The sequence below is a fragment of the Capricornis sumatraensis genome, chromosome 2 (assembly GCF_032405125.1).
Source record: "Capricornis sumatraensis isolate serow.1 chromosome 2, serow.2, whole genome shotgun sequence".
Classification (NCBI taxonomy): Eukaryota; Metazoa; Chordata; class Mammalia; order Artiodactyla; family Bovidae; genus Capricornis; species Capricornis sumatraensis.
This window is the reverse complement of record NC_091070.1, coordinates 75,448,437-75,520,525: the sequence shown is the minus strand read 5'-3', so window position 1 is coordinate 75,520,525 and position 72,089 is coordinate 75,448,437. Positions and strand designations below refer to the sequence as shown.

The window sequence follows — 72,089 nt, the reverse complement described above, 5'->3', positions numbered from 1 at the left end:
TGTCACCAGTTGCTTCAAGTCTCCTGAAGTGCCCTTTGCCTCATATATGCTTCTTCAAGTGACAGCTAAAATTCACCTTAATAAATCTCAAATACCTTCCTAATCACCCACTAGGAGTAAACTACTGGTCCACTTTTCTCTCCCAGTACTGAGGTATTAAAATTTCATCTTCTCTTCCATCTATGGGTCATTCAGCAGAAGAATTGATGCTCACTGGAATGGTCCATAGCCTTCACACTTGAATGTGTATAAGAATCACCTGGAGTTTAACATAACCTTCAAGTTCTTAGGCCCTCCTCACAAGTCTATCCCAGGCCAGGCACTGTGCCAGCAGATTTTACATGCAAAATGTGAGGGAGACATTATTCTTTTCAAGTGATAAAACAGAAACTTACAGACGTGAAGAGAATAGATTTTGCCATAATTCAGCTAGGTGTTTTATCTTTCAAGAGATTAGGGTAGCCCTAGTGAAAATTATAGCTAATCTGAGTACGGCTTCTAGCTGATGTTTAGCTAATATTTTCCCTCTTTGCTCTGGTCAACATTATAACATCGTTTTCGTTTGTTTGTTTTTCTTAGCTGATTTTTTAAATAATGTCACCTAAAGCACTATACTTGATCAACAGCTTGATTTAATAAAGAAACACTTAATGTTAGCTCCAGAGGGACAAGATTAATTAATCTTTGCCCTCAAGGATCTCACAGTCTAGCCAGCCACCCTGATCAGACCATAGTCCTAGGGGCAAAAATCCACTCAAGAGCAGAATTTCAAACTGATTAATTTTCAGCTAATGCAGTAATTATGTTGTCATCTGACACTGATATTGATGTACAGTCTTGGCCAAAGTGATTTCTATAGGGAGGAGAGAGGAGGATGTGTTCTGAGCTTACTTCTTCCCTTAGACACTGTAATCCCTTCAGCACTGCCCTCTCTTCTCCAAGCTGTCTGCACATTGGCCCAGAGCCACAAGGTGGTGGGATAAGCCTCATCATTTCTCATCCAAACCAACTGAAGCCATAGGCTTTTAAGTGCATGCTCGCTCTGCCCATACCTCTCAAACTCACGCTGGGAGATATTTAGAGCAAATATTATCCAGATTAGTTTCACCTCGAGTAACTTGTTTCTTTCTACCACCCACCCATAAGTTCTACTCTCCATTCAGTGCTAACTCAAGGACATTCCAAAGTTATACTTTGGAGTACCCCTGGAGTATCTGGGATTTCATCCTGCATTTCAAAACCTTTTCATGTCCTACTCAACGATCTGTTTACATAAAACATCTGTTAATTTTGCCATTTTAATGGCTATCTAGCTTCTTTAATATGAATGTCTTGGTATTACAATAGCTTGTATATTTCCAACTCAGTCCGAGATTCTTTTTCTTTTAGTCTAAAATGAGCTGTTGCTCAGAATCTGTTCTTCCATGAAGCCATATCTCTCCAGGACTTCCCTGTAGCTCAAACGGTAAAGAATCTGTCTGCAATGCAGGAAACCAGGGTTCAATACCTGGGTTGGGAAGAACCTCTGGTGAAGGGAATGGCAATCCACTCCAGTATTCTTGCCTGGAGAATCCCATGGACACTCAAGGAGCTAGGCGGGCTGCAGTCCGTGGGGTTGCAAAGAGTTGGACACGACGAAGCGACTAACGTGTGTGTGTGTGCATACACACACACACGCGCGCGTGCGTGCGTGCGTGTGTACACCTCTCCAAGTCGTGGGAAAGTCAGCCTCTCTGAAACAGTTTTTGTTTTCCTCAGAAGTTTCAACACATTTCTCGACTCCAAGGTTAGAAACTATGTTTTTCTATTATTCTTCAAGTGTTCTTGCATTTTTCTCTTTCCTTTCACTTCTACCCTTCTCTGTGTTAACTTCTAAAAACTGCTGGCATGGAACGAGGCTCTGTGACGTCTCTGGTGAGCTCATTGTCTTCTATTATGCTTAATTTTATAGGTATCTGGCCCCAGACAGTAAAACTCTGAGAGTACTATAAACATGTAAACTTAGTGTACCAGAATAATTCTGAGCTCATCCATTGCCAAGTAAGACAAATTATTTTAGTGCAATGGCAAAACAAAACAAAAATAAGCAAAAAAACCTCCTTGAACATTCTTTCAGGACTCAGGAGCCATTAATTATAATAACTAAGAACTCCTGAAGAAAATTAGATCCTGACTTGGTTTCTAAATGTGGCTGCTGTGTAGAAACTAGGACCTAAAACCAATTAGAATGAAATGGTATACCTGAAGTGAAGCCAACTTTCCCAGATACTCTATTTAGGTAAGAATAGGTTTGGAAGCATCACAGGCTTGATTATGGGTCAGGTCTCTTTAAGCGGTACTGGTCAAGACCCTTGGAGCCTCCCCTTTCACCCTGCCTTTTCTGGGGTAATATATGTAGCTCTGAAATCTTTTATGTTCCCTTCTGTAATCTAGAAGGAGGGAGAGAAGACACTCACCGCATATCCTGTGTCATTTAGTAACTGGTCTTACAGCAATAATTTATCATCTTTTGAAATTAGATTTGGTTTTACCACTCTGCTATTATCCTTCCCTCATCCTCCAAATACGTTGTAACAAATGTAAATGTGTACCTTTCTTTTCAGAGTATCAATTGTACCTACCTTTGAGGTAACTCTTTGTATTTTAGGTTTTCTTACATTGGAGTGATGAATCCCTAAGTCAGAATAAGTTGGACACACAAAATTTTGATTGAGGTAATTGCTCAGGCTTAGTGAATGAAGGCAGACATCTTTTTTTTTTAAATCTTTTTTAAGACTTATTTTTTTAAGAGCAGTTTTAGGTTAAAATTAAGATGATATACAGAGATTTCCCATATAGCTCCTGCTTCCACATGTGTACAGATTTCTGTATTATCAACTTTTCCCACTAGAATGGTACATTTGTTACAACTGATGAACCCATATTAACATGTAACTACCCAAAGTCCATAGTTATCGAGGGCTCATTCTTGGTGTTGTACTTCTATGTGTTTAGATATGTACAATGGCATATATAGGCTTTCCAGGTGGTGCTAGAGGTAAATAACCCACCTGCCAATGCAGGAGACTTGACGCAGGTTCCATCTCTGGGTTGGGAAGATCCCCTAGAGGAGGGCATGGAAACCCACTCCAGTATTCTTGCTGGGAGAATTCCAGTGGACAGAGGAACCTGGAGGGCTATAGTCCATAGGGTTACACACAATTGGACATGACTGAAGCAACTTAGCATGCACACACAATGACATATATCCATCATTATGGTATTGTACTATTTTCACTGGCCAAAATGCCCTCTGTGTTCCACAAACTCATCCCTTCAACTACCATCCCCACTCCTTACCCCCAAGCTCCTGGCAACCACTGATGTTTTACTGTATACATTGTAGACTTTTCAGTTTGGCTTATTTCATTCAGTAATACACATTTAACTTTCCTTCCTATCTTTTCATGGCTTGATGGCTCATTTCTTTTTAATGCCATAAAATATTCCATTATCTGGATGTATCATGGTTTATTTTGTGATTTCAAGGACATTTTGGTTGCTTTCAAGCTTTGTCAATTTTGAATAATAATGCTAAAAACATCTGTGTGCAGGTTTTTGTGGGCGTAAGTTTCAGCGCTTTTGTGTAATTACTGAGGAGCACACTTGCTGGGTTGTATGGTAAGAGTGTGTTTAGTTTTGTAACAAGCTGCCAATTCTTTCTAAAGTGGCTGGACCAGGTTACATTCATACTCGCAATGAATTAGAGTTCTTGTTGTTCCACATTCTTGTCAGCATTTGGTGTTGTCAATGTTCCAAATTTTGGACATTCTAATAGGTGTGTAGTGGTATCTCATAGTTCTTTTAATTTGCAGTTCCCTGATGACATACCATGTGGAGCATCTCTTTTTATACAATTTTTACTTTTTTAATTAAAGTATAATTGATTTTTAATATTAGTTTCATGTGTTAGCCTAGTGATTCAGTTTATTGAATCACTATGATTCAAAAATATTAATATTATAAATAAAACTGATCAATTTAATTTATAATATTATATTAGTTTCATGTGTTAACATAGTGATACAATTTTTACAAATTGTACTTTATTAAAAGTTATTACCAGCTAATGGCTATAATTCCCTGTGCTATACAGTATATCATTGTTGCTTATCCATTTTATACATACTAGTTTGTAGCTCTTAATCCCATATCCCAAACTTGACCTTCCCCATTCCCTTTCCTCATTGTTAACCACTGAATCTGTGAATCTGTTTCTGTTTTGCTATATACATTTGTGTTATTTTTCAGTTTCACGTATAATTGATGTCATATAGTATTTTTTCTCTCTAACTTATTCCATTAAGCATGATATTCTTTTGGTCCATCCATTTTTCTATAAATGACAGAATTTCATTCTTTTTTTATGGCTGAGTAAATTCCATTGTATATATATATATATAACATATCTTCTTTTTCCATTCATCTGTTGATAGTCTCAACAGGCTCATTAAAAACATTTGACAGAATTCAATATCCATTTATGGTAAAAAATTCTCAACCAAGTGGTATAGAGGAAGCATGCTGCTGTTGCTGCTGCTGCTAAGTCGCGTCAGTCATGTTCGATTCTGTGTGACCCCATAGACGGCAGCCTACCAGGCTCTGCCATCCCTGGAAAGCACACTTCAACATAATAACCCATATATGCCAAACCCACAGCTAACATCATACTCAACAGTGAAAAGCTGAAAGATTTTCCTCTCTGATGAGAAATAAAAAAAGGATACCTACTCTCACCACTAATTCAATATAGCACAGGAAATCCTAGCCAGAGTGACTGAGCAAGGAAAAAAATAGTCACCCAAATCAGAAAGAAAGAAGGAAACTGTCGCTATTTGCAGATGACATGATGCTATAAGAAAACAACCCTAAAGACTTCACCAAAAAACTGTTAGAACTAACAAAGGGATTCAGTAAGTCACGGGATAAAAGATCAATATACAGAAATCTGTGGCATTTCTCTATACTAATTGTGAAGTATCTGAAAGAGAAATTAAGAAAATAATCCCATTTACCATTGCATCAAAAATCACTAATGTCTAACTAAAGTTATTTGTCTGTTGCCTTGAAGTGAAGACAAATGCTACACTCTGGCAAGGTGAACTCCTTCGAACTCAGATCTTTTCTATCAGTCAATATATCTCAGTGGAAAATCACCGGCTTACAGAATTAATCCCCTAGTCAATCTATGATCTCTATTACATGTGTATTATTAGTTGCTGCAACATAGTAATGCAAAGTAGACTTCTATCTTCTTTTTAGAAACCAAGTTATGTATAGAGGGACTGATAGGTTTAGATATAACAAATTGCACTTACTTGGTGGTAACTTTGGGGGTTCCCAGCTGGTGCAGTAGTAAAGAATCCACCTGCCAAATGCAGGAGACACCAGAGACATGGGTTCAATCCCTGGGTCCAGGAGGAAGTGACAACCCACTCTAATATTCTTGCCTGAAAAATTCCATGAACAGAGGAGGCTGGTGGGCTACAGTTTATTAAGTCACAAAGAGTTGGACCGAACTGAGTGAGCACACAACTTCAAAGTTGAATTCACTTGTTAAAAAGATATTTTTTTCTTAAATAAGACTACTGCATTTTGTGGTGAGTGGTAGTAAGGTGATAATTGGCCCTCATTACAGTAGCTTCTTAATAAAACAATGAATTTGGAGACAAATATATCACTTGTCATTTTTTGGGGCTTACTGTTTGTTTTTATTTTTTAATTGGAGTACAGTTGCTTACAATGTTGTATTAGTTTCTGCTGTGTAATGAAGTGAATCAGACACATATATACATATATGCCCTCCCTCTTGGACCTCTCTCCCACCTCACCTCCCATCCTTCCCATCTAGACCAACACAGAACACTGAGCTGAGCTTCCCACACTATACAGTGGGTTCTCACTAGCCATCTATTTTACACATGACTTATTTAGGTGAGTTGCATTTGAGAGATAAAATTTAGCTCTCATTTGTATTTTATTAACATGTTGTCCAGTCCTAAGACTTTCATTAGGGCAGCCTTTATCTTCTTGTTCCTGAGGCTATATATTAGAGGATTGCATAAAGGTGTTATCACAGAATAAAATAAGGTAATGAATTTTTGCATTTTCACTGGGTGTCCTGATCCAGGACTAATATACATCACCATAACAGAGCCAAAAAACAGAATTACCACAGCCAGATGAGACGCACAAGTAGAGAATGCCTTGCGTTTGCTGGCTGCTGAGGGCATCCTTAACACAGCCAGAATCACCAGCGCACAGGAGCAAAGGATGAAGAGAAACGTACCGATCATGAAAATAACATTAAAAATAGAGTAAATGAGTTGTGTGGTGTTGTCTTCAGAACAAGACAGCATCATCAATGGGACAGGATCACATATAAAGTGGTCAATGATATTTGGGCTGCAAAAGGGCAATCGTGAAACGAGAACAACTGGGGTTACGAAGAGGATGAACCCACCGGACCACCCAAAGATGACGAGGCCAGTGTAGAGCTCTTTAGTCATGATGCGTGGGTAATGCAGAGGACGGCAGATGGCAAGATACCTGTCAAAGGCCATGATGCAAAGGTAGAAGCCCTCGTCACACCCGAAAGAGAAGAAGAAGTAGAACTGTGCAAAACAACTCACGAAGGAGATGGACTTGCTTGAGGACAGGAAGTTGGCCAACATATTAGGGATGGTTGTGGTGACATAACATGTTTCCAGGAAAGAGAAGTTCCCCAAGAAGATGTACATGGGGGTGTGAAGGCGCTGATCCCACCGCACAGCACAGACAATGGCTGTGTTCCCCATCAGGGTCAGGATATAGGCTGCTGAGAAGAGCCCGAAGTAGAGGAGCTGCATTTCTGGGCTTGAGGAAAAGCCCAGGAGGATAAAGTGGGTAACAGAGTGGGTGGTTTCCCTGCTGGACATATTCATTAATCTGGAAGACATGGGATGACAGTGGTTTGTGCTTTAATGGAGTGCGCTGATTCTTCCTGAAAAAAAAAAAAAAAACAAATTCTTTACCTTTCATTTCCTAAAATTGTAAACAAATTTTTAGCAAAAGAACTGTGGCTTTCATGGCTCAGCACTGAGCATATATTACTCTAAATATTCACAATAAGAGAAGAGGGAAAACATGAAATGGAGAACAATTTTTACTTTTCTAAGAAAGCTTAACTAGATACTAAGAATGTATGTAATTCTGATAAATTACCTATGTTAGTGTGTTCTTTCATCTGTTTACCTATACTAATGATATTACATTTCTGTGCATATGAAGTTTTTCTAATGTGTCTGTGTTTGGTATCCATGGTCAACTTAGATACTATATATATAAATGATATCACATAGTGTTTGTATTTCTCTGACTGATTTCTCTAAGCAGAATGTTCTCTAGGTCCATTCACATTGTTGTAAATGGCAGACATGGAAGCAAGTCAAGTGTTCATCAACAAATGAATGGATAAAGAAGATGTAGCGTACACACATATGTATGTGTGTATATATATATATATATACATATCACATATATTATTGTATCAGTAATATTCCATTGTAATAGAATATTACTCAGCCACAAAAATATCTGTTAACATGTTCATTGTGTCAGGTAGGCTGTTAAGTGCTGGAGAAACAACAGCTGTGGGCATGACAGATCTTAAGCTCATGGAGCTTATAATCAGATTACCATAAACTTTTAATATATTTTTTGCAAAATTTTGATGTGTTTCCTACTATTGGAAATATTTTTGCATTTTACAAAAAATATTTAATAAATCAAGAAATCTTTTTCAAGGTGGGAATCCAAGACTGAGTCAGGGATGTCCTTGAAATATTTCTGTGAAGAAAGGTAATATCTGGATTCCTAAGAAGTCAGACCACATAGATGACTGATTCTTATGTGATGATTGAGATGGCACCTAAATTGGAAGGACTATTTATAGATCCTCATTGCCCTTTGGATTGTATAAATATGGCTGTGGTAAATTAAGCCAGCTAAGTATGTGATGGTACTATCTAAAATAGTCTGTTAATACTTTTAAAGAAAGAACTCACTATTTACACAAGGCTTTTAGGAAACACATCTTCTAATAACTTGTTTGAAAGATATGTATGTATTTGAATGGATTATCTCTCTATCCTTTAGAAATTTCTGCAAGCTTTTTACTCAGGATCTTAGTATCAGCCACCTCTATTAATGTATTTTAAGTACAGAAAAGTCATTGACAAAGGATTAATTTCAAATCATTACTGACACTTACCCTTTTGTTTTGGAATATTTCCTGAGGATAGTAATTGTCCAGTGACAGATTTAGAATAAATCTTGTATGTACAGCAAAAACTCATACATGTGAAAACTTGTTACTTCAAAAAGAATTAATCCATGTTAAACCAGGGCTCATTAATCTAATGGAAGTGAAAAACAATATATGAGCTTGGGAAAGAATGTATCTCTGAGATGAAATATTTGCCATATTTCCTCTACTACCAAGCAACAGAAATCATCTAAATAAATTCTTCTCCAGCAATTTATGAGTTAATATGAACAACAACTGCATCTTCATTTGAAATCTTAAGCTTCTTTGCGTATATCTCTTATTCACCCTTTAGAGAGAGAAAGACGTGAGACTTAGACCTTAAGCTTCTAGGATTTAAGGAAACAAGAAGGAACATATATTGTTTAGGTTTTTTTGGGGGGGGAGGGGGTTAGCGTTTTGTCCTAATGAAATATTTAGTTTTCTCAAAGAAGAAAATGCTTCCTATTAAATTATTTTTGCAAACAATAGAACACATGTGGCTCACATGATATGGTTTCCACTTGCTGCTTGGCTGAATGCTGAGAAGAGTTTCAGCGATGGAAGATTAAATATTACTCCATGGAGCAAAACGTATGTGAGGGAGTTCCAAAAAACTGGATGATCCAGTTCGTAATCTTTTAAGGGTTGCAAAGGGTGAACCCTATAAAATATTTTTTCTTGAGTTTCAAGGCACATGTTTGTGGTTAAGACAAAAGCATGGATAAACGAAATATATATATGCATACTTCCTTGCATCATAATCTTTGGGGATTTGGGGTTTTCTCTCTTAATGATCTATTAGATTTGTTTAAAAGAGGAGATAATTTTGAATTTTCACTTATATATAATCAAACCCCAAGTCCTAGTATTCTCCAAAGAATAGTGAAGATGTGGAAATCAATTTTATTTATTTATTTTTATTCTTTAGTATCCATGTATAGTTGAAGGTTCCTGGGGAATAATTAAGTAATAATTGGAATTGTCATAATAGCTACAATAGGAAGCTTTATCACTGGGTTCTTGATACCAACTTTGAAGAATAAGAAACCACTCTTCTTGTCCATCAAATATCTGTTCTCACATAGCTTGTTAGAGATATTTAAGCTGCATTTTTTTAGAGTAAAAAGAGTTGACAACTCAAACTCATAGAAGTATTGGATTGGCCAAAATTTTTTTTCAGGTTTTTCTGTAAGGTGTTATGGAAAAATTCGATGAACTTCTTGGCCAAAGCAAGAGAATGGTGATTGCTGGGAACTCTGGGGGATGAAGGAAATGGGAGGTTGGTCAAAGGGTGCAAACTTCCAGCTATAACATGAATAAATTCAAGTGAACAGCATGGTGGCTATAGTTAAACTATATTACATACTTGAAAGCTGCTAAGGAAGTAGATCTTACATCTACTAATGTAGTATATTAATTAATTTTCATAAGTTGAACTCTCCTTGCATTCATGGGATAAATTCTGCTTAGTCATCTGTATAAGCCTTTTAATATGCTACTGATTTCAGTTTTCTAGTATTTGTTGAGAATTTTGTGTCTATATTCATGAGGATATTGGTCTGTAGTTTTCTTATCTTGTCATATCTTTTACTGGCTTTGGTATTTGGATATGAATAGCCTTTTGAATGAATTAGGAAATGTTTATTCCAATGTCAGCATTAAAAGTTTGTCAATTCTGTTGATATTTTCTATATTTTTTCTTTATAAATCACTTATGATTCTTAACACTTTTTTCTCCTTTTTCTTTAAAGCCAAATGAAATGTTGTTCTAAACAATTTATAATTATTAACTCACATTAATCCTATAAACTATTGTTAGTAGTTTCAGAATCAATAATATTTATTTGTTTTGAATCGGTTAAAGACAATCTCAGGCACATTGTTGTATGGCTTGAAATTCAAGAGGAAAATTAGGAAAAATTCCTGGATATAAACAGAGAGGCCTGGAAGAATATGGGAAAAGCTAGACACAACTATTAAGGAAGCTAACCTTGTTGAAATACACAAGTCGTGCCACTTCCCCATACATAGGGCTGATACAACTCTGAGAAAATTGTCTTAGGAAGACAGTTTAAAAAGCCTAGGACTCACGGGACTAAATCTCTCTGAAAATACCCCTTCTAGTGCACTCTCATCCCAGAAATAATATCATTGACACCTTTCGCACATAAAAATTTTAATCATTTTACGTTTCATACCACCGTAGGTATTTGCTCTTTGACTTGTTACTAGACATTTACACTATGTCAGAAAATTATGTGACTAATTTAGAAAATAAAACTAAGAAAAAAGTCTAATATGAAAATATAAAGCAGAGCGACTGAACTGAACTGAATACTGGTAAAATATTTTACCACGTATACATACTAGGAACTTCCCAAGTGATGCTAGTGGTAAAGAACCTGACTGCCAAAGCAGGAGACATAGGAGATTTGTGTTTGATCCCTTGGTGGGGAAGGTCCCCTGGAGGAAGACATGACCATTCACTCCAGTATTCCGGCCTGGAGAATCCCCATGGACAGAGGAATTTGGCAGGCTATAGTCCATAGGGTCAAAAAGAGTCGGACATGACTGAAGCAACTTAGCATGCATGCATACATACTATAATTGTCTTAATTTATTTATTGGTGCATATGTAATTTATTGACAGTTTCAGATATTCTCCAGGGATGACTTTGTATGAAAAAGCTTGAGGAACTGAGATACAGAAGAGAAAATGTAGATGACAGAAGAGAGAACTGGTTTGAGGAAAGAGCACAAAACCAAGAAGAGGAAATTTTGGTCATAGATGGGGTACTTATGTGATTAGTCTATAACATTGATGCTATTAAGGGGACACTGATGACTTCCCCAAGACTACACATGCAGCAATTGTGTCAAAGAGCTCTAGGTACCAGGTAAACTTTCTAAGAACAATTATAGGAAATACAAGACATAACAAGTTGTGTATTTGTGTGTTTTACGTAGGTTTTATTTTGTTCTTGAAGTATCAGGTATGCATTTAGTACACTGGTTTTGAACCAGTTTTAGTTTAGGAGATAGAGTCTATTATCAAAATTCTGTCCAGATTTTGCTGCAAAAGGTTTATCAGTGGCTGCTTCAGCCAGCAATGTATAAATTCTGGATCAAAGTCCTAGTTTGTTGGCTCAGCTTCAGTTCCAGAAGCAATATTTCCCCCATTTCATTCTGAGGGAAGAATTCAGTTCAGTTCAGTTCAGTCTCTGTCATGCCTGACTGTTTGTGACCTCTTAGACTACAGAATGCCAGGCTTTCCTGTTCATCACAAACTCCTGGAGCTTGCTTAAACTCATACCCCCTGAGTCAGTGATGCCATCCAACCATCTCATCCTCTGTTGTCCCTTCTCCTCCTGCCTTCAATCTTTCCCAGAATCAGGGTCTTTTCCAATGAGTTGACTCTTCACACCAGGTGGCCTAAGTACTGGAGATTCAACTTCAACATCAATCCTTCCAATGAATATTCAGGACTGATTTCCTTTAGAATGGACTGGTTTGATCTCCTTGCAGTCCAAGAGACTCTCAATAATCTTCTCCAACACCACAGTTCAAAAGCATCAATTCTTCTGCACTCAGCTTTCTTTATAGTCCAACTCTCACATCCATACATGACTGCTGGAAAAACCGTAGCTTTGACTAGACAGGCTTTGTTGGCAAAGTAACGTCTATGCTTTTTAATATGTTGTCTAGGTTTGTCATAGCTTTTCTTCCAAGGAGCAAGCGTCTTTTGATTTCATGGCTACAGTTACCTTCTGCAGTGATTTTGGAGCCCAAGAAAATAAAGTCTGTCACTGTTTCCATTGTTTCCCTATCTATTTGCCATGAAGTGATGGGACTGAATGCCATGATCTTAGTTTTTTGAATGTTGAGTTTCAACCAGCCTTTTTCACTCTCCTCTTTCACTTTCATCAAGAGGCTCTTTAGTTCCTCTTTGCTTTCTGCCAGAAAAGTGGTGTCAATCTGCATATCTGAGGTTATTGATATTTCTTCAGGCAATCTTGATTTCAACTTATGCTTCATCCAGCCCAATATTTTTTATGATGTACTCTCAGTTCGGTTCAGTCGCTCAGTCACGTCCGACTCTTTGCGACCCTATGAATCACAGCATGCCAGGCCTCCCTGTCCATCACCAACTCCCAGAGTTCACTCAGACTCATGTCCATTGAGTCAGTGATGCCATCCAGCCATCTCATCCTCTGTCATCCCCTTCTCCTCCTGCCCCCTGAATATGAATTAAATAAGCAGGGTGACAATATACACCCTTGACATACTCCTTTCCCAATTTTAAATCAGTCCTTTGTTCCATGTTCAGTTCTAACTGTTTCTTCTTGACCTGCATACAGGTTTCTCAGGAGGCAGGTAAGGTGGTCTGGTATTCCTGTCTCTTGAAGAATTTTCCATAGTTTGCTGTGATCCACACAGTCAAAGAGTTTTGAGTAGTCAATGAAGCAGAAGTAGACATTGTTCTGGAATTCTCTTGCTTTTTCTATGATCCAATGGATGTTGTCAATTTAGACATAAAGAATAAGCATTTTTTAACATTGTCAAGTTGAGATTTTTGTATTAACTTTAAAAAGACTTTAGTAAGAAAAATTAACAGCAAGCTTATAATAATAAATTTGTAAAACACTTCAGGAAGCAGAACAAAATCTATAATTTTGTTAAAAGTTGGCAGCTATAAAATTTTCTATAAAATTCCTTCATTTAATTTCTTAATTACAAAATATGTTTGGAAACAATTATGTAAGTCCACTCTATTTTGGAATAAAAGTTTAGATTTAGCATTATATTGTTAACATATCTAAATGATATCCTATAATTTAACTGTGTTATAATTCACTTTTTCTCCAGTTACTAAACATTTGGATATGTATGATTTTGATGTTATCATTATTTTATTTTCATTAAACTAATAAAATTATTTGGAATGAAATGACAGATTTACAACATTTACTTGTTACATCCAGAAAAATGGTAGATATCTCTACCTATTCATTTTTCTTTCCTGTTTATGGTGAAGTATTTGAAGTTTTCTTTTTATACACTTTACTGATTTTTGATGTATTTATTTAGAGTTGTACTGCATTTTTGTTGATATTATGAATGACATTTACTTTTATTGTATTTTCCTCCTGATTATTATCCATTCTATATTTATTTTGCAGGAGGCCACCATTTAAAAGTTTCTTTTCTGATTTTAATCATTTTTGAAATTATTTTTATGAAAATTCACATCTAATATCTGCTAGTGTGTGATAAAGAAAAATGGGGAGAAAAATAAGTTTTGGGATGAGAGTAAATTTCTGAGTTTTAATTCAGGAGCTAATTGATGATCATGATGTGTTATGTTTTAATCCCTATCTTCTCCCTCTTTCTTTTGGGAGAATTGGAGGGTTAAACGCTTGCCTTCCCTTTTTCCAGTACTTTTAATGAGAGAAGGTGGGGAAGGCTCCATGTGGCTTACTTCTTCCCTCCACCACCAAGGGGTATTGTAAGGTTCTGCAGGTTGTTCCTGACATAAGGGAGCCTGTTCAAGAGAGGGAGTGGGGGCTGTCACTCAGCCTGTGCCCAGGGAGTAGAAGTGTGCACCCTGATGTGAATGGGAGTCCCCCCTGAGGAAGGGGTGCATAAAACCACCTCTGGTCAAGACTTGTAGCTAAGGGGCTGCTGCTTTGTGATTTTATAATTTATGCAAAGGGCTTCAGAGACTAACCTGAGGCCCTGCACCCAAACTTTAAATTAAATCATACTATCACCTTACTTAGATCCTGATTTTAACTCCCTTGCATAGCTAAAATGAAGATATATTAGTAAATCTGGTCTTTTTGTGCTTCTATGGAACTGGCTATAATTTCATTAGTAGATAAGATTGTGTCACTCAGAATGAAATTTATTTACTAAGATGCAATATGATGATTCCAGGCCACTTTGAAAATTAACTGCAGAGTAATGTACTTCATTTCAGACATTGGCTAAACTATCTTATTTCTGTCCTCAGACTTTCACACACTGTCCTTGCTGCATGATTAATCTTCATTCTCATATACACAGGGGGAAAAGCACTTTTAAAAAATCTTAAAGTACTTAAAATATGAATTATTGTGGCCTTATTAATTTTTGCTAGGGAGTCTTGTTTCCAGGTCTTGCTTGTATTCTGTTTAAGTACATTAATTCTTTTGTATTGAGTGCTCCCAGGTGGTACTAAAATAAAGATGTAATATATCAAGTTATATGATTTTAAAACAATCCCAAAACTAAGGAGTTGGAGGAAACTATTTTCACCAGATGGTGTTCAAAAACTGACTTTGCTAAGAAGAAGTTTTTTGACAAACTTATCTGGCGAAGAAGCTCAAACTCTAAAGAGCCTGCTGCTGCTGCTCTTAAGTCACTTCAGTCGTGTCTGACTCTGTGCGGCCCCATAGACGGCAGCCCACCAGGCTCCCCCGTCCCTGGGATTCTCCAGGCAAGAACACCAGAGTGGGTTGCCATTTCCTTCTCCAATGCATGAAAGTGAAAAGTGAAAGTGAAGTTGCTCAGTCATATCCAGCTCTTAGCGACCCCATGGACTGCAGCCTAACAGGCTCCTCCGTCCATGGGATTTTCCAGGCCAGAGTACTATATACAGACAAAATTATTCTGAATATGAAAGGGAAAGATGTTCTGGTCACTCTGGTGGGTGATGGGGAGAGGGTGAGAAAGGAAGAGATAGAGATAGCACCAGGTATAATATGAGAACTTGACTGTGTGTTCAGCACGAAGATCCTTCCTCTTACTTCCTAACTCCATCCTGTAGTCAGGTATATTAACCCCAAAAAAGCTGGAATCAGTTTGATTTTGGATAAAATGTTGCTGGGGATGAGTCTCACACTCAGATTGATGTAGTCAAAACAAGATAGCAGGCAGACTAGGAGTGAGAGGAGAGAAACACACATGAACCTCTTGTGTAGTGTGAATCTAGGAAAATAGTGGTTATATGGCACATGTGTAGGGAGACAGTGGTTGTATGGTGCGTGTGTAGGGAGATAGTGGTTGTATGGTGTGTGTGTAGGGAAACAGTGGTGGTATGGTATGGGAAATAGTGAGGGGACTCTAGATATCTAATCACTATACAGTTAGGGGTCAGAGACAAATCTACTTAAATTTGCAAAAGCTAGAAACTGAGCAGTTGACATCTGGGTTCAGTTCAGTTCAGTCACTCAGTCATGTCTAACTCTTGGCAACCCCATGGACTGCAGCATGCCAGGCTTCCCTGTTCATCACCAACTCCCGGAGCTTACTCAAACTCATGTCCATTGAATTGGTAATGCCAACCAATTATCCCATCCTCTGCTGTCCCCTTCTCCTCCTTCCTTCAATCTTTGACAGCATCAGGGTCTTTTCCAATGAGTCAGTTCTTCACATCAGGTGGCCAAAATATTGGAGTTTTAGCTTCAGCGTCAGTCCTTCCAATGAATATTCAGGACTGATTTCCTTTAAGATCGACTGGTTGCATCTCCTTGCAGTCCAAGGACAGTTCTCCAACACCACAATTCAAAACCATCAGTTCTTTGGTCCTCAGCTTTCTTTATGGTCCAACACTCACATCCATATATGACTACTGGAAAAACCATAGGTTTGACTAGATGGAACTTTGTTGGCAAAGTAATGTCCCTGCTTTTTAATGTGCTGTCTAGGTTTGTCATAGCTTTTCTTCCAAGGAGCAAGCATCTTTTGATTTCCTGGTTGCAGTCACCATCTACAGTGATTTTGGAGCCCAAGAAAATAAAGTCTGTCACTGTTTCCATTGTCTCCCCATCTATTTGCCATGAAGTGATAGGACTGGGTGCCATGATCTTAGTTTTTTGAAAGTTGAGTTTTAAGCCAGCTTTTTCACTCTCCTCTTTCACTTTCATCAAGAGGCTGTTTAGTTCCTCTTCACTTTCTGCTTAAGGGTGGTGTCATCTGTATATCTGAGGTTATTGTTATTTCTCCTGGTAATCTTGATTTTGGCTTGTGATTCATCCAGCCTGGCATTTTGCATGATGTACTCTGCATAAAAGTTTAATAAACAGGGTGACAATATCCGCCTTGATATACTCCTTTTCCAATTTGGAACCAATCTGTTGTTGCATGCTTGGTTCCAACTGTTGCTTAAATTTGCAAACTGAGAATTTGACTTAGAAACCCAGAAACTGAACAGTTGAATTCTGGGTTAAATGTGTTTTTTCCCTGGAAAAATATAAGAGAATGTCTGACATTTTCCAGTTTCCATACAGTACGCACAGGAACACTAATACAATAAAGCCTAGAACAAATGATTTATGTAAATTCTGGTGCCATCTTATTTGTTATTTGCTTCATTGAAATGCAACCTAAAATATTTTAGGGAATATAGGAAACACTTTTCCCTCAAATTTATTAAAGCCATTAATGTCTGAAATTTTTGTATTCCTATATGTCCTACATATATATAGATTCTAGTTCTTGAGAGGCTTTCTTTGACCAAATATCACGCTCCTAAATAGTTTTCTCAGGGCCTCCTTCATTTCCTTATTCCGGAGGCTGTAGATCAAGGGATTGAAAAGTGGGGTCATCACAGAATAAAATAAGGTCACAATTTTCTGAATTCCTGCTGGATTGCCTGCTGTTGGGCTCACATACATCACCATGATGGAGCCATAGAACAGAGACACAACAGCCAGATGGGAACCACATGTAGAGAAAGCCTTATGCTGGCCTTCTGCTGAGGGGACCCTAAGCACAGCTCTGATCACCAGGGTGTAGGAGCTGGTAATGAACAGGAAAGTGGAAAAAATTAGTACTGAATTAAAGGTGGCACAGATAATCTCAGTGGCAGGAGCTGGCACGCAAGACAACTTCATAAGGGGTCCTGGGTCACATAGGAAGTGATCAATAGTATTGGGGCCACAAAAAGGAAGCTGGGAGATGAGATAAACTGGGAGGAGAAAACAGGAAAAGCCACACACCCAGCAGCAGGCTCCCATTCTGATGCAGCGTTGCACTGTCATGACAGTGGGGTAGTGAAGGGGCCTGCAGATGGCAAGGTACCTGTCAAAGGCCATGGCAGACAATATGAAGGTCTCAGTGGTGCCCATGGAGAAGAAGAAGTAGAACTGGAGGAAGCAGCCAGAGAAGGAGATGGTCTTGGTCTCAGAGAGAAAGTTGGCTAGCATACTGGGGACAGTAGAAGTGACATACCACATCTCCAGGAAGGAAAAATTGGCCAGCAGGATGTACATGGGGGTGTGGAGATGGTGGTCCCACCACACTGAACAGATAATGCACAAATTTCCAGTTAGTGTCAACACATAGATCACAGAGAAGAGTGAGAAGAGGAAGATCTGAGCCTCCCAGGTACAAGGGAATCCAAGGAGAATGAATTCACTCACAGGGTCAGAGTGATTATTTCCTTCTGGGTTTTTCATTTTTTCTTTCTTCTCCAGAAAACTGCAACAACAAGACATTACCATGTTACAAATGATTTTACAGAAGTTTTCTCATTAAGATGTTCTCTGAACTTCTTTACAATTCAATAAGCAGCATAATTTTAGATTGCTTAAAGATTTCTAGCATTCTTTGCCCCAGTGTGATACTGGGAAGAAACAGGGAATTTGGAGGTCGTTTGCTTATTATAGCTTTATCTTCATGATCACCATGCCCATCATGGTCCATTGAACACCTGCCTCTGTGTAATGTCCTCAGCACTATATAAACCAAAATAGATAGTCCTTGCCATTCGGAAGCTTTCAACCTGGTTCAGAAACAACCATCTGGGCCAAACCTATATAAGGACACATGAAGTTTTCATTGTTCCTCAGTTGGTAAGTCATGTACAACTCTTTGTGACCCCATGAACTGCAGCACACCAGGCTTCCCTGTCCTTCACTATCTCTGTGTTTGCTCAAACTCATGTCCATTGAGCCAGGTGGTTCTAATGGTAAAGAACCTGGCTGCCAATGGAGGAGATGTAAGATGTCAGGAAGATCCCCTGGAAGAGGGCATGGCAACCCACTCCAGTATTCTTGCCTGGAGAATTCCCGTGGACAGAGGAGCCTGTTGGGTTACAGTCCATAAGGTCACAAAGAGTTGGACGTGACTGAAGTCTTAGCACGCACAAACATGGAGTTTTAAAGAATAATAATAATAGTTCATGATGTGTGTAAATGGAAGAAAACATTGCAAGAATTCATGATTGTAAATTAAGAGTTTATTACTGTAAATTTAATAATAATATGTATATCATTTTAGATGGGGTTTCTGTACTATTGGAAATTTTGGATACAGAAGTAAGGAAGATGATGTTTTATCAATGATTGCTTATAGCAAGCCCAGTTGTGGCATTTGCATTCTCTCTTATTTTTAAAAATCTCCATGAAAAAAATTCTGCAATTTGCATTGTTAATTTCTCTCAGGGCTTAGTGACATGTGCACAATTCTCAAAACACTCTTTTCTTTTAACTTGGTCCTCTTTGTAATAAAGAAGCTTGCAGAAGAAGAGTAAGCTTCGTATATTTTCAGCTAGAATAAGCATTTAAAAATGAAATTGGTATGCACGAAGGAGGGTCACACTGCAAACTAATATAATTCTCTTTTACTTGAAATTTACCTTAAGTAGAGGACACAAGCTTCAGTGCCCAGTTGAAATTTATCATATGCTGGGAAAGTACCTTATGATGGTACTCTCAATACACACTTTGCCATATAGAACAGAAATAACTACAGTGGTATATGTCATTAAAGCACTTTTGAGTTTTGAATTACATTAATTGGAGATCTGTTCATGGACTATTCTCATTATTCTCTCTTTTATTCGTGACTTCTGTGTTAGAGTTCCTTCTGGTTGCCTTGACCTATAAACACTGTTTTAGGACCTAGTCCTTGATATTTTTCCTTTTCTAATTATGCTTTCTCAGTAAGTGATGTGACAGCTTGCCCTTTGACATAAAAACTACTCATGTAAAATGAAGCCACATTTTCTCTATCTAACTGTGAAGTCTCTTCTGCAACCTGGATTTATCTACCCAGTTTCTTACTCAACATCTCCATTTGCTATTGAAGGTAACTAAAACAAGAAGCCCACGACAAAACTCTTGATTTTCCTCACCACAAACTGGTTGATCCTTACTTCTTTGCCAGCATATCACCCAGCAGCACCTCCATTTACTCAGTTGCTCAGGTCACAAACTTTGGCCACATCCTTACCACCCTTCTTAATACTCCACATCCAAACCATCAACAAATGCTCTAGGCTTCTTGTTCAAAATATAGTTAAAAAAAATCTGATCATGTCAACTACTTGCTTTCAATCTTTCAAACATACTTACAAGAGAGTCTAAAGCTCTTCCCACAGTCTGTAACGCCGAGACCTAACTCCAAGCCCTCATTTCCTAGCACCTTTCCCTCTACTGACCCCACTCCAGACACACTGATACTTGCCCATGCCAAGTGTAGCCAGTATCAAGGTCTGGAATGTCCTTTATTCCTCTTTGCAATATTCATATGCTTTAATTTGTTCCTTTGTTCAGGTATCTGGAAAAATCAGAGACTCAGAGAGGCTTTTCTTAAACTTACACGTGTGAAGGCTCGATCGCATCTGACTCTTTTTGACCTCAAGGACTGTAGCCCACCAGGCTCCTCTGTCTGTGGAATTTTCCAGGCAAGAATACTGGAGTGGGTTGCCATGTCCTACTTCAGGGGATATTCCTGACACAGGGATCAAACCATGTCTCTTGCGTCTTCTGCCTTGGCAGATTCTTTACCATCTGGAAAACCTTCCTTGATTTAGCCCATCTTTACTATTCTGTTTCCCAATTCTGCTTTGGTTTTCTACAAAGCACATATCACTACCTGGCATTGTATTATATACTTAGCATGTATTTTCTATCTCAATTGCTTGAATATAAGAGGATATCATTTTGCTCACTGATGTATTCCCAGAATCTAAGATAGTGTTCAAGACATACTTTTTGTTGTTTTGTCTCTCAGTCGTGTCCGACTCTTTGTAACCCCATGGACTATAGCCCACCGGGCCAGGCATATTAGGGATGCTCATTAAATAATTGTCATCTCAATCAGTGCCTTGCCCTAATAGAACCAAACAGGAAAACCATTCCTTTAGACAGGGAAAAACGTTTAAGAAAATGTAGAGACTGGTTTCTCCAGTTTGCTGAAAACACAAAAGGAAGGCAACACCTTTTGTATGGGGAAACATCTTCAGTCTTCATAAACAGGAGATCCATGAGAGGAGCCCACTCAAGACAGTCCTATCGGAGCCACCTCTCTCTGTGAATCACACTGTCTCTATGTTCCTTTCATCCACTCTGCTTTGTGCTCTGTGCTTTCTTCTTGTTGCTAAGTGAAAATCATGGTCCAAGGGTGTGTGTGTGTGTATGTGTATGTGTGTGCACATACGCAGTTTTCTTTATCTATTCTCTCAATCTGTTTCTGTATCTGATTGTCTATATTTTAAATGAATATTTTATAATTCTTTTTTCTTATTTTTAAATAGGTAAGTGAACTGTTTTTGATTTCTCCTGCCTAAAATCAAAAGAGCAGCCTAAAGAAAATGTGGCTGTTCAAGTTACTTTAATAGAAAAATGCTCTTACTCCCTGATTTTTCTTCTGTATCATATTCAGAAGGAAATCTGGTATATCTGACTTGAATGTGTATTAAGATATAAAATAAAGTTGTCATCCACAGTTTATTCTTGGCCCATGTGGTTTTGTGATATAGATAACATATTCATAAGAAAAATATTATTTTGTTTAAATATGTTAACCTATATTTTATAAATGAAACACACAAAATCTAACATTTAGTGAGACCAGTTCTAATACCAGAAGCAATGTTATAAAATTGAGAATTTAACCAGTTTCCATTATGAGGAAGCTATTCTAATTTACATTTTTATATGGAGAAACTACAACATGGGGTTAGAGGAAAGTGAAAAAGGCATTACAAAGAAATTTGAGCTGTATATTACCTGAAGATCTTGTGTGAGAATTACAGAATCTGGCAGAGAGCAGAGTTCAAATTCAGGTTTCTCTCTCCTGGAATATGGAGTCAGCCTCAGTCTCCTTGTTCTGTCATTTCAGCAGAAGAAAATGTGCAGCAAAGCCAAACAGTGGGGCTGGCATCCGAGTATCTGATGGCTTCTAAAAGGGGGTGAGTATTGGAAGGTAATATCATCAAACATAGCACTTACCTGAAGCCCATACAATGACCATATTGCTTAAGCAACTTGAAAAGGCGGTTATATGCAGTTGTAAAGGACACTGTCTTTTCTGGTTTGGGAAGAACCAATTCCATTCCTGCCTCTAAAGGAGAGTATGTTAACAAACACATTCTAAGTTATGGCTGATCTGTTCTGGGCAGCCCATCTTGGAGGGAAGGTGGTCCAGGGCACTCTATGTAGTCAGCTCTTAACCATGAGCTGTTAAGAGCTCCTGTTCCCCACACAGTTTTTAATAATATGCCACGATTGTCTCTGACCATCCTGGATTACTGAAGTTCTCCCTGTGGCCTCATCTGGGGATAATAATGAGAAAGTGTTGGCCAGACCTCAGAAAGTATTTTAAGTGAGGTCTAAATTGGTCCAACCTCTCGAGGAAAAGGGAAGGATGATGAAGCCTGGGTCTAAGGTGAAAAATAATTTGGCCTTATGCCTTGGATGAGAATATTAAATATAACCAGAAACATCTGTATGCATTTTATAGTAATGCAGCTTTGTTTTCCCATGTTAGAGATGATACTGGGTTTAGGAAAAAAAAAGTAAGAATAAAGACTCCTATGAAGCCAAAAGAGATGCAGACAGGTTAGTTGTTGCAAAGAATTAAAAAAAAAAACCTTCAAAGCCTTTATCTGTTTGTTCCTTTCTTTCCACAATTCTGTATATGTACTAACCCCATGTATACTATGGTAATGTTGAGATTTTTGGATCTGTAACAACTGTTCCATTCATTCTCGATTATAAACTGTAGCTCCGCTTATTTTGTGAATTTGTCCTTTGAATCTCACTTCAGCCAGAGAAAGCTAAACATTTAAATCAAAGTAAAAACTCCAATGTCTGAAATTATGGCAAAATAATTTATAAAAATCTTTTCCTTCTTAGCAAACACTGACTTTACAACTGTTCTTTGAATGATGAAATTCAAATGAACTAGGGAACTTGGGAGTGTGTCACGACAATTGTGATGCAAATGTGCAAAGTCACTAATTTATTTTCTTACACATTATATTTTCCTAGTCATATAAGTCAATAGAAAAGAGGTTTTCAAGAAGGAAAAAAGAATTAATAATGTAAAGTGATATGAAATGCAAAATACAAGTAATATAAACTTGGAGAAGAACTGGAAAATATCTCTGTGTTAATCAAGTAAGAGGTTATAACTAACCTTTGAGACTTCAGAGTCAGAATAACACCAGTGAAAACCAGTGTATGAACTGTCCAAATGAATAAATGCATGATGACAGAGGGAGGCAACTGGTGTTTCACAATTTTTTTTTTTTTAAAGAAAAATGTGACAAATATTTTGCAAGATTATTAGAGTTAAAGAATGTCTTCAAGTTTGGATGTGATCTAAACAGCTTTCCTCTCTGAGATTAAATAGCATATGAAAACGAAAATATTGAAATTTCAAAAGGAAGTGCTTGGTCAAAAGAACACATGGCATCAGGGAACAGAAAAAGAGGTTGGCAGATGGGCAGGATCATTCTGACTTTAAAGATTTTTTTGGTGTGGACCATTTTTAAAGTCTAATTGAATTTGTTACAATATTGCTTCTGGTGGTTTTTTTTTTTTTGTTGTTGTTGTTAATATTTTTTGGCTGCAAGGAATGTGGGATCTTAGCTCCCAGATCAGGGATGGAGCCCACAACCCTTGCATTGGAAGGCAAAGTCTCAACCATTGGACCACCGGGGAAGTCCCAGGGCAGGATCACTTTGGATAAAAGTCTACAGCTTTTGACAGAAGATAAGGAAAGCAAAAAAAGTAAAGAAAGATTTTTCAGTTTGTTAATCTCTTTATATTCATCCAGTTTTCACTACTACACAATCAATTAAATAAATATGTAAGAATTAAAGATTTTAAAATTTAATAAAAAAAAAAAGAAAAAATAAATAAATAAATAAATATTAAGGATGTATGACTTTCAAAAATACTTAAAAAGAACTATGATTAGCATAGGCCTTTTAAAGCTGCAGTCCATGTTATAGCTATTTCTAGCCCTCAGTCTTTAAAAACTAATACAAATATAACTTAAAAATAAACCAACATTGTGATTGCCATAATTACTAATGTGACTAGATATTTAAATGAAGGTAAAGATCTAATCCTGTTTGATTCTATCTGTAGATATCAGAGATAGAGCTCTTCATAAGTCCTGGATCTCACAGTTTAAGAACATGGGCAAAGATCAGTGAATTTGGAAAGGGGCTTACAAGTATCTAAAAGAAGTAACTGGATGGAATTAGACTTTTAAATTGGAGTAAAAAGAACAAAAGAACTTCAGAAGAAAGGAAAGATGATCGTTTAACAGAGCAATTGCATTTGTCTCATTTAATCCCAATACAGAATTTAAAATAATCGTTTTTAATAGAAGTTGTAGGGAGATACAGGCTTTCCTGGTAGCCCAGCTAGTAAAGAATCCGCCTGCAATGCAGGAGACCCTGGTTTGCTTCCTGGATTGGGAAGATCCCCTGGAGAAGGGATAGGCTACCCACTCCAGGATTCTCAGGTTTCCCTGGTGGGTCAGCTGGTAAAAAATCTGCCTTCAATGCCGAAGATCTGGGTTAGATCCCTGGGTTGGGAAGATCCCCTGGAGGAGGCCATTCTCCGGTATTCTTGCTTGGAGAATCCCACAGACAGAGGAGCCTGGTGGGCTACAGTCCATGGGGTCAGAAAGAGTCGGACATGATTGAGGGACTAAGCACAGCACATAGGGAGACACATTGTAATTAAATGTGGAGAATAACTTCGAAAAGGATTCCTAGACAGTGATGAATAAGCTGTTTCAGAAGACTACTTTCTATTATGGATTTCACCAGATAAAGGCTGAGAAAGTGGTAGAGCAGGTTTAAACATCAGATGCAAATTTCTCATACTACTGAAATTTGGTTATATGCATTTAAGAGGTATGAAAAAAAGACAAAAGGAATAATGTGAAATATTAAGTTTAATGAGAACTTAAGCTTTTTACATTAACATTGGTAAAAAGGAATGGTGTATTCTAATGGTCATTAGTTGACAGGAGACAACAGGGGCAAAAAGGGAATTCTGGACTGCAGCTTGGTCAGCAAAGTCCCAGAGTTATATACTGGGACTACAAATTGTCTAATCCTATTAACTGAAGAAATTGGCATTTTTTTTTTTATAATGCCAATTTTTCACACACACACTGAAAAAATGTGTGTGGAACTCTTTCACTCTTTGAGCCTAAAATTGAGTGGCTCCTTGGTTTGGCCAAAGATAGTTCTGCATGGTGGGTGTAGGGTGCTCAAGGGACTTCAGGGCTAGAGAAGGAAAAAGACATGGCCTCAAGATGGCAGTAGTACTCATAATTTTGTCTGGTGACACTGCTTTTACAGATCAGCTTGCAGGAAATCCCTCAGAGCAGGAGACCTTCCAGAGGCTTATGGACTTGGGGGCCACTAAGAAGGGAAGGAGAGCTAAGGAACTCCTAGGAGAAAGAGGGGGAACAGAGAGAAGGCTTACTTGTCTAAGTGATGTCAGCCCTGTGAGGGTGAGGACTCTGTGCCAAAGATTTCTGAAGGGCAGTCATTTGGAACATTTATCTGTGGCCAGCAGGTGTTGGGCACAGTTTTCTGGAATGTGCAAAGTAGGGAGGCTCTAAATGGCTAAAAACCTGCACATCTGGACCATGAATGAACCTGCTGGATGAGTAACCATTTTGTCCTGTGTGAGTCTGAGCTAGTAAACTATAGTTTGCTGTGAAGAAGTAAATAACCTACAGGCCAACATGTAGAAGCCATCTTTGGCTCCTTTATATGATGAATGGTCTTTGAAATCAGTGGTTTGTGACGGCTTTGCACTCTGTTTCCTCCATTTACCCAGATTTCAGCATTCATGCTTTCTCTAAAGCTCCCATTGTGTCTCCATAAAGTAGAGATTACTTAATTTAGTCTGTATTAATTGGTTTCACTTTTGAAAGATATTTTATTTTATTTTTATTATTAGGAAGTAATACATGCTTATTTTAAGAAAAAATGAATAAAACAGAAATATATGTTTAAATTATCCACAATTCCATTTCTGGGGCCATTTATAACTTACATTTCTAATCTTCTCTCTTCTGGTGGTGATTTAATCACTAAATCGTGTCTGACTCTTGTGACCCCATGGATTGTAGCCCAGCAGGCTCCTCTGTCCATGGGATTTTCCAGGCAAGAATACTGGAGTGAGTTGCTATTTCCTTCTCCAGGGGATCTTACCGACTCAGGGATTAAACCTGGGTCTCCTGCATTGCAGGGGGATTCTTTACCAACTGAGCCACCTGGGAAGTCCAATCTTCTCTCTTCTACATATTTCCTATGTTAGGTACATATGCAAATTTTTCAAAATTGGATTATAGTACATGCAATTAGTAAATTTTTGAACATTTTAAAATTAGAGTAGAATGTTGGTTTCAGGTGTACAGCAACATGAATCAGTTGTATATACACATATATCCACTATTGTTCAGGTTCTTTTCTTATGTAGGTTAATGCAGAATACTGAGTAGAGTTCCCTGTGCTATATGCTGCGCTGTGCTCAGCTGTTTCAGTCGTGTCCAATTCTGAGGCCCTATGGACTGTAACCCACCAGGCTCCTTTGTCCATGTTTTTCCAGGAAAGGATACTGGAGTGGGTTGCCATGCTCTCCTCCAGAGGATCTTCCTGATCCAAGGATCAAACCCGAATCTCCTGTGTTTCCTGAATTTCAGGCAGATTCTTTACTGATGAACCATCAGAGAAGCCCCCCTGTGCTATAAAGTAGATCTTTATCAATTATCTATTTTGTATAGAGTAGACAATGGCATCCCACTCCAGTACTCTTGCCTGGAAAATTCCATGGACGGAGGAGCCTGGTGGGCTACAGTCCATGGGGTCGCTAAGAGTCAGACACGACTGAGCAGCTTCCCTTTCACTTTTCACTTTCATGCATTGGAGAAGGAAATGGCAACCCACTCCAGTGTTCTTGCCTGGAGAATCCCAGGGACGGGGGAGCCTGGTGGGCTGCCATCTATGGGGTCGCACAGAGTCGGACACGACTGAAGCGACTTAGCAGCAGCAGCAGCAGCAGCAGTGCATATATGTTAATATTATGTTACAAGTCTTTCCCCATAAAAGTACATGTCCTTCAAGCATGATTTTTAATGAGTGCATGATATTCCATTTTAATCAATGTACTTAAACTATCTTCCTCTTTGGGAACACATAACATTATGCAATTTTCTGGTAATCTTTTAAATTTTTCTTTCTTTAAGAAATTTTATAGGGACTTGATCCTATATTTGCATATTTTTAAGATTTTTAACTTGGTAGGAGGCCAAGTGGTTGTATGTTAGAGATTACTGGAAGGCAGTAGATTAGAGTAAGCAGCAGCCTCTAAAAGAGGCCCAAGCCTCTGAAGCGGGAGAAGGAGTGTCCCTGAGGTTCAAGTTTCTCAGTGCCAGCCTCTGTAACTTTAGAGGCAGCTCCTCCAGTAGCATCTCCAGCTTCACTGAACTTGGTGCATAGCACATCCAGGTCCCCCAGCTCCAATACTTGTGGCCTGGGCATCACAAATAGACATAGACCTTCTGTACCCACGTGATCAGACCAGAAGTGCAAGCACTCCAGGAGCGGAAGCTATGGGAGGAATCTCTAGATTAATGGCTAGAGAAGATGGAGGGCATGCAGCCTCTCAAAGTGAGGTGACGCAGGGTGGATGGTGTCATCTGGATGCAGCAACATATGTGAAGGTTGCAATGTGAGATTCTCCAAGAACAGGAAGGGGTCTCTATAAACTCACTGCAAACTTCTGTCCAGATTCCAAGCTGAACAGTGCTACTGTGCCAGGGAGAATAGGTCTCCAACATCTCAGGAGAACCCAGCTGCAGATGGCTCAGCTTCTGGGGACCCTAGAGCTGCCTAAGATCTACTTAGAAGGTTCAGTGAGGTGAGGGCAGGAAGGGAGGAGAGTCAGCCTGGCTTCAGTACCTCATTTTAGTTCCACCTCAGGTTTAGGGTCTTTTCAGCAACCTCAGTCCCTCCAGGTTCTTGTTGGGTAAGGTGGAATTATTGTTACCACTCAGCCAGAGCTCCTGGAGTTGAGGTAGAAAGGAGAGGACCCCAGAGCTTGTTATGGGACAGATCTAGCACCCTCAGGCTGAGCTGAACTGGCCCACTGGGAGCCTTCTGGGCCCAGTTTATTCTTTGACAGAGTAAGCCTCTGAAGCTGGGGCAGGTCACTCAGGAGCCTGGAAGGAAGTGATTGCAAGCCATTGGCATGAAGGCTGAGGTGTTTCAGGGAGCAATAGTTCAGGAAATCCCTGTCCTTTACAATTTGAATTTGGTTCCTCCCAAGGTCAAGTATACAAAGCTGGAAGCAGTAGAAATAAGTGGTAATCCCATGCCGTTCATCCCACTCTAAGAAAGATAGACAGGTGACCAGACTGGTGCCTGAGAGTCCAGATGTCAGTTGCCACAGTGAAGACACCCTCCTGAGAGGGATTTAGCTTTTTCAGTAACTCATGACTTTGGGCGAAGGAAGATTTGGTATTGAAAGAGACTTTTCCTCCTTCCCTTCCTCCTTGCCCATGAAGACAACATGCCTGGGTGATCACAAAAGGCTGACTCTGGAAGCACTAAACTACCTTTCCTCGAGCAGCACAGTTGTATGTGTCTCAGACTTCAATGAAAAATTCAGAGAAGGCATGAGTAGAAGGGCCTGGGGATATTCATCCAGGTAACTTGACCTTGCAAAACCACCAGCCCCATGTGTCACTCAACATACTTCATGATGAGTGCTTCTGTCTCCATGGCTATTCCTTGCATTTTAGAAAGACTGTTTCTTGAGCTCACCCCCATAGTCCTCTATGTCAAGTTGCATGCCCTTGTTTTCTTGAACTTCCCTCTCTTTTCTAGTACCTAGGAGATTTCAGAGCCTGGGATAGATCTCAGACTAGGAACACACAGTGACCTTGGAATACAAGAAGAGTTCTGGGCTGTGGAATGTCCTTTGTCCTTAGGAAATTAGCTTTGTTGGCATCACTTAGATTATCCACAAATGATGGTTCTTCATTTGGCCAGTTAAATGTTGCTAGTTTTAACCCAAATGTTCCCCTTAAGCTCTGCCCAGCCCCTGCCTAACTTGAGGCTTCTGGCCTCCCCTGGAGAAGTCCAGGATCTCTACGTAGCAGAGATTCTCCATTTTTGCTGTCATCTTTGTTTGTTTTCACTACTTACTCTTCCACACTGTCCACAAAGCTTACCTGGCACTGGAGCAATTTTTTACCTTTGAACAGAGGAAATGAAGATCAGTGGAGACAGAGTTGACATTTCTCAGGGAGGACTTTTTCTCATTTTCTTTTCTATTTTGGGGCCTCATTGGATCTTTGTTATGGTGCATGCACCAGCTGTAGTGTGTGAGTTTCTCTCTTGTTGTGGCACCCAGGTTCTAGGGCATGCTGACTCAGTAGTTGCAGAGCATGAGCTTAGTTGCCCCGTGGCATATGGGATCTTGGTTCCCTGACCAGGGATCGAACCCGCATCCCCTGCCTTGGAAGGTGGATTCTTAACTATTGGACCACCAGGGAAGTCCCTCTTCCTCATCTTCATTTCCTCTGTGATCTTCCTCTCATCCATAAGTGTGACACTGTTTTCAACTGAAGGTGGGAAGTGTCAGGGCAAAGAATACAGTGCTTTGTTAACCTCTTAACTTCTCCAACTTACAAGGTTTTGTTTCTCTTTTCCCTCTTAATAACTTTTTCTATTTCATGATTTCTCTTTTCCAATAGGGTTTGGGGGTTTCAGTTCTCACTATTTTTGTGTCATACCTCCTGATGTCTGAAATAATGAGATGCTTCTCTGTTTTCCAGGAGAGTTTATGTTCTTCCTTATTGTAAGTACAATCCACTATCTTCACCATTTCTATCTCTTTCCACTTAGTCCTTCTACTAGTCTTAATATTAAGTCCCTTTGTATTAGGAGGATTAAAGATGGGCCCATGATTTTTCTGGAGAGAACTTGACCTTCAAGCTATAGATTGGGAGTGTAGAGGAGGAAGGAAGAAGAAATAGAATGGTAGATTTCTACCTGAATGGTATTATCTCCTTATCCAGAGTATATGGGCTATTGAAATACTTCTGTGAGGAAGTCATGAACTCAGAGCCAGGGTTGGGTTTTGGTAACTTAGTGTCCCAAAGAGACGTTTCCCTTGATTCATATCATGCTTGACTTAACTGAAATTCTTTTCAGATTTTTTTTTTCCTGTTTTTGGAGCAACAGTTTCATAAATTTGAATATGGATATCTTGAAATATTTCTTTTACCACTTGGATCAATAATTCATTTTTTTTTTCAAGTACTGTATGAGGTGATTTTGTTTGTTGAGGGTCAGGGAAACAAAAGTTTATTTTTTCCACATACATTCATGAGCTTGTTACTGCTTTACAACCCTTGCACAGTATAACATTATAATTTGTATATGACATTTTTTCAAGGCCAAACTATATCCCAAAGACAGAGAAAAAGAGAGAGAGAGATGGAGGGAGAAAGAGCACTAGGAATAACAGTAAGAAGATAGTGTTCTTTTTGTTTGTTTGTTTTTAGTACTTAAGCTTTCAAAAGAACACAGAAAGGTGATGTTTAAAAATAACGGTGATGGTTAGTTGTTTCCTCAGGGGAAATAAAAAGAAAAAATCAGTATTTTTTTTACCTTTAATTCGAGTCATCATATTTATTAGCTGCCTTTAAACCCTTGTTAAGCTGACCAAACACTGAATCTCCCTCAATGCTGCTAACTCCTTTGCAAAATTAAATTTATTTATAAAATCATACTTTATTAATGTTCCAGATTCCAGGAAAAATAAGGGCATGTAGGATGTGGGAAAATAATATTACAAGAAAAAAGAAAGTGAATTTATGAGTTTAACAAGTTTTACATGTGCAAATTCACCACTACAGGGCTTGTTGTTGACTATTTTGAAGAGAATCATAATTAACATTTTGAGCCACTTGTTTTATGTCAGGCACAATCTTAAGTTCTTTACATATATTAATGAATAAATGAAGCCAATCAAAATAGCATATTATACATGATATTGTAGAATTGATGTCACTTTGTTGCTCAGTCACTCTGTTGTGTCCAGCTTTTTGTGACCCCATGGACTGCAGCATGCCAGGCTTCACTGTCCTTCACTATTTCCTGGGGTTTGCTCAAACTCATGTCCATTGAGTCAGTGATGTGAAGCCATCCAACCATCTTGTCCTCTGTCATCCCCTTCTCCTCTTGCCTTCAATCTTTCCCAGCATCAGGGTCTTCTCCAATGAGCTGGCTCTCTGCATCAGGTGGCCAAAATGTTGGAGCTTCAGCTTCAGCATCAGTGTTTCCAAAGAATATTCAGGATTGATTTCCTTTAGGATTGACTGGTTTGATCTCCTTGCTGTCACTTAATTTTATGAAACTCTTCCATTAGTAAAGCTCTTTAACATTTACAAAACACTTTGACACAGTGACTGCAAGCTTTTGCAAATTATTTGACCTTTCTTTTTTACTTTTTAATCTATAAAATTGAGCTAATGAGAATACTTTCATTATGTTTGGGGTTATAAGAGGAGGTCATTGAAAACCAGTGGCTTCAGAAACATATTAACTTATTAATATGATTTTATTTTATTTTATTTTTTTTTTTTTCACTTTCTAGAGAGGTTTTATTTTTATTTTTATTTATTTTTTTTTTATTTTTATTTTTTTATTTATTTATTTTTTTTTTAATCTTATTTTTTTTTTTAAATCTTTAATTCTTACATGTGTTCCCAAACATGAAACCCCCTCCCACCTCCCTCCCCATAACATCTCTGTGGGTGATCCCCATGCACCAGCCCCAAGCATGCTGTATCCTGCGTCAGACATAACTTGGTTAACATATTAACCAGGGCAGGGTGGAAATATTTTCTGCCTCATTACTTCTTCTTGAGCCCATTTCTTACTTGGTTTCAGGAAATTTAAAAGTCATGTAGCCTGGAAAAAGGCATAGAGTTAGAAAGTGTCTCAATGGACTAGAGAAGCAAGAGATTATATGGCAGAGTTGTGATAAGAAGAATGATTTAGGAGCTTGAGCACTCCTTACATCAAAAACAAATAATTTTCTTACCTGGAATGTCTGCTTCAAAACTCACAAACGCATTCCTATGGTTTGAACTATCATCTCTTTCCCAAGAATAAAACAGGGAAAATTGTTACATAAACAAAATATTCTTACATCCTGGATTTTCTAGGACAGCTTCCTTGAGGTTAAGTAATGACTCCTAAACTTCCTGATGTTCAAGCTGGTTTTAGAAAATGCAGAGGAACCAGAGATCGAATTGCCAACATCCGCTGGATCATGGAAAAAGCAAGAGAGTTCCAGAAAAACATCTACTTCTGCTTTATTAACTATGCCAAAGCCTTTGACTGTGTGGATCACAATAAACTGAGGAAAATTCTGAAAGAGATGGGAATATCAGACCACCTGACCTGCCTCTTGAGAAATCTGTATGCAGGTCAGGAAGCAACAGTTAGAACTGGACTTGGAACAACAGACTGGTTTCAAATAGGAAAAGGAGGATGTCACGGCTGTATATTGTCACCCAGCTTATTTAACTTATATGCAGAGTACATCATGAGAAACGCTGGACTGGAAGAAACACAAGTTGGAATCAAGATTGCCGGGAGAAATATCACTAATCTCAGATATGCAGATGACACCACCCTTATGGCAGAGGAACTAAAAAGCCTCTTGATGAAAGTGAAAGAGGAGAGTGAAAAAGTTGGCTTAAAGTTCAACATTCAGAAAACAAAGATCATGGCATCTGGTCCCATCACTTCATGGCAAATAGATGGGGAAACAGTGGAAACAGTGTCAGACTATTTTTCTGGGCTCCAGAATCATTGCAGATGGTGACTGCAGCCATGAAATTAAAAGACGCTTTCTCCTTGGAAGAAGTTATGAGCAACCTAGATAGCATATTCAAAAGCAGAGACATTACTTTGCCGACTAAGGTCCGTCTAGTCAGGCTATGGTTTTTCCAGTAGTTATGTATGGATGTGAGAGTTGGACTGTGAAGAAGGCTGAGTGCCGAAGAATTGATGCTTTTGAACTGTGGTGTTGGAGAAGACTCTTGAGAGTCCCTTGGACTGCAAGGAGATCCAACCAGTCCATTCTGAAGGAGATCAGCCCTGGGATTTCTTTGGAAGGAATGATGCTAAAACTGAAACTCCAGTACTTTGGCCACTTCATGCGAAGAGTTGACTTATTGGAAAAGACTCTGATGCTGGGAGCGATTGGGGGCTGGAGGAGCAGGGGACGACAGAGGAAGAGATGGCTGGATGGCATCACGGACTCAATGGACGTGAGTCTGAGTGAACTCTGGGAGTTGGTGATGCACAGAGAGGCCTGGTGTGCTGCGATTCATGGGGTCGCAAAGAGTTGGACACGACTGAGCAACTGAACTGACTGACTGACTGACTGAATGGCTCCTAAATTAGATTTGCATTGTATCTCCATGGCAAATCTTTATAAAGGTTTTATTAAAGTACTACTTTTTACAATAAAATAATGAAAATAATATTTAAAAAAAGGATTGGTAGTGGATGGAACAGGAGTCTGATTCCCTGAGTACTAATTCTGTAAGCAGTCATTTAGTGGTAACATATATTTTTCTCTTAATCTACATTCTGAAAATTCCTTTATATCCTTCAAAAGTCAGCTACAAGGGAGTTTTCCTTCTGGAGAATAGTCACTTCATTACGTAAAAACTTAACAATCCATGACACATATTTGAATGGATTATTATAGTTTCTAAAAATAATTATAAAGACTTGTCATAATATGGAACAAATTTGACATTATATTAAATGAAGCATATATACAAATGAAAATAGCTTTATTGCAGGGATTGAATTTTGGATGTTTTTCTTTAAAATTGTCCCTCAATGTTATTTTAACACTGTTTTGGTAACAGATAACCTTGAACTGTCCCTCATTTATTTGATCTTAAGTAGTATATTCCCAAAACCATTTCTCTGTCCAGTTTCTAGGTGGAGATGTTCTGTTACCTAAAATCCCATTACAGGAACAATCAAATTTTTGGTGACACTTTGATGAAAATATTAGTATTCAGAATACTGCATTTCTGAATACTTTGATTGATGCTGCTATGTAGGCATTAGAACCTGCCCTTTAAGCCTTCATAAAGGGGTAATATGTAAAGGAAACAACCAATGTCTGGATGTCATTAGGGTAGCATTGACCATTACTGTTTAACAGAATGAAATTTTTTCTTTTTAAAATTTGTACTGGCGTATATTGCTAGTGGAAAGGAAACCGTCTGCCAGTGCAAGAGATGTAAGAGATGTGGGTTTAGTCCCTGGCTTGGGAAGAACCGCTAGAGGAGGGCATTGGCAACACACTCCAGTATTCTTGCCTGGAGAATCCCAAGGACAGAGGAATCTGGTGGGCTACAGTCCATAGGGTTGCAGAGTCTGACACGACTGAAGCGACTTAGCACATGTACACATAGCTGATTAACAATGTTGTGATAGTTTTAGGTGGACAGAGAAAGGACACAGCCATATGTATACATGTATCCATTCTCCCCTAAACGCCCCTCCCATTCAGGCTGCCGCATAACATTGAGCAGAGTTCCACGTGCTATACAGTGGGTCCTTGCTGGTTATTCATTTTAGATAAAGTAGCATATATAGGTGACTGTACGTTCTCTACAGAAATTTTGGATAATTGCTTTTAAGGGTTTATTTACTAAGAATGATCACATCACAAAGATAATAAAGTCAAATATGATAAGAACTACAATTGGAAAATAGTATATTAATGATTCCTTTTTTACTTTACAACTCAGTTCAGTTCAGTTCAGTTCTGTCGCTCAGTCATGTCCGACTCTTCTAGCCAATTAAATAAGCAAAATGACATAATTACAATTTTATAGATCCCAGAATTATTAACCTAAATTATCAAATAGAAAATAGGAATTTTGACCACATGTGAGTCATATTAACTATTCAAAAAACACCTAAGTGTGGTGTACATTTCTTATTTATCATACAGGCTAAATGCCAAGGAGGAACCCAACACTACCATTTATCTCTAAAATCTCAGCATTTTATGATTATAAGTGGCCTCATAAATGTTTTATTTCACAAGCTGATATAAGTTAATATCACTAGACCCATATTTGAAGCTTAGATAGCAATATAATTCTGATTGTTTTCTGTTAGACTATACTGACCTGACAATGGATGGATCATCTAGTATGTCTTACATTACGTTGAAACTCCCAAGAAGTTTCCTCAAGGCTGCTTTTATCTCCTTATTCCGGAAGCTATAGATAAAGGGATTGAAGAGTGGGGTCACCATAGCATAGAACAAAGTTGCAACTTTCTGCGTGCCAGCAGAATGTCCAAGCCCTGGGCTCACATACATGACCATCAGAGAGCCATAGAACAGGGATACCACAGCCAGATGAGACCCACAGGTGGAGAAGGCTTTCTGTCTCCCAGTAGCTGAAGGCATACGCAACACAGCTGTTAGCACAAGAGTATAGGACCCGAGGATGAAGAGGAAGTTACCAAAGATAACTATTGAGCTTAGACTATAGCAAAGCAATTGGGTTTTGGGGGCGGAGACACATGCCAATGTGAACAGTGGCCCTGGGTCACACACAACATGGTCAATGATGTTTGGTCCACAGAAGGGCATCCGAGAAATGAGAACAATGGGGATCAGGAACCACAGAAATCCACAGACCCAGCAGATAAGGACCAGTTTGGTACAGAGATGCCCAGTCATGATATTGGGGTAGTGCAAGGGACGGCAGATAGCAAGGTACCGATCAAAGGCCATGACAGCCAAAAGTAAGCATTCAGTCGTTCCCAAGGAAAAAAAGAAATAAAACTGTAGGAAACATCCAACAAAGGAGATGGTCTTTTTATCTGAGAGGAAGTTGACCAACATCTTGGGGATTGTAGAAGAGACATACCAGATCTCTAGAAAGGAGAAATTCCCCAGGAATATGTACATTGGGATGTGGAGTCGCTGGTCACACCATAAAGCACAAATGATGGCCCCATTCCCTGTTATGGTCAGAGCATATATTGTAAGGCAGAGTGAGAAGAGGAGGCTCCGAATCTTCCACTCATAAGAAAAACCTAGGAGTATAAATTGTCTTACGAAAGCAAAGCTGGAATCTGGCTCAGAGATGTTCATTGGATCAGTAACCTGCAAGTTCAAAAGACATGTATTTATCATTTAGAATTCATTTCAAATGTGTTTTTGTTTGAGAATGAGGAGAAGATATTTTTCCAAAATTCATCAGTTAGGAAGAGAATATAGTTTGCTTGTTCTTGGCTATATACTCTGAGTTCTGGGCATAGTAGGTAACTGGTGGCACAGAAACAAACTTTTGCCTCCTTCTGAATCTCTCTATTACTTTGATAGAGCTAGAGAACTTTAAACATATTTTGTAAGCTTCTTATTTTGGGGACAGAGATGATCTATGACAGTTTCTGTATAGCATGTAACACAAAGTTAACACCATAAATGTACTAGTTTTTTTTTTTTTTTTACTAAACCCATCTTATGGTGAAATACACAGCAGAGATTTTACAATTTACATCTCAGTCGAATATATTCCTTATCATATAATTAAAATGTGAAAAATAAATGGACATATTTTACAGTAAGTTGGCAGTAACCATTTTAAGGGCAATACCTCTGTTTTTCTGCAACATAAAAATATAAGAGAATAATGTTACTCACCGACACTGGCTTTTGTAATGTTACAGTGATTCTCTAGAAATCAGTGGCTTTCAGTTTGCACTTAGTCTTTTACTTAAAATTTTGTAGAAAAAAGAAGCTAGGTATGGGACTATATTTTGTAGTATTTTTTTTCACAAGTTTTTGGGATTGATTTTATTTATAAGCTAGTTCAAGAGAAGGCAAATGCTTTCTTTTGTCATAAGCAAATTTCTTTTTACTCTATATTCTCATAGAAAGGATGCCAGATATCTGAGTTTCTTGAAAAAAATTTTTTTTGTGTGTGGCAATATGCAGGCATGTGAGTCCTAAAAGTTATGAAGGCTTATATTTTCAGCACAAACACAAAATTTTCAAAAGTAATTTTCTCCCACTTATTTTCCACACCAGTGTTCTGAGAAGTCTTTCCTAATGATTTGGTAGAAGTGTGTGCATCTTTTAGTAATCTAAATCCTTTTAAACTCACTCCAAATCAAGAGCATTAGGAAATCAATATTAGGAGATGGGGATAAAAGGGAGTTGGCTTAATCATGTCAAGACTCTGCTCTGCTCAAAATCGAAAGACCTGTGGTTTTAATGTTGACCAGATCTCTAAGACCTGTTTAATAAGTCATACCTTCTGTCTCTAGCCGGATAAAGAGTTTATTGCTTCACAAAATTAAGATTTCACTTTCTTTATCACAGGTTCTCCTGAGACGTGGCCTCTGTAGCTTTAGAGAAGTTCTCTTCCAAGCCACAGTTTCTTTATAAAGTTAAATTAATGCACATTCTCTGAGGGATCAGTAAAGAGAAGTAGCAACTTCTCTGAGGACCCATTATTTACAAATAACTTGCCCACCTGAAATATAGATTCCAAAAGTTTCCAGAAAACACAGTTTGTGGAGCAAAAAAGACACACTATGTCAGCCAAAGTTCTGATAGGAATATTTCAAATATCATTGTGCATATTTTGGAGAATAGAGGGGATGTTCAGAGACCCCAGTGAGGCAAATGTTGAGATATAGAAACTGTAGGACATTGATGATAAAAATTTGGAGAATTTGGAAGTATTGTTTAGAAGGGAGTATGGTAGAAGTCTTTAGATTTTAGAGAAAAGAGCGAGAAGTATCAGTATTTAAGCTTATTGACTAAAATATTTCAGAGGAACGTGTGACTTCCCAATTAACATATAAAAGCAAACTCTTTACACTTAAAGACTAAACAGAAAAATATTACTTCGACATTATTACCTCTTGGTGATACTAAGAAACCCCTAAAGCAATCTTGGTTTTATCATTTGCCTGCTTAAAATCCACCAGTGGTTTCCTTATTCAAAAATTTCCTAGTTCTCCACAAATAGACTTCAAATGACTTTCTTTCTTACCTTTTCCTACTCTTTCTTTCAGAATAATTTTGGACAGCATTTCATTCTCTGAGTAGCTTTCAGTTTTTCATATTTGATTCTTTGTGGCCACTTTCTCTATATGGAATTCTCATTACCTCCCTCTATACCTGCAGATTGATGCTTTTGAGCTGTGGTGTTGGAGAAGACTCTTGAGAGTCCCTTGGACTGCAAGGAGATCAAACCAGTCCATCCTAAAGGAAATCAATCCAGAATATTCATTAGAAGGACTCATGTTGAAGCTGAAACTCCAATACTTTGGCCACCTGATGCGAAGAATCTACTCATTAGAAATGACCCTGATGCTGGCTGGGAAAGATTGAGGGCAGGAGGAGTGGACAACAGAGGACAAGATGGTTGGATGGCATCGCTGATTCAATGGATATGAATTTGAGCAAACTCCAGGAGATGGTGAAGGACAAGGAAGCCTGGCAGGGGGTCGCAAAAAGTTGGATATGACTGAGCGACTAAACAGCAGTACCGCAAAACCCCATTTATCCTTCAGGGTCTAGTTCAAATGACATTTTCCCATAACAATTCTCCTTATTCCCCTAATGGAAGCACCTTTTCCACCTCTGAATTTTTATTTCACCATTTGTGTATCTTTCTTTTTACACTTTTCATAAGCTGCTTTATGTTTACTTGTTTGTATACATATCTTTTCTCCCCTCCCAGATTTTAAGATTGTAGACAAGAGGTATTATTTAAGTTTGAACTAAATCAAGATGATATAAACACATTGCATTTATTTATCCACATTAAATATTTGTTGAATATATGGAATTCTTATTTTTTGTTATCTGAGTTTTATTATTTGTATTGGCTTCCCTGGTGGCTCAGTAGTAAAGAATACTCCTGCCAATGCAGGTAATATGGATTTGATCCCCGAGTCAGGAAGATCCCTTGGAGAAGGAAACCCACTCCAGTATTGTTGTCTGGGAAATCTCATAGACAGAGGAGCTTGGCAGGCTACAGTAGGACACAACTTGGTGACTAAACAACAACCACAATTCTTAGTAAAATCAACACCTGGTGCACCAAAGTAAAAAAGACAACACCAAGGTGCCTGACAATATTACATTATATTCACAGATGGGAAAGAAATTCAGAGGGAAAGAGAGATGTAAGTAGGTTACAACTCATTATGAGAGACTTCTTTGGAAGCTCATTGAAGAAACGGCTTGAGATCACATATAAGTGATAACACACACTATTTGCCTTTCTCTGTATGACTTATTTCATTACATATAATACATTTCAGTTCATCCATGTTGTTGCAAATGGAAGAATTTAATTATTTCATTGACTGAGTAATATTCCATTGTGTATATATTTATATCTATGTTACATCTTCTTTATCCATTCATATATTGATGTATACTTAAATTATTTCTGTATCTTGCCTACTGAAATAATTGTGCAATGAACATCAGGATGCATGTATCTTTTCTATTAAAGAGGGGTTAACAAGGAACATAAAGGCTGATGGATATGTTCACTATCTTGATTTTGATGATGTTCATTGTTGAACACATATGTCAAATTTTATCAAATTGCACACTTTAAGTATGTGCTGTTTGTTATATATTAATTATACCACAATAAAATTATTTAAAAGACCTTAAAGATCAAATTAAATGTATTTTATGCTAATATCTGTGTTCTTTTGAAGATATTTTAATAATTTGACTTCCAGTGCATAACTATCAGGACCTGAAGTAATCATAGATAATGTTGAAACAAATTAGTCAGGTGACCAGCATTACCTGTCTATTTAGAAAACATGAGGCATGCATTAGAGCATGCCATCCATATCAAGGTTTTCTGTTGGTGGTCATATATCATAGTGGTCAAGCTATGATTTCTCTTGGAACTGGAACTATTAATAAAACCTTAACTGTATCTGATGATTTAGATTTAGTTAGAGACTAAGATCACAGAAGACATCTGCCTAGTACTTATATGTTAAATGAAAAATAATCTAAAACTTCGCTTAAGGCTAATGCTTAGCTGCTTTATACGTGGATTTTCTTGTCTCCCTGTTTTGAGTCTCAGAATATGCAAATCTTGTTGCTCTTAACAAAGAAGTTCCCAAGAGATGTCCAGTGCAAATTATTTTCATGAATCTTGTTCTGTCCAAAACAGAGAATAGGAGAATTTCACTCAAGGGATTCCTTCCAGTGGTAAATATGTGTCAGGCTGAGGGAAAGTTCTTGCATAGATACTGTCTCTACCCAACAATGGAGATTATCTCAAGCATATAACAGAAGAGAAGAGTAAAAAATAATTTGGTCTTAGAGAAAATTGTGTATGGTAAGTTATCTCATATTGTCTGGGACTCTCTTCTTTAAAAGAATTTAAAAAGTATATCTGTTTCTGTCTCACACATGCCTGTTATGCTTGGACCTGAGTATGGCTTATTTAACTTCTGAACTTTAAAGAGATCATTCATGAGTTTTCTCCTTATATTCTATTCCTACTGGAATTTCTGTGGTTTCTTTCACAAATGTACATTTCATCATGATGCTGTGTCTCAGCGATGCTCTCAAGTGTTCTTTGGGAGGTCACAGGGCTTTGACAGCTACTTGATTTTGAACAACTTCCAGCTATCCTGGCTAAATGGCTCTTACCATTTAAGAAAATAAGTGTTTTATATCAGAAAGAGTATTGCATACTAAGACAAATTTTAGCATAGAGATAGAAGTGAAAAAAGTTATGTATCCAGTGAGAAGTGATGTAAAACTCATTTGTTATGGGATTAACAGGATTAAAATTTGTAACTTGAGAAAAAGGAAGGCAATTTTAAGTAGAAGAAGGAACTTGGAGTATCTCCCTGTGTACTTCAACCAGTGTTTATATCAGGCAATCTATTAAATTATCTGAGTCCAAGTTTCTGTTTGTAATATTATAAGTGTTGAGAATCTAGCAGCTTTAGGATTACTATCATGAAAAAATTAATGGAAGGACATAGCATCCAGATTAGGATGAAAAATATGTTGAAATATTTTTTTTTTTAATACTCAAAAAGAGTAACTCACTTTATCTCCTTTTTCTAATTTTTCAATTTCACTAATCCCAACTGGAAAATTCAAATCTTTCAATTTCACTACTTCCTTTTGTGAAAATCCACCCTAAGTTATGGTGGATCATGGCATCCAGTCCCATCACTTCATGGCACATAGATGGGGAAACAGTGGAAACAGTGGCTGACTATATTTTTCTGGGCTCCAAAATCACTGCAGATGGTGACAAGCCATGAAATTAAAAAAGATGCTTACTCCTTGGAAGGAAAGTTATGACCAACCTAGACAGCATATTAAAAAGCAGAGACATTACTTTCTCAACAAAGGTCCATCTAGTCAAGGCTATGGTTTTTCTAGTGATCATGTATGGATGTGACAGTTGGACTATAAAGAAAGCTGAGCACTGAAGAACTGATGCTTTTGAACTGTGGTATTGGAGAAGACTCTTGAGAGTCCCTTGGACTGCAAGGAGATCCAACCAGTCCATCCTAAAGGAGATCAGTCCTGGGTGTCCATTTGAAGGACTGATTTTGAAGCTGAAACTTCAATGCTTTGGCCACCTGAAGGGAACAGCTGACTCACTGGAAAAGACCCTGATGCTAGGAAAGATTGAGAGCAGGAGGAGAAGGGGACAACAGAGGATGAGATGGTTGGATGGCATCACCGACTTGATGGACATGGGTTTGGGTGAACTCCGGACTTGTTGATGGACAGGAGGCCTGGAGTGCTGCGATTCATTGGGTTGTGAGGAGTAGGACACGACTGAGTGGCTGAACTAACTAAGGCCTTTGGATATATAATCAGAATATTTTTCTCTTAGAAATTAAATAAATATTATGGAGGTTATGTTTATTTGTTAGTTGTGAAACTATTGTCACATGTTCCCATTCTCACAGCAAATATGTGACTTACCTAATTCCTTTAAGAAATTCTTTCCATCCTTTATCTATGCTTCTTAGTTCTCAGTATAAGGGAAGGGAAAACTACTGCTCATGATGAAGTAATGGTTTTCATTTTTGCTCATCTGCTCTCCTTGGTACCACCCTTGAGATTTCAAAGGATAAAAGAAGATGCAACGTATGTATAAATCAACTTATATACGAAACAGAAATAGACCCACAGACATAGAAAACAAATTTATGGTTATAAAGGGGGAAAGTGGTGGGATGGGATAAATTACGAGTTTGGGATCAACATATATGCACTATTATATATAAATAGATAGCTAATAAAGACCTGCTGTATAGCACAGGGAACTATACTCAACATTTGTAATTACCTATAAGGGAAAGAATCTGAAAAATATGTGTGTGTGTGTGTATGTGCATGTGTGTGTATAACTGAATCATTTGGCTGTACACCTAAAACTAAAACAATGTTGTAAATCAACTATATGTCAATAAAAAAATAAAATTAAGAAAAGGAGATGCAACAGCCTAAAAGTAAAATAAGGTCAAGCTTGAGAGGAATTCTCAATTTATTTCAGGATGAATATAAGCAATATCATTATCTCATTTAGAGGTGATCTCTAAAGTTTTAACCTCACATCAGTCAGTACTAACAAAGACGTACTTTGCTTACAGATGTCTATAGCTTATTTTCACTTTAGAAAAGATATATTTAAAATTTTTATGGCAATATTTCAAAGAATCCATTGGCATCAGTTCAGTTCAGTTCAGTCGCTCAGTTATGTCCGACTCTTTGCGACCCCATGAATTGCAGCATGCCAGGCCTCCCTGTCCATCACCAACTCCCGGAGTTCACTCAGACTCACGTCCATAGAGTCAATGATGCCATCCAGCCATCTCATCCTCTGTCATCCCCTTCTCCTCCTGCCCCCAATCCCTCCCAGCATCAGAGTCTTTTCCAATGAGTCAACTGGTTGCATGAGATGGCCAAAGTACTGGAGTTTCAGCTTTAGCATCAGTCCTTCCAAAGAAATCCCAGGGCTGATCTCCTTTAGAATGGACTGGTTGGATCTCCTTGCAGTCCAAGCATATCTGAGGTTATTGATATTTCTCCCAGCAATCTTGATTCCAGTCCAGCGTTTCTCATGATGTACTCTGCATAGAAGTTAAATAAGCAGGGTGACAATATACAGCCTTGACATGCTCATTTTCCTATTTGGAACCATAGTTGAAGGTAAATATTTTCTATTGATAAACGAGTTATAAAAACCTCTGCAGAGGTCATTAAATCAGAACGTGAGTCTGGGTGTCCACTAGGGTGGAAACTTTGTCAATCCCTTTCTCACATAACACTCCCCTGACATTTTTTTCCTAATAGATTCAGTTTACTAAATGAATCACATTTAATTGTGATCCTAAGTAATGGTAAATTATGTGTTTATTTTGCATTTGAATTATCATGCCATGGTATTTTTAAATATGGCCTTCTGTATAGCTTCTCTCCTAAAGCTTGTTCCAACATATACTTGAAAAGTGAAGTAGAAGTATTAGTTGTTCAGGCACATTTCACTCTGTGCAACTCATGGACTACAATCTGCTAGGCTTCTCTGTCCATGGAATTCTCCAGGCAAGAATGCTGGAGTGGGTTTCCATTCCTTTCTCCAGAGGATCATCCAGACTCAAGGATGGAACCTGGGTCTCCTGCATTGCAGCTAGATTCTTTACTGAGCCACCTGGGAAACCCATATTTTAGAGTAATAACCTAAACACTTAGTTTAGTTTATTTTTAAGTTCAACTGAGACTTGAAGAAATCATTATGCTTAACACAGAGAAACTGTAATTTTGTGCCATGTCATTTGTTCTGGATTTCAGTATCTGTTCACCATCATCTTCCTAGGTAGACTACTTAAATTTTAACTTATAACAGTTGTTGTTCACTTATCCAGATTCTTTTCACTGGAGAAGCAGATTGAAGCTAGATTCTAGGTGGCTCAATAATCTTTTATCAGCCTTTCATATTGCTGTCCACCTTTCTTACTTCTTTACTGTGAAAGAACCCTCTCAATCATTCTTAAGAATCTGATCTTGGAAAGCCAGTTTTAGCCATTTTACTTCTGTTTTGGGCACACTACCCTGAGTATTTTACCAAAATTTATCTTCCCAATTATACTTTTCGCTTTCAGATGTAGATGCTGAATTTCAATGAAATTTAAATTTCAGTGAGATAAATTTTAACCAAAGTCTATAAAATAAGTAGCCTTTCCCATCCTACTAATTGACAAGCTATCTTTCTCTCTAGGTTATTTTAGAAGACATACTGAGTAAAATGAATAAAGGAAATCTGTCTGTAGTGTCAGAATTCATGCTTCTGGGACTTTGTCAGTCATGGAATAAGGAAGTCTTACTCTTACTGATATTTTTTATGCTATATTTGATCATTGTATCTGGAAATATTGTCATCATGATCTTAATCATCACTGACCCCCATCTGCATTCCCCCATGTACTTTTTGTTGGCCAACCTGTCCTTTGTTGATATGTGGCTTTCTTCAGTAACTTCTCCTAAGATGATTACGGACTTTGTCAGAGAGAACAAGACTATTTCCTTTGGAGGCTGCATGTGCCAGATCCTCTTTGTGCATTTTGTTGGAGGGGGTGAGATGGTGCTATTGGTGGTAATGGCCTATGACCGCTATGTGGCCATCTGCAAGCCACTCCACTATTCAACCATAATGAACCTGCAAAAGTGCATTGGGCTTGTGGCAACTTCCTGGACCACTGGCTTTGTGCATGCCATGAGTCAAATGGCTGTGATTATGCAATTGCCTTTCTGTGGCCCCAGGGAAATTGACAGCTTTTTCTGTGATATACCGCTGGTAATCAAGCTTGCCTGCATAGACTCTTATAACTTGGGAATATTAATGAATGCTGACAGTGGGGTTCTGGCCATGACCTGCTTTGTTCTGCTGCTGATATCCTACACATATATTCTTCTTACTGTTCGCCAAAGCTCTAAAGCTGGTACATCTAGGGCACTCTCTACCTGCACTGCCCACATCACAGTGGTGGTGCTCTTCTTTGGGCCTTGCATCTTCATCTATGTGTGGCCACTCAGCATCACCTGGGTGGACAAATTTCTTGCTGTGTTTTACTCTGTTATTACACCTCTCCTAAATCCAGCCATTTATACCCTGAGAAATAAAGAGATAAAAAATGCTCTGAAGAGATTCAGAAGCTACTACCTACATTGCAAGAGGAATACTAATGCCTAAAATCTCACTGGAAGCACTTCAAATTGATAACATACAATGCTGGGAGCCAGCACAGGAGACCTTTGCCACCCATGGCGAAGGTCATGAGGAAGAACCCTGATGGGCAAAGGCGGGTCAGGACTTGAGGGACTCCCCGACCCCACCCATGACAAGGTCATGCGGGCGAGACGGATCAAGACTCAAGAGGTCCCCTAGATCTGCTGGAGCATCTACCCCTGAAACAAAAATCTGTCTGTTATACTACAGTCTTCTGACATTAACAGGGGCTATCCCCAACCACCTTTCTCTGGAAAATTAACTTAGAGCTCCAGTTAATAGTCTCCTGCATATAAAAGGAGTGTCTCAGGTCAAACCTCTCTGCTGGCAGACTAGCTTGTGTGACAGGATTATCCACACTCCTGCTACTATGCACATGATTGTTTACAACCTCTCAACCATAAACAGCACAGAAAGTTTGGAGTATTTTGAAAGTCTTAGTTAGCATAGGGCTTTTCTAAAGATAAAAATCATGTTGGTGAAGGGTTTCATTGCTGAGTTAATGATTGCCGCCAGGCCTCCATATCCTCAGGCACCTGGGAGCATGTTAATCAATGTAATTGAAATGTAGAAAAAGAAATATAGTAGTTTTGATGTTAGCAATACTAGACTTTTGAGTTAATGAATTTTCTTTTTGTTATAAATCACTGTACTCTTTCATTGTTATAAACCGATCCTTGCTATGTAAGAATGTAACTTTATCACTATCTTAAGAATAAGTAGATCTTAAGGGAAAACAAGTTTTCTGATTGACTAACCTTTATCAATAGAAAGAAAGATGGGGCCATAAAATGTTAATCAATCTCCAGACCAGAAGATATTGTAAACAAACATAAGACACTTGAAAGAACAAAGATATGCTAGAACACTCTGTGTTTAGATAAGGGTGGGAGCAGCTGACCCTGCGTGACTCTGCTTCTTACATTTATCTCTATGTACAACTTAAAGTATAAAAGCTTCCCTGAAAAATAAAGAGGTGGACCAGGACCAAGACCAGTTCCACCAAAGCTTGGTTTCCCCGTGTCATCTTTTCTTTCTTACTCTCCTTTTCAGGCTAATTCCCATCTGGAGCACAGAGGTCCGCCATGTTTATTTATTTGCCTGGGCTTCTAAGATCTGAATCGGAAGGCTCCCTGTGTCTTCACTCCCTTGGGAGACCAGGAGGGCGCCTGCGACCTACGTAAACGGTGCAAGTCACTTATATCGAGACTTTATTGATTTTCTGTGTAAACCAAGGAATATAAGCCTCTTTCTCTACTATATTTTCCTAAGTGCTATATTCCTTCTTTATCTCTTTCTATATCTCTAAATAAATTATTTGTCTAGGTCGCTGATGCCATCCCCCTGAGGATACCCTGGATCCAACCGGGGCTGGACCCTGGTAATTCAGACCTTATAAAAGAGGTTGAAAATTCTAGGCATTCAATTTATATATACAGGTAATGTCTGTCTCCCTGGTGGCTCAGAGGTTAAAGCGTCTGACTCCAATGCAGGAGACCCGGGTTTGATCCCTGGTCGGGAAGATCCCCTGGAGAAGGAAGTGGCAACCCACTCCAGTATTCTTGCCTGGAGAATCTCATGGACAGAGGAGCTTGGTAGGCTACAGTCCATGGGGTCGCAAAGAGTCGGATACAATTGAGCAACTTCACTTTCTAATGTCTGTCTCCAAGTCCAGAAATAGGGTTGATATAATTCATGGAATTTCAACAACTTATTAGTTAACCAGTAGAACACCATGAAATATTTATCTAAAATTTAAACACTAATAATCCTTCTTTGTGAGGGGATTATCGAATCAGTCTTCCTATGCCTTTAACTAAGCTTTAACTCTTTAAATGAGAGTTTAAACTCTCATTTAAAGTTTAACTCTCTAAATGAGAAGCTTAAATTCATTCAGCCAAGTCATACCCCCATCCTGATAGATAGCATCTGAGTAAACTTCTCTTGAATTTTCTCCTAACTCCATTTGGAAAATGTTTTTGTAATATTCGCTCTTTCCCTCAAGCCTTTCACTTAACTTCTTGTCAAGAGGCAACTGAATTATTATTTAACTGGCTTCCCCGGTGGCTCAGAGGGTAAAGCATCTGCCTGCAATGTGGGAGACCTGGGTTCGATCCCTGGGTTGGGAAGTTCCCCTGGAGAAGGAAATGGCAACCCACTCCAGTATTCTTGCCTGGAGAATCCCGTGAATGGAAGAGCCTGGTGGGCTACTGTCCATGGGGTCTCAAAGAGTCGGACATGACTGAGCGAGTTCACTTCACTTCACTTCACTTCACTTGACCCAAATACTAAAGAAAAGCTATATGAGACAGACAGAAAGAGAGTGAAATAACTGGTACAATACATAAGGAATAACAGTGGAGGTTAGAATAACAGTGGAGGTTATTCTGTATTTGACTTCCATTAAAAGTGAAAAAAAAAAAAAAGTAAAGCCTAATGATTTTTTGGGCTATCTTAGTCGCAAGGACTAATATTTATGCTTTAAATTATTATTAACCATTTGTGTAAAACTCAATTGTAAGCTCCTTAAGGGCAGGGGCTATGCCTTACCTGGTTAATTCTTGAAATTTAGGACATTAGTTAATATATAATCAGCATTTAACAAATATATTTTAATGTAAATATACAGGCCAATTTTTCCATTCAAATACCCATAACATTTATGGATCATGGTATATTTAATAGTCTTCAGTCCTTAAAAATAAATTCCTAAAAATTTCAAATTATGAACAAAATTTACCCTCTTTCTTGCAGAACTATAAATTAAGTGAGTTGAAATTCAGTTGTAAGAATCAACAATATAAGCCTGAAAATAAAAATATGACACATATGTGGTTTTTGTTTTTCTTAATATGGAACCAAAATACAAAAAGCAGAATAAAAATAATGTACTTATCATCCTTGAATGCCTACTCTGTGCCATTACATGTATTATTTTAAATGTGTTAATTAGTCCCAAATTGCAAGTAAGAAAATTAGACTCAAAAACATGAGTTAAAGTTCCTCAAGATAAGACAGCTTTATTTTTCTTCACTTAAGGATTCAAAGATTAATTTGATTTCCAAGATTGTTCACTTATTAAATGACACTACACACTACAATAGAAAACTACTTACTGCAAAGAAAGCGAAATGACTTTTAAGAGGCTTGCCCATTTTTCTACTTGGAATTTATCACTTTTAAGTTTTAAAAAACACATTTTATGAGTTATATGCATTCCTAGTATTTTCTCTTAGCTATGTGACTTATTTTTCCAGTCTCAGTTTTTTATTGAACAGAATTAAAAATTTTAGTGTGTCTAATTTTTTAGAGTTAATTATTTTTTTGCTTATTTCAAAGTTATGAAAACATTCTACTTTATTTTTTAGAAGCTTTTCTATCTTAACTTTCACATTTAAGATCTACAATCATCTTGAGCTTAACTTCTCTGTAAGAAATAGAACTCAAATTTCATTGTTCAACATGAAAATCCATTTGACCTAGATTTTTTCATTTTGGTAGAAAAACAAACAAACAAAAAAACCCTTTAAGTTCATCCCTGTTATGTATGTAGTCTTATCCCTGTATGTAGTCTTATTTTTATCATCTTCTCCATAGGAAAGTGATCCTTCCCTCCTTTAGGGTTAACACAGAGTTTACAATAGCATTCAGTTCAGTTCAGTCGCTCAGTCGTGTCTGACTTTTTGCGACCCCATAAATCGCAGCATGCCAGGCCTCCCTGTCCATCACCAACTTCCGGAGTTCACTCAGACTCATGTCCATCAAGTCGGTGATGCCATCCAGCCATCTCATCCTCTGTCGTCCCCTTCTCCTCCTGCCCCCAATCCCTCCCAGCATCAGAGTCTTTTCCAATGAGTCAACTCTTCGCACGAGGTGGCCAAAGTACTGGAGTTTCAGCTTTAGCATCATTCCCTCCAAAGAAATCCCAGGGCTGATCTCCTTCAGAATGGACTGGTTGGATCTCCCTGCAGTCCAAGGGACTCTCAAGAGTCTTCTCCAACACCATAGTTCAAAAGCACAATAGCACAAATATTTAAACTCTGTTTTCATAGTGTTCATATTTTTGTTATTTTAAGTGTTAGTATATGCATAGATCGCTTTATGGATTCTCTGTTTTTTGTACCTATTGACCAGTTCGACATTCTCTAATTATCATAGCTATTAAATTAGTCTTGATATCTGGTAAAGTAAGTCTTCTCAATTTATTTCTCTTTCAACTTATTTTTGCAGTCTTGGCTAAATACATTTCCACATAAATTTGTGATCCACTTTTCAATTCAAAAAAAAATTATTGCTGGAATTTTGATTGGGATTGCTTTGCAGTCACTATCTGCAGTCACTATCTGCAGTGATTTTGAAGCCCCAGAAAATAGTCTGTCACTGTTTCCAATCTTTCCCAGCATCAGGGTCTTTTCTAATGAGTCATTTCTTCAAATCACGTGGCCAAAGGATTGCAGTTTCAGCTTCAGCATCAGTTCTTCCAATAAATATTCAGGACTGATTTCCTTTAGCATTGACTGGTTTGATCTCCTTGCAGTCCAAAGGACTCTCAAGAGTCTTCTCTAACAACACAGTTCAAAAGCATCAGTTCTTTGATGCTCAGCTTTCTTTATGGTCCAACTCTCAGATCCAAACATGACTACTGGAAAAACCATAGCTTTGACTAGACAGAATTTTGTTGGGAAAGTAATGTCCCTGTTTTTTAATGTGCTGTTTTGGTTTGTCATAGCTTTTCTTCCAAGGAGCAAGCATCTTTTGCTTTCATGGCTACAGTCACCATCTGCAGTGATTTTGGATCCTAAGAAAATAAACTCTGTCACTGTTTCCGTTGTTTCTCCATCTATTTGCCATGAGGTGATTGAACCAGATGCCATAATCTTCATTTACTGAATGCTGAGTTTTAAGCCAACTTTTTCACTCTCCTCTTTCACCCTCATCAAGAGACTCACTCAAGTACTTATTTATCTTTAACTGGAACTTTGTATCTTTTGACCACCTACCTCCAAATCCCCCTCCTGCTAACACTATTTATGGCAACCACAAATCTGATCCCTTTTTCTATGAATTTTGTGCTTTTTGTTTTATTAAGATTCCACATATAGATAGACTAGTAAACCTGGTCTTTTGTGTTCCTATGGAACTGGGTACAGTTTCACTAGCAGATAAGATTGTCCATTTCACAGTAATGTTTATTTGTCATTGTTCAGTTGTTAAGTCTTATCTGACTCTTGGTGACCCCATGGACTGTAGCATGTCTCCTGCCCTCTGCTATCTTCCAGAATTTGCTTACATTCATGTCCATTGAGTTGGTGATGCCACCCAACCATCTCATCTTCTGCTGCCCTCCTTTTCTTTTGCCTCTAATCTTTCTCCTGCATCAGGGTCTTTTCCAGTGAGTTGGCTCTTTGGACCAGGTGTTCAAAGTATGGAACTTCAGCTTCAGCATCAGTCCTTCCAAGGAATATTCAGGGTTGATTTCCTTTAGGATTGATTAGTTTGATCTCCCTGCTGTCCAAGAGACTCTTGAGAGTTTTCTCCAGCACCACAATTCAAAAGCATGAATTCTTTGGTGCTCAGCCTTCGTTATGGTCTAACTCTCACATCCATACATGACTACTGGAAAAAATATAGCTTTGACTATATCGACCTTTGTTGGCAAAATGATGTCTCTGCTTTTTAATATGCTGTCTAGTATTGTGATAGCTCTCCTTCCAAGGAGCAAGGGTCTTTTAATTTGATGGCTGCAGTCACTGTCTGCAGTGATTTTGGAGCCCAAGAAAATAAAATCTATCACTGCTTCCACATTTCCCCTTCCATTTGCTATGAAGTGATGGGACTGGATCACTGCAGATGGTGACTGCAGCCATGAAATTAAAAGATGCTTACTCCTTGGAAGAAAAGTTATGACCAACCTAGATAGCATATTCAAAACCAGAGACATTACCTTGCCGACTAAGGTCCATCTAGTCAAGGCTATGGTTTTTCCTGTGGTCATGTATGGATGTGAGATTTGGACTGTGAAGAAGGCTGAGTGCTGAAGAATTGATGTTTTTGAACTGTGGTGTTGGAGAAGACTCTTGAGGGTCCCTTGGACTGCAAGGAGATCCAACCAGCCCATTCTGAAGGAGATCAGTCCTGGGATTTCTTTGGAAGGACTGATGCTAAAGCTGAATCTCCAGTATTTTGGCCACCTCATGCAAAGAGTTAACTCATTGGAAAAGACTCTGATGCTGGGAGGGATTGGGGCCAGGAGGAGAAGGGGATGACAGAGGATGAGATGGCTGGATGGCATCACTGACTCAATGGATGTGAGTCTGAGTGAACTCCAGGAGTTGGTGATGGACAGGGAGGTGTGGTGTGCTGCAATTCATGGGGTCGCACAGAGTCGGACATGACTGAGCAACTGAACTGAACTGATGGGACTGGATACCATGATCTGAGGTTTTGAATGTTGAGTTTCAAGCCAGCTTTTTCACTCTCCTCTTTCACTCTCATGAAGAGCCTTTTAGTTCTTCTAGACTCCCTGCCATTAGACTCGTATCATCTGCATATCTGAGGTTGTTGATATTTTTCCTGGCAATCTTGAGTCCAGCTTGTGATTCACCCAGGCTGGCACTTACCATGATATACTCTGATGATCCCCTGAAGAAGGAAATGGCAACCCACTCCAATATTCCTGCCTGGGAAATCTCATGGACAAAGGAAACTGGCGGTCTACAGTACATGGGCTCGCAAAGAGTTGGACATGACTGAATAACTTAGTTCGCACTCTGCATGTAAGTTAAACAAGCAAAGTGGCATTATTTATTTACTAAAATGTGATCTGATGAGTCTAGGTCACTTGGAAAATTTCCTTTTTACATTCCTAAGAGCTGTATAACTTACGTAATATTTACTAGAGAGCCATGCCTCTAGATGGATATTGGATTCATATTATAGTAGGTGATCCTTTATCAGTAACATTTTGATAAGTGAATTTGAGAGATTAAAGTCTTTTTTTTTTCTAGAAAAAACCTTTAGTTGATTTACTTGGAGTCTAGTTGATAAGGAATTTAGTGTGGTTCCCCTGTCTGCTTTCCTTTACTCAGAAATTTCCTCATGGTGAAGGGAGTGAATGGATAACACACCAGCTGCTTTAATTTCTCCCTCTCATACATTTATAAGCACATTATTTGCTACATTTTGGCCACCATCAAAATTGCCCCTATTATGAGATTTTAACTGGACCAACAAATATATTCCACATTCAAAAAAAAAATCTGTTAAGTATAGTAATGTGAAAAAAATGGCCAGTTAAGACAACTGACTAAAATGATGTTCACACAGTGATACTTAATAATATGGAAATTGTTCAACCTATAGAAACAGAAACAAAGAAAAGATTGTGAACAAAAGTTTTGACAACAATACCAATAGTTTAGACATAGTAAGACTTTTCCTATGCACTTGCTTTCTTTATAATGTATTTAAAGAAAAGAACTTTATTATTATGTATTATTTACTACAATCATTATAGTAATTTCATTAATTACATTTTCCCACTTACCCCATATTCTGCAATTTGCCTATTCTATTGTTTCCTTTTATCAGCAATTTATTTATCATTCTTTTTTTCCCTATCCTAAATCAATGTTTTAAATATCTCTGTGAAGTCCCATTTAATTATAAATTATGTCAATAATTTATTTTTAAAAATTAGATCAAGAAATGATAGATTCAGGGACATAGTCAAATGGATTCCTCTTGAAAATATGTGATATGAGGTAGTCTATTCAGTAATATCAAGATTGTGTGCTGTGCTGGGCTAAGTCACTTCAGTCATGTCCAGCTCTTTGCGACTCTATGGACTGTAGCCCACCAGGCTCCTCTGTCCGTGGACTTCTTCGGGCAAGAACACGAGTGGGTTGCCATGCCCTCCTCCAGGGATCTTCCTGACCCAGGGATGGAACTCACATCTCTCAACTCTGCTGCATTATCAGGTGGGTTCTTTACCACTAACATCACCTGGGAAGCCCATAGAAATAACATGTGACCCAGCAATTCCTCTCCCAAGGATATACACCAAAAAAGTGAAAATATGTATTCACAAAATAAATTTGTCTATGTATAACTCATATAGACCAATAATGCAAGCAAATGCCATCAACAGTTAACTAGATAAAAAAATATGGTGTATCCATACTGTAGAATTTTATTCAACCACAAAAAGTAATAAACTACTTTTCCAGTAGTCATGTATGGACGTGAGAGTTGGACTATAAAGAAAGCTGAGCGCTGAAGAATTGATGCTTTTGAACTGTGGTGTTGGAGAAGACTCTTGAGAGTCCCTTGGACTGCAAGGAGATCCAATCAGTCCATCCTAAAGGAAATCGGTCTTGAATATTCATTGGAAGGACTGATGCTGAAACTTGAAACTCCAATCCTTTGGCCATCTGATTCGAAACTGACTCGTTTGAAAAGACCGTGATGCTAGGAAAGTTTGAAGGCTGGAGAAGAAGGGGACAACAGAGTATGAGACAGTTGGATGGCATTACTGACTCAATGGACATGAGTTTGAGCAAGCCCCTATAGTTGGTGATGGACAGGAGGCCTTGTGTGCTGCAGTCCATGGGGTCACAGAGTCGACATGATTGAGCGACTGAACTGAACTAAACTGAACACATGCTACGACATAAATGAACCTTGTAAACATTATGTTAAGTGAAAGAAACCAGTCACAAAAGGTCACATATTGTATGATTCTATTTATACGAAATTTCCAGAATAGGAAAATCCATAGAAACAGAAAGTAGATTAATTGTTTCCAGGGACTGGAGAGAGGGGAAATTGGGGAGTGATAGTTAACAGGTCCCAGAGAAGGCAATGGCACCCCACTCCAGTACTCTTGCCTGGAAAATCCCATGGGCAAAGGAGCCTGGTAGGCTGCTGTCCATGGGGTCACCAAGAGTCGGGCACGACTGAGCGACTTCACTTTCACTTTTCACTTTCATGCATTGGAGAAGGAAATGGCAATCCACTCCAGTGTTCTTGCCTGGAGAATCTCAGGGATGAGGGAGCGTGGTGGGATGCCATCTATGGGGTCGTACAGAGTTGGACACGACTGAAGTGACTGAGCAGCAACAGCAGCAGCAGTTAATGGGTCCCGGTTCTCTTTATGGTATGAGGAAAATTCTGGTTGAGAGCATGAGGTACTAGTGTTCTTGAGATAGTTGGAAGAGGCAAATCTAACAATTTTGTAATTTGAAATACACCTGAGTCACTAGTAATTATCTTCTAACCTTAACCTACAGAAGACACAAATGCAAGACAGCAAGAGAGACACAGATATATAGAAACGACTTTGGGATTCTGTGGGAGAGGGAGAGGGTGGGATAATTGGGAGAATGGCACTGAAACATGTATAAGATCATGTAAGAAATGATCACCAGTCTAGGTTCGATGCAGGATACAGGATGCTTGGGGCTGGTGCACTGGGATGACCCAGAGAGATGGTATGGGGAAGGAGGTGGGTGGGGGGTTCAAGATTGGGAACTCATGTACACCTGTGGTGGATTCATGCTGATATATGGCAAAACCAATACAGTATTGTAAAGTAAAATAAAGTAAAAAAAAAAAAAAGAAAAGGCTTGGCTTTTTTTTTTAAAGAGAGCTCTTTCCAAAAATAATTATTACTTCAGGCTCTACTACAAAGCCACAGTCATCAAAACAGTATGTTACTGGCACAAAGACAGACATATAGATCAATGGAACAAAATAGAAAGCCCAGAGATAAATCCACACACATATGGAAACCTTATCTTTGACAAAGGAGGCAAGAATATACAATGGAGTAAAGACAATCTCTTTAACAAGTGGTGCTGGGGAAACTGGTCAACCACTTGTAAAAGAATGAAACTAGATCACTTTCTAACACTGCACACAAAAATAAACTCAAAATGGATTAAAGATCTAAATGTAAGACCAGAAACTATAAAACTCCTAGAGGAGAACATAGGCAAAACACTCTCAGACATAAATCACAGCAGGATCCTCTATGATCCACCTCCCAGAATTCTGGAAATAAAAGCAAAAATAAACAAATGGGATCTAATTAAAATTAAAAGCTTCTGCACAACAAAGGAAAATATAAGCAAGGTGAAAAGACAGCCTTCTGAATGGGAGAAAATAATAGCAAATGAAGCAACTGACAAACAACTAATCTCAAAAATATACAAGCAACTTATGCAGCTCAATTCCAGAAAAATAAACGACCCAATCAAAAAATGGGCCAAAGAACTAAATAGACATTTCTCCAAAGAAGACATACGGATGGCTAACAAACACATGAAAAGATGCTCAACATCACTCATTATCAGAGAAATGCAAATCAAAACCACAATGAGGTACCACTTCACACCAGTTAGAATGGCTGCGATCCAAAAATCTGCAAGCAATAAATGCTGGAGAGGGTGTGGAGAAAAGGGAACCCTGTTACACTGTCGGTGGGAATGCAAACTAGTTCAGCCACTATGGAGAACAGTGTGGAGATTCCTTAAAAAATTGCAAATAGAACTACCTTATGACCCAGCAATCCCACTGCTGGGCATACACACCAAGGAAACCAGAATTGAAAGAGACACATGTACCCCAATGTTCATCGCAGCACTGTTTATAATAGCCAGGACATGGAAACAACCTAGATGTCCATGAGCAGATGAATGGATAAGAAAGCTTTGGTACATATACACAATGGAGTATTACTCAGCCATTAAAAAGAATTCATCTGAATCAGTTCTGATGAGATGGATGAAACTGGAGCCGATTATACAGAGTGAAGTAAGCCAGAAGGAAAAACACCAATACAGTATACTAACACATATATATGGAATTTAGAAAGATGGCAATGACGACCCTGTATGCAAGACAGGAAAAAAGACACAGCTGTGTATAACGGACTTTTGGACTCAGAGGGAGAGGGAGAGGGTGGGATGATTTGGGAGAATGGCATTCTATCATGTATACTATCATGTAAGAATTGAATCGCCAGTCTATGTCTGATGCAGGATACAGCATGCTTGGGGTTGGTGCATGGGGATGACCCACTGAGATGTTATGGGGAGGGAGGTGGGAGGGGGGTTCATGTTTGGGAACACATGTAAGAATTAAAGATTTTAAAATTAAAAAAAAAAGAAAAAAAAAGAAAAAAAAACAAAAATAATTATTAAAAGTAAATATACAATGGAAAAAAGTATTAATACCACCTGGATCCAAAGAGTAAAATTATTTTGACAAAATTTTGATGAGACAGTGTAAAGAAATAAAATTATGAATAATCAACTTTTCATAAGAAGGTGAATGTATTTTGCTATATTTTTAATATTGAGATGAGTGCAATTGTGTGGTAGTTTGAACATTCTTTGGCATTGCCTTTCTTTGGAATTGGAAGAAAACTGATACTTTCCAGTTCAGTGGCCACTGCTGAGTTTTCCAAATTTGCTGGCATATTGAGTGCAGGACTTTCACAGCATCATCTTTCAGGATTTGAAACAGCTCACTGGAATTCCATCAGCTTCGCTAGTTTTGTTCGTAGTGATGCTTTCTAAGGCCCACTTGACTTCACATTCCAGGATGTCTGGCTCTAGATTAGTGATCACACCATCATGATTATCTGGGTCATGAAGATCTTTTTTGTACAGTTCTTCTGTGTATTCTTGCCACCTCTTCTTAATATCTTCTGCTTCGACCCAGCAATCCCACTGCTGGGCATACACACCAAGGAAACCAGAATTGAAAGAGACACATGTATCCCAATGTTCATCACAGCACTGTTTATAATAGCCAGGACATGGAAACAACCTAGATGTCCATCAGCAGATGAATGGATAAGAAAGCCGTGGTACATATACACAATGGAGTATTACTCAGCCGTTAAAAAGAACTCATTTGAATCAGTTCTGATGAGATGGATGAAACTGGAGCCGATTATACAGAGTGAAGTAAGCCAGAAAGAAAAACACCAATACAGTATACTAACACATATATATGGAATTTAGAAAGATGGCAATGACGACCCTGTATGCAAGACAACAAAAAAGACACAGATGTGTATAACAGACTATTGGACTCAGAGGGAGAGGGAGAGGGAGAGGGTGGGATGATTTGGGAGAATGGCATTGTAACAGGTGTACTATCATGTAAGAATCGAATCGCCAGTCTATGTCCGACGAAGGATACAGCATGCTTGGGGCTGGTGCACGGTGATGACCCAGAGAGATGTTATGGGGAGGGAGGTGGGAGGGGGTTCAAGTTTGGGAACGCATGTACACCCATGGTGGATTCATGTCAATGTATGGCAAAACCAATACAGTACTGTAAAGTAAAATAAAGTAAAAATAAAAATTAAAAAAAAATAAAAAAATAAAGGGAAAGAATCTGAAAAAGAAAAAAATAAATAAACTTCACATAGTTGTGAAAAAAAAAAAAATCTTCTGCTTCTGTTAGGTCCATACCATTTCTGTCCTTTATCGAGCCCATCTTTGCATGAAATGTTCCCTTGGTATCTCTAATTTTCTTGAAGAGATCTCTAGTCTTTCCCATTCTGTTCTTTTCCTCTATTTCTTTGCATTGATCGCTGAAGAAGGCTTTCTTATCTCTTCTTGCTATCCTTTGGAACTCTGCATTCAAATGCTTATAGCTTTCCTTTTCTCCTTTGTTTTTCACCTCTCTTCTTTTCACAGCTATTTGTAAGGCCTCCCCAGACAGCCATTTTGCTTTTTTGCATTTGTTTTCCATGGGGATGGTCTTGATCCTTGTCTCCTGTACAATGTCATGAACCTCATTCCATAGTTCATCAGGCACTCTATCTATCAGATCTAGGCCCTTGAACCGATTTCTCACTTTCACTGTATAATCATAAGGGATTTTATTTAGGTCATACCTGAAAGGTCTAGGGGTTTTCCCTACTTTCTTCAATTTGAATCTAAATTTGGTAATAAGGATTTCATGATCTGAGCCACAATCAGCTCCTGGTCTTGTTTTTGTTGACTGTATAGAGCTTCTCCATCTTTGGCTGCAAAGAGTATAATCAATCTGATTTCTGTGTTGACCATCTGGTGATGTCCATGTTTAGAGTCTTCTCTTGTGTTGTTGAAAGAGGGTGTTTGCTATGACCAGTGCATTTTCTTGGCAAAATTCTATTAGTCTTTGCCCTGCTTCATTCTGCATTCCAAGGCCAAATTTGCCTGTTATTCCAGGTGTTTCTTGGCTTCCTACTTTTGCATTCCAGTCCCCTATAATGAAAAGGACATCATTTTTGGGTGTTAGTTCTAAAAGATCTTGTAGGTCTTCATAAAACCGTTCAACTTCAGCTTCTTCAGCATTACTGGTTGGGGCATAGACTTGGATTACGGTAATATTGAAAGGTTTGCCTTGGAGATGAACAGAGATCATTCTGTCATTTTTGAGATTGCATCCAAGTACTGCATTTTGGACTCTTGTTGACCATGATGGCTACTTCATTTCTTCTGAGGGATTCCTGGCCACTGTAGTAGATATAATGGTCATCTGAGTTAAATTCACCCATTCCAGTCCATTTTAGTTTGCTGATTACTAGAATGTCGACGTTCACTCTTGCCGTCCCTTGTTTGACCTCTTCCAGTTTGCCTTGATTCACGGACCTGACATTCCAGGTTCCTATGCAATATTGCTCTTACAGCATCGGATCTTGCTTCTATCACCAGTCACAACCACAGCTGGGTATTGTTTTTGCTTTGGCCTCATCCCTTCATTCTTTCTGGAGTTATTTCTCCACTGATTTCCAGTAGCATATTGGGCACCTACAGACCTAGGGAGTTCCTCTTTCAGTATCCTATCATTTTGCCTTTTCATACTGTTCATGGGGTTCTCAAGGGAAGAATACTGAAGTGGTTTGCCATTCCCTTCTCCTCCAAGCCAGGCCTTAGCAATACGTGAACCGTGAACTTCCTGATGTTCAAGCTGGTTTTAGAAAAGGTAGAAGAACCAGAGATCAAATTGCCAACATCTGCTGGATCATGGAAAAAGCAAGAGAGTTCCAGAAAAACATCTATCTCTGCTTTATTGACTATGCCAAAGCCTTTGACTGTGTGGATCACAATAAACTGTGGAAAACTCTGAAAGAGATGGGAATACCAGACCACCTGACCTACCTCTTGAGAAATCTGTATGCAGGTCAGGAAGCAGCAGTTAGAACTGGACATGGAACGATAGCGTGGTTCCAAATAGGAAAAGGGGTACATCAAGGCTGTATATTGTCACCCTGCTTATTTAACTTCTATGCAGAGTACATTATGAGAAATGCTGGACTGGAAGAAACACTAGCTGGAATCAAGATTGTTGGGAAAAATATCAATAACCTCAGATATGCAGATGACACCACCCTTATGGCAGAAAGTGAAGAGGAACTAAAAAGCCTCATGATGAAAGTGAAAGAGGAGAGCGAAAAAGTTGACCTAAAGCTCAACATTCAGAAAACGAAGATCATGGCATCTGGTCTCATCACTTCATGGGAAATAGATGGGGAAATAGTGGAAACAGTGTCAGACTTTATTGCAGATGGTGATTGCAGCCATGAAATTAAAAGATGCTTACTCCTTGGAAGGAAAGTTATGACCAACCTAGGTAGCATATTCAAAAGCAGAGACATTACTTTGCCAACTAAGGTCCATCTAGTCAAGGCTATGGTTTTTCCATTAGTCACGTATGGATGTGAGAGTTGGACTGTGAAGAAGGCTGAGCGCCAAAGAATTGATGCTTTTGAACTGTGGTGTTGGAGAGTCCCTTGGACTGCAAGGAGATCCAACCAGTCCATTCTGAAGGAGATCAGCCCTGGGGTTTCTTTGGAAGGACTGATGCTAAAGCTGAATCTCCAGTACTTTGGACACCTCATGGGAAGTGTTGACTCATTGGAAAACACTCTGATGCTGGGAGTGGTTGAGGGCAGTAGGAGAAGGGGACAACAGAGGATGAGATGGCTGGATGGCATCACTGACTCGATGGACGTGATTCTGAGTGAACTCCAGAAGTTGGTGATGGAAAGGGAGGCCTGGCGTGCTGCGATTCATGGGTTTGCAAAGAGTCGGACACGACTGAGCGACTGAACTGAGCTGAACTGAATATTGAGATAGTAAAATTTAAATGTTGTTTTATAAGTTTAGAATACAAAACTTTTGACTCACCAGAGAAATACTAGTAATAAATTTAAAATGTTGGACATATCACATGTACCCATATGTATGTATGTGATATTGGCAGCAACTATTAACTTGTTTCAATCTGAATGTCAGCAAGATAACTGATCATCTGGCTTTTGATTATTTTTATTTGAATTTGAAAAGTTTTACTTTTACTATTAATAGTTTTACTATTAATATCAAATGTTCTCTAACAATAAAAATGGATACAGTTAATTTAATGAACATCTAATTACACTTGAGTATGTTCCTCCTCCTCCAAAATACATTTTCCTAATTTAATTAGTCCAATTGAATACCAATCTTTTAATTATTTATTTCCCATACATTATTTCAGTTATGAACACAGTTCTTCAGAGATCTTTTATGATTTTGACTAAATCTCACCATCTTAAATAACCTTCTCAGTGCCTCCTTCATTCATCTCCTTATTTCAGAGACTATAGATCAAAGGATTGAATAATTGAGTTAACACAATATAGGACAAAGTCACATATTTTTGAATCTCTGCTGAATTGCCTGCTGTTGGGCTCACATATACAATCATAATGGAGCCATAAAACAGAGACACCACGGCCAGATGGGATCCACATGTAGAGAAAGCCTTATGTCGGCCTTCTGCTGAAGGTACCCTAAACACAGCTCTGATAACCAGGGTGTAGGAGCTGGTAATGAAGAGTAAGGTAGGGAAAATTATGACTGAGTTAAAAGTGGCACAAATGATTTCAGTGGCAGGAGCTGGCACACAGGACAGCTTTATTAGGGGTCCTGGGTCACATAGGAAATGATCAGTCTTATTGAGACAATGAAATGGGAGCTAAGAGATTAGGTGAATAGGCAAGAGGAAGTATAAAAAGCCACACACCCAGCAGCAGTCTCCCATTCTGATGCAGCGTTGCACTGGCATGACAGTGGGGTAGTGAAGGGGCCTGCAGATGGCAAGGTACCTGTCAAAGGCCATGGCAGACAAGAAGAAGGTCTGGGTACCACCTATGGAGAAGAAGAAGTAGAACTGGAGGAAGCAGCCAGAGAAGGAAGTGATCTTGGTCTCAGAGAGAATGTTGGCTAGCATATTGGGGACAGTAGAAGTGACATACCACATCTCCAGGAAGGAAAAATTGGCCAGCAGGATGTACATGGGGGTGTGGAGATGGTGGTCCCACCACACTGAACAGATAATGCACAAATTTCCAGTTAGTGTCAACACATAGATCACAGAGAAGAGTGAGAAGAGGAAGATCTGAGCCTCCCAGGTACAAGGGAATCCAAGGAGAATGAATTCACTCACAGGGTCAGAGTGATTATTTCCTTCTGGGTTTTTCATTTTTTTTTCTCCTAAAACTGCAATAGGGAGACATTATTATCTTTCAAATGACTCTACAGAAGTTTTCTCATTAAGATATTTCTGAACTGCTTTACATTAATTCAGCAAGCAGCATGATTTTAGATTACTTAAAGATTTTTAGCATTCTTTGACCCAGTGTGACACTGGGAGGAAACAAGGAACTTGGAGTGCGGGGGCTTATTATGGCCTCATCTTCATGATCATCATGCCTGTCATGGTTTATTTAATGTCTTCCTTTGTCTGTGTCCTCAGCAATACATAAACCAAGGTAGATACTCCTTGCCATTCAGAGGGACTTTTTTTCCCTCCAGAGAATGGGAAGCAAAGTTTAATAAGAATAGTTTTTTGTTTTTTTTTTTTACTTTCGATTATGGAGGATATACAAAAGCAAAGAGAAGAGTATAGTGAATCCCTACACATTTATCACATAGCTTTAACAATTATTCATGGGCAAACTTGCTGTAACTCCACCTACTTCCATACCTACCATATTATTTCAAAGCAGATACCAAATGTATGATTTCATTACAAAATATTTCAGCATGTAACCCTGGAAAATTTTAAAAGCTATTATCAAAATATCTCTATATAATCCAAAAATTAATAATTCCTTAATTTTATAAAGAGTTAAAATTTCTAATTGCTTTATGTCAGACTTGTTTTGTTTTGCCTTACAATTTATTTGTTTGTTTGCTTGCTTTTTGGGCATGCCCACTCAGCTTGTGGAATCTTAGTTCCCCAAGCAAGGATTGAACCCACGCCCTTGGCAGTGAAAGCATGGGGTCCTAACCACTGGAAGGAAAGGAATTCTTCAGTTTGCTGGAAGTAGGAGCCAAATAAATTTCACATTTTGTCACTGGTTCCTATGTCTGACACATCTTTCAATCAATAGTTTCCTTATTCATTCCTTTAAAACAGTTCTATTATTTTTAGAATTAATTTAATTTGAGTATAGTTGGTTTACAATATTGTGTTAGTTTTGTGGTTCAGAAATGTCCACTTGAGCCAAACCTACATAAGGACACATAGACGTTTAAACAGTTGTACAGATAATTCTCTGTGTAAATAGAAGAAAATGTTGTGAGAATATATAGCCATAAAGCAAGAGTTTGTGTATTATGTAAGCTTTAATAACAACACATGCACAGTTTTAGATGGGGTTTCTGTTTATGTACTATTGGAAGTGTTGGAAAAGAGATAAAGACTATAATTTTATCAGTGATTGCTTATAGCAAGGCCAATTATGAAGTTCATGTACCCTCTTATTTTTAAGATCTCTGTAAAAAGATTCCATAATTTTCATTGTTAATTTCTCTCAGTGTTTGTACAATTCTCCAATGTACTCTTCATTTTTAACTTGGTCCTCTTTGTAGGCAGAGGACCTGCAAAGACGTTCTCTGTTGGCTCAAATGGTGAAGAATCTGCCTGCAATGCGGGAGACCTGGGTTTGATCCCTGTATTGGGAAGATCTCCTGGAGAAGGAAATGACAATCCCCTCCAGTATTCTTGCCTGGAAAATCCCCTGGACAGAGGAACCTGGTGGGCTATAGTCTATGGGGTCTCAAAGAGTTGGACATGACTGAGTGAACTTCACATCACTTCACTTCTTTGTAGGCAAGAATTTCTTGCTTAAGAGGAGTAAGCTTCATGCACAGTCACCTTGAACATTTTAAATGAAACTGGTTTGCATAAATAAGATTCAGCCTATAAACTAACATTATTCTTTTTTAATTGAAAATTTATCCTAAATTGAGGACACAGCCTTCAGTCCTCAGTTGAAATTTATCACATGATGGGAAAGTACCTCATGGTGGTATTTTCTCTCTCCATATATATTTTGCAACATAGAGCAGAAATAGCTACTGTGGTATATATATCATTAAAGCACTCTGAGTTTTGAATTACATTAATTGAATATCTGTTCATGGACTATTCATTCTCATTTTTCTCTCTCTGTCTCTTTATTTTATTTTAAAATTTTTTTATTTTTACTTTATTTTGCTTTACAATACTGTATTGGTTTTCCCATACATTGACATGAATCCGACATGGGTGTACATGATTTCCCAATCCTGAACACCCCCTTTATAGACAATGTGGGTGAAAATTTCTAGCATAATGAGAGGTATTCAGAGAGAGTGACAGGGAGATACAAAGAAACAGAAAGGTTTAATTTTCACATGACCCTGAAATTACCAGCTCAAAAATGAAAATTAAAGTTGTCCATTTTTAAAATTTTTACTTTTTAATTTTTCTTGAGTTTTTTTGTGAGTTCTGCCCTAACTCATTTGACTTTTTTTTTCATTAAATCAGTGCCTTTATTATTTTTTTAATTTTTATTTTTACTTTATTTTGTTTTACAATACTGTATTGATTTTGCCATACATTGACATGAATCCAACACAGGTGTACATGAGTTCCCAATCCTGAACCCCCCTCCCACCTCCCACCCCATATCATCTCTCTGGATCATACCCATGCACCAGCCCCAAGCATCTTGTATCCTGTAACAAACATAGACAGGCGATTCGTTTCTTACACGATAGTAAAGAGGTTTCAATGCCATTCTCCCAAATCATCCCACCCTCTCCCTCTCCCTCTGAGTCCAAAAGTCCGTTCTATACATCTGTGTCTCTTTTGCTGTCTCGCATACAGGGTTATCATTACCATCTTTCTAAATTCCATATATATGTGTTAGTATACTGTATTGGTGTTTTTCTTTCTGGCTTACTTCACTCTGTATAATCGGCTCCAGTTTCATCCACCTCATTAGAACTGATTCAAATGTATTCTTTTTAATGGCTGAGTAATACTCCATTGTGTATATGTACCACAGCTTTCTTAGCCATTCATCTGCTGATGGACATCTAGGTTGTTTCCATGTCCTGGCTATTATAAACAGTGCTGCGATGAACATTGGGGTACACGTGTCTCTTTCAATTCTGGTTTCCTCGGTGTGTATGCCCAGCAGTGGGATTGCTGGGTCATAAAGCAATTCTATTTCCAGTTTTTTAAGGAATCTCCACACTGTTCTCCATAGTGGTTGTACTAGTTTGCATTCCCACCAACAGTGTAAGAGGGTTCCCTTTTCTCCACACCCTCTCCAGCATTTATTGCTTGTAGACTTTTGGATTGCAGCCATTCTGACTGGTGTGAAATGGTACCTCATTGTGGTCTTAATTTGCATTTCTCTGATAATGAGTGATGTTGAGCATCTTTTCATGTGTTTGTTAGCCATCCGTATGTCTTCTTTGGAGAAATGTCTATTTAGTTCTTTGGCCCATTTTTTGATTGGGCCGTTTATTTTTCTGGAATTGAGCTGCATAAGTTGCTTGTATATTTTTGAGATTAGTTGTTTGTCAGTTGCTTCATTTGCTATTATTTTCTCCCATTCTGAAGGCTGTCTTTTCACCTTGCTTATAGTTTCCTTTGTTGTGCAGAAGCTTTTAATTTTAATTAGATCCCATTTGTTTATTTTTGCTTTTATTTCCAGTATTCTGGGAGGTGGGTCATAGAGGATCCTGCTGTGATTTATGTCAGAGAGTGTTTTGCTTATGTTCTCCTCTAGGAGTTTTATAGTTTCTGGTATTACGTTTAGATCTTTAATCCATTTTGAGTTTATTTTTGTGTGCAGTGTTAGAAAGTGATCTAGTTTCATTCTTTTACAAGTGGTTGACCAGTTTTCCCAGCACCACTTCTTAAAGAGATTATCTTTAATTCATTGTATATTCTTGCCTCCTTTGTCGAAGATAAGGTGTCCATAGGTATGTGGATTTATCTCTGGGCTTTCTATTTTGTTCCATTGATCTATATTTCTGTCTTTGTGCCAGTACCATACTGTTTTGATGACTGTGGCTTTTTAGTAGAGCCTGAAGTCAGGCAGGTTGATTCCTCCAGTTCCATTCTTCTTTTTCAAGATTGCTTTGGCTATTCGAGGTTTTTTTGTATTTCCATACAAATTGTGAAATTCTTTGTTCTAGCTCTGTGAAATATACCGCTGGTAGCTTGATAGGGATTGCATTGAATCTGTATATTGCTTAGGGTAGTATATGCATTTTCACTATATTGATTCTTCCCATCCATGAACATGGTATATTTCTCCGTCTATTAGTGTCCTCTTTGATTTCTTTCATCAGTGTTTTCTAATTTTCTATATATAGGTCTTTAGTTTCTTTGGGTAGATATATTCCTAAGTATTTTATTATTTTCATTGCAATGGTGAATGGAATTGTTTCCTTAATTTCTTTTTCTACTTTCTCATTATTAGTGTATAGGAATGCAAGCGATTTTTGTGTGTTGATTTTATATCCTGCAACTTTACTATATTCATTGATAGCTCTAGTAATTTTCTGGTGGAATCTTTAGGGTTTTCCATGTAGAGGATCATGTCATCTGCAAACAATGAGAGTTTTACTTCTTCTTTTCCAATTTGGATTCCTTTTATTTCTTTTTCTGCTCTGATTGCTGTGGCCAAAACTTCCAGAACTATGTTGAATAGTAGCGGTGAAAGTGGGCACCCTTGTCTTGTTCTTGACTTTAGGGGAAATGCTTTCAATTTTTCACCATTAAGGATAATGTTTGCTGTGGGTTTGTCATATATAGCTTTTATTATGTTGAGGTATGTTCTTTCTATTCCTGCTTTCTGGAGAGGTTTTATCATCAATGGATGTTGAATTTTGTCAAAGGCTTTCTCTGCATCTATTGAGATAATCATATGGCTTTCATTTTTCAATTTGTTAATGTGGTGAATTACATTGATTGATTTGCAGATATTGAAGAATCCTTGCATCCCTGGGATAAAGCCCACTTGGTCATGGTGTATGATCCTTTTAATGTGTTTTTTGGATTCTGATAGGTAGAATTTTGTTAAGGATTTTTGCATCTATGTTCATCAGTGATATTGGCCTGTAGTTTTCTTTTTTTGTGGCATCTTTGTCAGGTTTTGGTATTAGGGTGATGGTGGCCTCATAGAATGAGTTTGGAAGTTTACCTTCCTCTGCAATTTTCTGGAAGAGTTTGAGTAGGATAGGTGTTAGCTCTTCTCAAAATTTTGGTAGAATTCAGCTGTGAAGCCGTCTGGACCTAGGCTTTTGTTTGCTGGAAGATTTCTGATTACAGTTTCAATTTCCGTGCTTGTGATGGGTCTGTTAAGATTTTCTATTTCTTCCTGGTTCATTTTTGGAAAGTTGTACTTTTCTAAGAATTTGTCCATTTCTTCCACGTTGTCCATTTTATTGGCATACAACTGCTGATAGTAGTCTTTTATGATCCTTTGTATTTCTGTGTTGTCTGTTGTGATCTCTCCATTTTCATTTCTAATTTTATTGATTTGATTTTTCTCTCTTTGTTTGTTGATGAGTCTGGCTAATGGTTTGTCAATTTTATTTATCCTTTCAAAGAACCAGCTTTTGGTTTTATTGATTTTTGCTATGGTCTCTTTTGTTTCTTTTGCATTTATTTCTGCCCTAATTTTTAAGATTTGTTTCCTTCTACTAACTCTGAGGTTCTCCATTTCTTCCTTTTCTAGTTGCTTTAGGTATAGAGTCAGGTTATTTATTTGACTTTTTTCTTGTTTCTTGAGGTATGCCTGTATTGCTATAAACTTTCCTCTTAGCACTGCTTTTATAGTGTCCCACAGGTTTTAGGTTGTTGTGTTTTCATTTTCATTCGTTTCTACGCATATTTTGATTTCTTTTTGATTTCGTCAGTGATTTGTTGGTTATTCAGAAGCGTGTTGTTCAGCCTCCATATGTTGGCATTTTTAATAGTTTTTCTCCTGTAATTGAGATCTAATCTTAATGCATTATGGTCAGAAAAGATATTTGTAATGATTTCGACTGTTTTGAATTTATCAGGGTTAGATTTATGGCCCAGGATGTGATCTATCCTGGAGAAGGTTCCATGAGCACTTGAGAAAAAGGTGAAATTCATTGTTTTGGGGTGAAATGTCCTATAGATATCAATTAGGTCTAACTGGTCTATTGTATCATTTAAAGTTTGCGTTTCTTTGTTAATTTCCTGTTTAGTTGATCTGTCCATAGGTGTGAGTGGGGTATTAAAGTCTCCCACTATTATTGTGTTATTGTTAATTTCCCCTTTCATACTTGTGAGCATTTGTCTTACATATTGCGGTGCTCCTATGTTGGGTGCATATATATTTATAATTGTTATATCTTCTTCTTGGATTGATCCTTTGATCATTATGTAGTGGCCTTCTTTGTCTCTTTTCACAGCCTTTGTTTTAAAGTCTATTTTATCGGATATGAGTATTGCTACTCCTGCTTCTTTTGGTCTCTATTTGCATGGAATATCTTTTTCCAGCCCTTCACTTTCAGTCTGTATGTGTCCCTTGTTTTGAGGTGGGTCTCTTGTAGGCAGCATATATAGGGATCTTGTTTTTGTAACCATTCGGCCAAACTTTGTCTTTTGGTTGGGACGTTCAACCCATTTACGTTTAAGGTAATAATTGATAAGTATGATCCTGTTGCCATTTACTTTATTGTTTTGGGTTCAGGTTTATACACCCTTTTTGTGTTTCCTGTCTAGGGAATATCCTTTAGCATTTGTTGGAGAGCTGGTTTGGTGGTGCTGAATTCTCTCAGCTTTTGCTTGTCTGGAATGCTTTTGATTTCTCCTCCACATTTGAATGAGATCCTTGCTGGTTACAGTAATCTGGGCTGTAGGTTATTTTCTTTCATCACTTTAAGTATGTCTTTCCATTCCCTCCTGGCCTGAAGAGTTTCTATTGAAAGATCAGCTGTTATCCTTATGGGAAACCCCTTGTGTGTTATTTGTTGTTTTTCCCTCGCTGCTTTTAATATTTGTTCTTTGTGTTTGATCTTTGTTAATTTGATTAATATGTGTCTTGGGGTGTTTCATCTTGGGTTTATCCTGTTTGGAACTCTCTGGGTTTCTTGGACTTGGGTGATTATTTCCTTCCCCATTTTAGGGAAGTTTTCAAGTATTATCTCCTCAAGTATTTTCTCATGGTCTTTCTTTTTGTCTTCTTCTTCTGGGACTCCTATAATTCGAATGTTGGAGCGTTTCATATTGTCCTGGAGATCTCTGGGATTGTCCTCATTTCCTTTAATTCGTTTTTCTTTTTCCCTCTCTGATTCATTTATTTCTACCATTCTATCTTCTATTTCACTAATCCTATCTTCTGCCTCCATTATTCTACTATTTGTTGCCTCCAGAGTGTTTCTGTTCTCATTCATTGCATTATTCATTATATATTGACTCTTTTTTATTTCTTCTAGGTCCTTGTTAAACCTTTCTTGCATCTTCTTAATCCTTGTCTCTAGGCAATTTATCTGTGATTCCATTTTGATTTCAAGATTTTGGATCATTTTCACTATCAATATTCGGAATTCTTTCTCAGGTAGATTCCCTATCTCTTCCTCTTTTGTTTGGTTTGGTGGGCATTTCTCCTGTTCCTTTACCTGCTGAGTATTCCTCTGTCTCTTCATCTTGGTTATATTGCTGCATTTGGGGTGGCCTTTCTGTAATCTGGGAATTTGTGGAGTTCTCTTTATTATGGAGTTTCCTCACTGTGGGCAGGGTTGTATCAGTGGCTTGTTAAGGTTTCCTGGTTAGGGAAGGTTGTATCGGTGTTCTGGTGGGTGGAGCTGGATTTCTTCTCTCTGGAGTGCAGTGAAGTGTCCAGTAATGAGTTATGAGATGTCAATGGCTTTGGAGTAAATTTGAGCTGCCTGTATATTGAAGCTCAGGGGTGTGTTTTTGTGTTGCTGGAGAATTTGCGTGGTATGTCTTGCTCTGGAACTTGTTGGCCCTTGGGTGGTGCTTGGTTTCAGTGTAGGTATGCAGGCATTTGATGAGCTCCTACCGATTAATGTTCCCTGGATTCAGGAGTTCTCTGATGTTCTCAGGCTTTGGACTTAAGCCTCCTGCTTCTGGTTTACAGTTTTATTTTTACAGTAGCCTCAAGACTTCTCCATCTATACAGCACTGATGATAAAACATCTAGGTTAAAGATGAAAAGTTTCTTCACATTGAGGGACACCCAGAGAGGTTCACTGAGTTACATGAAGAAGAGAAGAGGGAAGGGGTAGTTAGAGGTGACTGGAATGAGATGAGGTGGGATCAAAAGAGGAGAGAGCAGGCTAGCCAGTAATCATTTCGTTATGTGCGTTCCACAGTCTGGACCACTCAGAGATGTTCACGGAGTTATACAGGGAAGAGGAGAGGGAGGAAGTAGACAGAGGTGGCCAGGAGGATAAAAGAGGGAAATGAAAAGGAGAGAGACAGATCCAGCCAATAACCAGTTCCCTAAGTGTTCTCCATCGTCTGGAACTCACAGAGATTCACAGAGTTGGGTAGAGAAGAGAAGAGGGCGGGAGGAGACAAAGACAACCTGGTGGAGAAAAAGGAGAGTCCAAAGAGGAGAGAGTGGTCAAGCCAGTAATCTCACTCTCAGGTAAAGTTGGGTATGGAAGATTGGGTTTATAAATGTACAAAATTGACAACAAATACCAAAAAGCAAAGATTAAAAATCTAGAGTAGAGTTTAGATTTTCAAAAATACAATATTAAAGGAAAGAAGAAGAAGAAAAAAAAAACAAAGCCACAAGAATTATTAAAAAACAACAACAACAACCACACAAAAAATATATACGGCATTTGCTTTGAAAATAGGGTGTTTTTTTTTTTTGTTTTGAAAAGTAATAGTAGGTTATAAAAATAAAAATTAAAGGAGAAATAGAGGACTTAAAAATTTAAAAAAGTTAAAAAAAGAAAAAAAAAACAATCAAGCAACAACATCAACAAAACAAAACAAAAGAAAAAAAAGAGAATAATTGTAAAAATAGTAAAGATATATCTGGGACTTTGGTGTTGTGGGCAGTGTGGGGTCACTTCTAAGGTGGTTCCCTCTGTTTCGTTTCTTCTGCTTGCTGGTCTCTTCAGTGTCTGATTTCCACCCTGACACAAGGGGGGCGGTGGTGGACACTTTATTTTTTTTAGGCTCACTTGTTCAGTCGCGCTGTGGGGAGGGAGGTCTGCAAACAAATAACAGTGGTGTGTGCTCACAATGTCTCAGCCCCTCTGGGCCTGCCCCTGCTCGCGGTGCACACTGCTCAGGCTCTACATTGCTCCACCGGGAACCGTCTGAGGCCGGCCCTAGGCTGCATGCACCTCCCCAGTCTAAGCTGCTCAGGCTCGGTTCTCAGGTAGCCCTCAGAGGTGCAGATTAGGTTGGGCCTGTGTTTTATGCCCTTCCCAGGTCCGAGTAGCTCAGGTGTTTGGCAAGTGCGGTCACTGCAACTTATCGCCTTTCCTGTCTCTGCTACTCAGTTTTCTGGGTGTACTGCTGGCGTCCCGTCTCAGGCAGATGGTGACTGTCCAGAACCCCAAGAAGTCTTAGTTAGCAAAGAAGCCTGCTTGCAGTTTGGTAGGTAATGCCTCTTCGGGGCTGCGATTGCCCCCTTCCAGCCCTTGCGGCTCTGGCTGCCTGTCACCGGAGGAGGATGGTCTGCAGCCGGCTATTTCTGTTCTGTCCTTTGTTCTGTGTGCGGTCCTGGTGATGTCTTATGTTAGAGCTTTTCACGTGGTAGCTATCCCACAGTCTGGTATGCTAGCCCAAGTTAGTTCGCTCTGGTTACACTCAGGGCATTCAGGCCTGAATCTTACAGAGCACTGCAGCCCATGCCTCCTGTGCCTCCCTGCCCAGCCCCCACTTGCTAGTGGTGGATGCAGGCATCTGTGCTGCTTCTCCACTGGGGGAGTTACCGTTGGGCTCGTAATCTGTGGGTTTTAATTATTTATTTATTTTTCCTCCCTCTTATGTTGCCCTCTGTCCTTCCAAGGCTCGCCACAGACTCAGCAGTGAGAGTGTTTCCTGGTGTTTGTAAACTTCTCTCTTTTTAAGACTCCCTTCCTGGGACGGGACTCCCTTCCTGGGACAGGACTCCCTTCCCAGAACGGAGCTCCCTCCCTAGCTCCTTTGTCTCTTTTTTCGTCTTTTATATTTTTTCCTACCTGTTTTTGAAGACAATGATCTGCGTTTCTGGGTGCCTGATGTCCTCTGCCAGCATTCAGCAGTTTTTTTGTGGAATTTACTCAGCATTGAAATGTTCTTTTGATGAATTTTTGAGGGGGAAAGTGGTCTCCCCGTCCTATTCCTCTGCCATCTTAGGACCGCCCCCCTCTCTGTCTCTTTAATTCGAGACTTCTATGTTAGAGTTCCTTCAGGTTCCCTTGACCTATACATGTCTTTTCCAGGACCTAGTCCTTGATATTTTCCTTTTCCAATTATGCTCTCTCTGTTAGTGATCTGTCAACTAGCCACATGTATAAAAACCACCCCTGTGAGATGAAATCACATTTTCTCTCCCTAACTGTAGAGTCTCTTCTACAACCTAGATTTATCTACCCAATTTTGTATTCAACGTCTTCATTTGCTTCTGAATGTAACAAAAATGCAAGAAATTGAAAGTCACTCAGTCGTGTCTGACTCTTTGTGACCTTATGGACTGTACAGTCCATGGATTTCTCCAAGCCAAACTACTGGAGTAGGTAGCCTTTCCCTTCTCTAGGGGATCTTT

At 38.5% G+C, this 72,089-nt stretch overlaps 4 protein-coding genes and 1 pseudogene across 4 annotated transcripts; 1 reads left to right on the top strand and 4 right to left on the bottom strand.

Moving 5' to 3' along the window:
- Positions 1 to 6,005: 6,005 nt before the first annotated feature.
- On the bottom strand, positions 6,006 to 6,962 carry LOC138096789 (olfactory receptor 11G2-like). The gene has a single exon (XM_068993058.1). It carries the CDS (start codon positions 6,960 to 6,962, stop codon positions 6,006 to 6,008), a length of 957 nt encoding a protein of 318 aa, XP_068849159.1.
- Positions 6,963 to 16,797: 9,835 nt separating this feature from the next.
- On the bottom strand, positions 16,798 to 21,650 carry LOC138096778 (olfactory receptor 11H6-like). The gene is made up of 2 exons (XM_068993050.1): positions 21,547 to 21,650; positions 16,798 to 17,788 (listed from the first exon to the last, which is right to left on the bottom strand). The coding sequence occupies exons 1-2, from the start codon at positions 21,648 to 21,650 to the stop codon at positions 16,798 to 16,800; spliced, it is 1,095 nt and encodes a 364-aa protein (XP_068849151.1).
- Positions 21,651 to 34,857: 13,207 nt separating this feature from the next.
- On the bottom strand, positions 34,858 to 35,829 carry LOC138073366 (olfactory receptor 11H12-like). Its single transcript, XM_068965032.1, has one exon. It carries the CDS (start codon positions 35,803 to 35,805, stop codon positions 34,858 to 34,860), a length of 948 nt encoding a protein of 315 aa, XP_068821133.1. The 5' UTR covers positions 35,806 to 35,829.
- Positions 35,830 to 43,990: 8,161 nt separating this feature from the next.
- LOC138096768 (olfactory receptor 4K14-like) lies at positions 43,991 to 44,938 on the top strand. The gene has a single exon (XM_068993042.1). It carries the CDS (start codon positions 43,994 to 43,996, stop codon positions 44,936 to 44,938), a length of 945 nt encoding a protein of 314 aa, XP_068849143.1. The 5' UTR covers positions 43,991 to 43,993.
- Positions 44,939 to 60,574: 15,636 nt separating this feature from the next.
- Positions 60,575 to 61,507, bottom strand: LOC138096757 (olfactory receptor 11H6-like; annotated as a pseudogene).
- Positions 61,508 to 72,089: the final 10,582 nt, after the last annotated feature.

What these genes read in the sequence shown, in the direction of transcription:
- LOC138073366 (XM_068965032.1), bottom strand. Translation starts at nt 35,805, where the DNA reads ATGAACATCTCTGAGCCAGATTCCAGCTTTGCTTTCGTAAGACAATTT.
- LOC138096789 (XM_068993058.1), bottom strand. Translation starts at nt 6,962, where the DNA reads ATGAATATGTCCAGCAGGGAAACCACCCACTCTGTTACCCACTTTATC.
- LOC138096778 (XM_068993050.1), bottom strand. Translation starts at nt 21,650, where the DNA reads ATGGAATTGGTTCTTCCCAAACCAGAAAAGACAGTGTCCTTTACAACT. An exon ending in GGTCATTGTATGGGCTTCAG is followed by an intron (nt 17,789 to 21,546) that starts GTAAGTGCTATG and finishes TTGTTGTTGCAG; the next exon opens with TTTTCTGGAGAAGAAAGAAA.
- LOC138096768 (XM_068993042.1), top strand. Translation starts at nt 43,994, where the DNA reads ATGAATAAAGGAAATCTGTCTGTAGTGTCAGAATTCATGCTTCTGGGA.